Here is a 72,089-nt window from a genome sequence, read left to right as displayed (position 1 = left end):
TTGCTACGTTTGATACATGTAAACAATCCAATTTTTCATCAGTTCTGCTCAAGAGCTCATCAGTGACTGCACATGGGTGTAATCAAGTAAGCATCGTTTCCTAAATCCAAACCTTGGTTCTTCATTGCCATCAGTTCTCACTTCTTTTTATATTTCCTAGAGCAGCTCTGTATTTTTAGATGGCATTAGTCAGGATTCTCTTTTGTTTGTTTGTTTTAATCTTACTGCTATCATTTCAATGGTTCTTTTTTTTTTTATTGCTGAAGTGTAATTCTACTTTCCCCACATAATTTCCTTGCAAAGCCAGATGGACAGAAATGGTTCCATGCCATGCTGAAACCTTCTATCTTATTTACACAAGATAAATCTTGTTGCTAAACAATTCTGGAGAATGTCTTCACTAGATACTATCTACAGAATTTGTCAATCAAGTCATTCTTATTTCATCTTTCATCATTCTGCTGTTCTCTACACACATGCAGTGGAAATGGGGAAAAACCAAAGCTGTAGAGAAGATGATGACAGGAACCTTGTGAGATGAATGAATTTGCCTACCATTGTTTTGCTAAGGTGACAAATAGATTTTGATATTTTGATTTCTGGTTTGGTTTTTTTTTAACTTTTTTTTTCTCCTTTCCCTGAAGCACACAGAGCTGCCTTGGGTTAAGCAGAAAAGCTGCTGGTGCCAGTGCTGAGGAGCAGAGAACAGCCCCTGCTGCTCTGTCAGGTCTCCCAGCTGACTTGTGTGCTCAGGGTTCCGTGTTTCTAAATACTCCTGGCAAGCATCTCTGGAAATACATGCATGGAAAAAATAAATTTCATTAGGAGAGCACACTAGAGCTTTTGGGAAGATGTACTTGTAGCAAGTTGTCTGTGGTACATATGGGATATCTTTATTCAAGTGCAGATCTTCAAAGCAGTCTTTCAAAGGGGCAGAAATTCCCATTGTGGTGCTCAAAGAAGGAGACTTCAAGGCAGAGGGAGAGCAAACCCTCCCAGTGCAGTCAGGCATCTCAGCAGACATGAGCATTTCTCCCTCCTTCATGCTTGCCTGTTGCTGCCCTGCTATGCTAATCACACTTCTGGAGGCTGACTGTACTTCTCATTTAGTTCAGTGGCAAAAAGCTTTTAGTACAGAGACAGAGGCTGAATTTTTTTACCCAATTGCTTCCTATGACTTTCAGAGGTTTTTAGCTCAGCCTCCTCTGTTCTTTGTGTCACCACCACTCTCAAAGACCAAGAGAAGGACAACTTGGGCTGTGCAGCACTAAAAAAGCATCAGTTTTTCACCTCAGGCTTTCCACCCCAACCCACGTGCCCAGGAGAGAGGCTGGACACCAGAGCCTGAGCCTGGACAGGAGAAGATGTGCTGGGAAATTTCCAAGGCATTTTCTCTCTGCTGCAGATATTTTTGCCCACGCCTGGATCAGCTCTGCTCCTTAATTGAAATCATCCTGTACTCAGCATGCTTAATCCTGTCCTTTGTGGGAGTCCCTTCCCCTCCCTGAGCTTTCTGCCTGCGTGCTTGCAGCTGAGTGTCACTGCTATGGGAAGTGGCACACGCTGCCTTCCAGTTTTTAATACTTCTTTCAACTGGAATATTAATTTTTTTCCCCACAGGCCTTCCTATTTCTCCCATTTCCTGCATAAACGCTGTGAACTGCTGGGATCTCCCTCATCTGGACCCAAGTGCTTTGTGATGAATATTCAGAGATATCTTACACTTAAAAATTATCCTTTCTATTGCAGTGGGAAAGACTTCTGCAGTTTTGCTTTTTTCCCCCCTTGTCTGAGACAGCATCTCCTCATTTTTACTAATCTTGATTTGAAAGTGTTGGAAATTCTGCTTTCAAAAGCAAAGATGGAGTCCAAAAAAAAAAAAAAACCACCAGTTCCTCCAGTCTTGAAAAATCAGAGTCTTCAGCTTCCCTTGATGATAGCTCCTTTATTTGTTTTACCATAATTCCCTGTTCATTCTTGCTGTTCACATTTTTCATTTGCTGGGCTGTGATGCAGGACTGCTGCTTCAAGGTTCACTCACAGTAGCAGTCAGGAAATCATGTTCTCTCCACAACACTCAGAGTTTCCAGCTCCCAAAGGTCATCTCTAGGAAAGTCTGTGTGAGGAAGTACAAGGAAAGGTCTGGAAATGATTATCTAAATCCGTGTAAGTGGTTCCTGGAGGCCACACAGGAATAGCCACCCCTGCTGGCTTTGGGATGGAGAAGGGAAGAGATCTCCCAGCTCATGACTTTCCATATTAAGCAAGAGGAGTGTTGTGTCAATTAGCAGAAGTACAAACTGAGCTCGTGCTTTTCAAATTAGTCATTCTCACCAGTCCTAAGGCCCTGATTCAGCTGAAATCACTCCTTCCCAGCAAAGAGTACAGCTCCAAGCCATGCCTTCACTCGCTAGCACAATTAAAGAAAATACCCTGGTGCCTTTGACTGCTTCTGAAAATAACTTCAAAAGGATTTTTAATGGAGAATTTCTTGTGGGGAAACACTACAGTCTAACAGCAATGTGTTTTAAGAGTCTCATCTCAGAGGAGGAGCTGTGTTTGCTGCATTGTGATCTTGGTAGAGCCTTTATTGGAATGTTCTAGAGGCCAGGTTGAAATCCCTGATTTGTGCATGAAATCCTTGCTTATAACCCAGGGACAAAGTATTTTTTCAAAATGCACTTTGCCAATGCAGTGATTTGTTACCTGATTGTACAGATAGTTAATAGATAGTTAATGCAATTTGAATGCTATCTTAGGGAAAAAATAATACAGTTTGTAGAACAATGTGGTGGAAAATCCTCTCATAATAAAAAACTAACATGGCATTCATGGTGCTGGATGGGCTAGACATGTAAAATGGTAATGTAAAGATAGAAATCTACCATTTTTTAATGCTATTTCCTTTCCAGACATTATTGATGCACCTGTTATTTTAGTCAGCAGTTATTTGTTTAGTAAATATATATTAGTAACTTTTTTAAAAGGTTCTTTTGCTTTTATGAACTGTTTGGCTTGGATCCAGCACAGAGTTAAAACAGAGTTTTATCTATTCATTCTATCTTATACCATTAGGCTAAGGCACATTTTTTTTCTCATCCTCACTCATCTTTAACTATGGAAAAATGATAACTAGTCAGAAGAGGTAGTGAACAGCACAGTGGAAATTCCTTATGAGTAAACTGTGGGAAAAAATGTGACCTTAATAAAGCAAAAAGTAAAAGAAAAAGTTGGAACCCTTAAACACCCTTTAAATAGGTTGTTTTTACAGCTGTAGAAAGGGTGGAAGAATAGCTTGATTGAGGCAAGCTGGACAATGGTAAAACAACATAAAAGAGTGTTCACACATTAACACAGCGTGGGTTTCCTCTCTGGGGTTCAGGTGTGGGAGTGCATCCCTCACAGAGGTGCCAAACATCCCAGGGCAGGGGTGGCTGAGGTGTCTCCATGGGGAGGTCACAGCCCAAGAGCCAAGTGAGCCCAGCTGTGGCACTTGTGGTCCTCTCAGGTGCCCATAAAACCCTGACCTCTTGCTGCTGCATGTTTGCAGTTTTCATGGCCAAGCGAGTGAGAAGGAGAGAGGTTGTTTATTCAATAGAGTTAAAATCTGTGGTTGTTTTTACTGCTTTGTTCAGCCAAAATTACAGAGAATTGTTTCCCAGGACTGTGTTAGAGCTGTGTTTGATCACACTGATTGCTGGTGCTTTAACAACCATTGGTATTAACAATTACTCCCAGTTGCTGGCACTGTTTGAAAAACTTCTCTTGCCTCAAACAATTTGTTGACAAGGAAGGCTGTTCTCTCCTGGATCTCTTGACCTGAAAAGCTCTCCTCTCTTTTTCTTTAAGTAAAATTTCAGATGCATGTAAGGAAATGTAAGCAAAAAGGGACAGTGATTTATTTGGTTTTTTTAAACGAAGCTGAAATTCAAGTGAAGCACATTTTATGTACAAAAGGAAATGTATTGATAGGGATGGAGCAAGATTGCTTTTATTGTTTTTCAGATAAAGTGAGTTTGCATTATAAAATTGCATCTTCACTTGGACAGAAAAACTGTATCCTGCCCAAGCCTGTCTACTAGCTCAATATGACGAGATATAATTTTATATTCATAAATTATAATTTATAATTTTTTGTCATTCCATTTTTTGAGAAACAAGTGTCAGCTCACTTTGACTCACCACTGAGTCACAGGACAAGCTCACTTCAGAGGCAACCTGCCCAGAGCCCCAGACACAGGCTGTGAGAGAAGCACAGTGACCCCACCTTGCTCAGTCAAGCTGTGATTTTACAACAGCAATGACATGCCTGTGTTAAATGGCAATAGATAATTCTGAGTATCTGAGCTGTGGCTGTAAGATGTAATTTAAGAATTTTTTTCTTTTCATGAGTAAAAAATATTAAACAGGGATGGTGCATTCTGTGATTTTAAACAGTTTGTTAAAAACTCAACACCTCACAAAGGTTTGAATTGGCATTTCTCCCTGATTCTGATAAGGAGCTCAAATAACTCTCTTGAACATGATTTCCCCAGGTCAAGTCTCAAGTGAATTCCCCCATTTATTCCTCCTCAGTCTCCCTGACCCTTTGCCATCACCAGTTCCACATCAAACCTCCCCACGCCCAGCCCAGCCACACTCCTGCTATTGATGTGCTGTGTCTTGGGTGCAGTGATACAAAGGGAGCACAGCCCCAGTGACCCCTGACTGTGTTTTCCAGACCTCCTCTCTAACCAGGCACTGCCTGGTTTCACTTCTGAGAAATTGGATCAGATAAAAGTTCAATTGTTTTGCACTGAATTGCAGCGAAGCAGCGCTGTCAGTTTAATTAACTCCTAACTCGAAGCCTCTGATGAAGGTGCTTGGGAGCAGACAGTGGAAATAAAACAAATGATGGCACAGGTGTTCCTAGCAGGGCTGAGGTGGTCTTCACAAGGGAACAGTGTACAGAGAACATCTCTGCAGCTCCCTGAGCCCAGGTCTGTGACCCAGAGCACAGAGAGCAAAGATATGAACTGGAAAAGGTAACACATGTTGGGTTGGACCTGGTACAAATTACTTTAGAGGGAAACTTTGTCCCATACAAAAGATCAGTTTAGGCTGGAACACAACATAAAGCTAATTTTTCAAAGTATTTAGTGAATTTTGAGAGCAGAGACTGTGTTCTGGCTTGTCCAACCACGTCAGATATAATCCGTAAGGATTTTAAAGGAAAGATTCCTCGAGGCATTTCCTGGATAACAACAAATCTCTCAAGTGGGCTTGAATCTGCAGAAGAGGAATCCACTGAAACCCCTGAATTCACAGGTGCTTACCTATTGACCAAAGCCCATGGGCTGTTTCAGCTCCTGCTTTAGCCTGGCAAGGTGGGGCTGAAGGTGTGAAATTTAACTTCTCTGACAATCTTGTCTGTGTCTCAGGCTTTTCATGGCAGATGCAAATCTGAACTGTGGGCAGCACAATGGTGAGGGTGACTGAGCACTGGCATGGGTTGCCTGAGGAGGTTTTGGATTCTCCATCCTTGGAAATATTCAAAAGCCATCTGGACACAGTCCTGGCTACTCCCTCTAGGTGACTGCTTGACCAGGTCCCTTTCACCCTCAAACATTCTGGAAACTGGATCCTCTGCAGAACAGGCTCAGAAATCCCTGTTCACTCCTGTAGCTGCTCTGTTCAGTCCCCATTTCCTGAAGTGGATCTGGTTTCAGGTGGAAAGTCTAGGAAATAAGTGATCATGCTGGCAGTTGGATGATTCAGGGAAGTACAAATAAATGTTGCTCCAAAGGAATAGAGAAGTCTTTTTCTGCTTTTACCTCTCCTGTTTTGCCCTGCAGAGAATCAGTGGGGTGTATCCAGCCAATGGGTCACCTCTGGGGATGTTGGAAGAGGGTGAACACTTAGGAATTTGTATTTGATTAATTTTGCATCTTTTCTTCCCTTTGGCCACTTAAAATTCTACTGAGCAGAAGACTGCTTCCCTGGAAGTGAGTCATCATAGCAAACCCTTCTGTGAACAGCTTTTGGCTGTAGTGTATGCTACAGAAAATTTACAGCATTTTCTGTTCAGGACTGTAACAGGTTTTTTGGGGCTTTCTGTCTTGGGCAATACCATGATGCCCTTCCTGGAGGGACAGTAAATAAATCAGATGTTTACCATGATGAATCAAACATTATGACTTTTAAAAACTTTGGTTTTTGAAAGTATTTGCTCTCTTTGCTTGAAACATATTGTTCATGCCAACACATTTCCTAAGAAGCCTGCAAAAAAAAGCCCCAAAGACAAAACAGATACAAAGGAGGAAACATATGTTTTAAAATGGAGATGTGTTCTTCTGAAAACATTGCTATGTCTAAGTCTCCAAACATGAGCAATTTTTTCATTTTATTGAGACAGACTTGCAGCCCAACTAGATTTGACATGAATAGTAAGAAAGACCCTCTGAAATCTGGCACTACATGAGAAACAACATGTTTGTATCCAAAACATCCAGAGGGGAATTATGCAAAGAGATTAGTCATCACTGGAGCAAAGTCTTGATTTCAAGAGCTGATTTACGCTGGGCCACAGCACCAGCTTCTCTTCCTGTGCCTGTTCCCTTGTGCAACAGGAAAGGCTTTTGCCCCCTGCAACTGACGCTGGCTGAGGCTTGACTCTGATCCAAACCATAACAAATATTTGTGCATTTGTGAATTGCAACAGCACAGCCCTGACCTGAGGTTGGTCAAGAAATAGCAGCCCAGGCTGGTAAGCAGCAAGGCATGGACTTGGAGAGCTGGAGAGCTGAGCTGACCCACCAGCTGTGACTTCAGCTGGCCACACTCAGAGCAATCTCTGCCTTGCTGGCCAGGAGTAAAATAAACACAGCCTGAGTTCCTGCATAAACTGAGATGATTCAGGATTGCTCTGTCATAAACCTACTGTGAACTTTCAAATATTGACTGACAGCATCCATTTCTGGAACACAATAAAAGCTGTAATTATAAAACAGCTTGTGGTTGTAGAGAAAACTCTAAGATTGTGGTGCAGGGGTATATGGATGGCTGAGAAATTGAGAAATAATAAGAAAAAATCAAATTAAAGGAACCACAGGCTACGTAAGTTTTAAAATATTCATGACTTTGAAAGAAATTTGAGAATGGTCAGATTCTTAAAGCAGAGGTTATGAAGTCTTCTAGTTTGCCTTTCTGGCAGTTGGTGTTGACAAGTTCATAAAGTTGTTCATAATTTTAGAAAAACAAGCAAAGCACAACTTAGTATGTTCTGTAACTTCTATTGATTATTTCTGGGCTGGAAAACAAGCCATAAAGGAGTTAATAACTACAGAGGCAATTCCACTATCTGTTCTTTCTGCTGCTGGAACCATTCCCTTTTCCCTTGATGGGACAGAGCTGACTCAAGCTCTAACTGGAAAAGGAAAGTTTCCCATCTGTATTGCCAAGCACCTCAGTTTAACTCAGGGAATTCCCTTCTGCCTCATGATGCTGGGGGGGGGACAGGTTTGGGGCTTTGTGACTCTCTTACCCCTGCTCTACCTGGCCTGGGGAGCAGCCCAGGATCTGCAGGCATGGATAGCATGGGAGCATCTCTGGGCACTCAGCCACACACAGGGAAGGACAAAGTAAACAAGGGGGTGTTCAACATCCTGGGCCATGCAAGGGCTGGAAATGATAGCTCATTAAGGAGAGGGAAAACTAAAAAAATTGGCTTTCTGAATCCCCCTCAGCAGGTGGGAAGGGGTTTCCAGTGGGTGCAGACATGGTGGTCCCTTGGGGAAGGCTCTGTGGAGCAAAGAGCTTGTCCCTGCATGCTGGGGGGAGCAACACACTGGGGCAGAATGGCTGCAGGAAGAAAAGAGAAAGAAAGTGGCATATTAAAAACACAAAACTGAGAAAGGAAGCTCCAAGAGGGAGGAATGATGGCAGCACTGTCAGGAGCCAGCAACCCAAAGGCATTCATCTTATCCTTGCAAGTAGGATCTGATAACACACAAGGTGATTAAAAGCTTTGTCTCTGCACTCTGTCCTGTGTCCTCTGTAGGTGTGTGAGCAGCTCCACAGCTGGTGTTTGGGGCTGTCAGCCCAAGGAGCTTTCAGTTCCCATTCATTACAGCCTAAGTGAGCTGCCAGGGAGCCAGGGAGAGCAGGGCACTGCCACTCACACTGCTGTCACTCCTCTTTTCTGCTCCATGAGCCACAGAGGAGCAAAGCAATGCAAGAGGAGCACATGGGAACCAGGCTGTCTGAGCACCTCATCACAGCTGAGATCCACCCTCCTCCAAGGCAGCTGGTGGAAGAGCTTATGGCTGGGTTGCTGTGCATTGGTACCACTTGGATTTGGAGAATTCCTTGGTTTGGGCTTGTGTGTTTTATTGTGTAGCAAAAAAAAAAAAAATCCTTGAATTTTCTGCTGTGCTGTACAAACATTTCTGATGAGAGGTGAAGGGTGGGCAGATGCCTGCAGAGTGAGGGAGAGCCTTCCTGCATGTGCTCCAGATGGGACTGGGCTGCCTTTCTTGCCTGCATTGCTGCAATTGGCCATTTTGCCTGGTTTTGGAAAACAGCAGGAGATTCCTTTCCCCTGACTAAATGAATAATTAGATCTATTTCAGTATTTACAAGAGAATGCTAAGCACTGTAATTTCCAGAAAGCCAGGAGAGCCACTTCACAGGGGGTGATGCCACCCGTGGGATGTTGCCCCACTGTGGGTGGGAGTGAGGAGCCTGACTCAGGGCTGTACCAGGAACATTCTCAGTCTGCTTCAGGGCAGTTAATCAGCCTCTTAAATGTTGTTGTGATTGCTCAAAGTTCAGGCCCAGCCTAAGGTCCTCCATTTGCAAAAGCATCTTGTTTCTGAACCTGCACTTTAGCCAGTCACTGTGTCCTGCCTGTGCTGTGGGCAGTGCAGGTCAGCACCTGGTACCTTCTAGAAATAATTTTCCACTGGCACCTTCCTGCCCCAGGGGTGTGCTGCAAACAGGGCAGTTTCTGTGGAAATTAGTGTGCATCTCTTGGTGTCATGCTGCTTTCTTTTGTCCCCGTTTTCCTGAGGTTTTTCATTGCAGCACTGGGCCTTTCTCCCACCTGTGAGACTGAGCCATGCCTGTGCTCACAGCCTTGCTGCTGCAGTGTGACCTGTGGGGTTGGTTTTGAAGAGCCTCTATTGATTTGTCACTTAGGAGGGAAGTGATAAGCCATCCTTCGTGATGGCTGAGGTCTCTCTGTGTCTGCAGCCTCAGCATCTGCTGCAGTCACATTTTCTGCACAGAGGTGAAAGTCAAACATCTTTTTGGAGAAGAGTCTCAGGGTTTGCAGGCCAAATCTCGTAGCTCTTTTCAGCAGGCAGTGAAAACAAAATGTGGCCTTGGTCATTTTGGGATTTATTTTGTTACTTGTCTGTGACTCTGGGCACAGCAGGACCTTGACCTGCACAGGGGGACCTGGATCATCACCCTGAGATATGCAAGGGATCACAGGGCACTGGAAATGCAGTCCTTGTGATGCATTTATGGTGCCCTGCTAAAAGGAAAAAAGCTTGAGTTAGAGCAATAGATGTTGTGATTGTATTATTTTTTTCTTGGACAAAACCTATTTGAGGCAAATTTTTGAAACAGTTTCACACAAGAAAGCTGGTCAAAACTTGGAAAAGAAAACAAAGTAATTTAGTCTTTCTGTTTTCCAATCCAAAATACCTCATTTTTAAATGTGTCCGTGATATTTTATCGTTTTTTTTCTGGATCAAACAAACCAAAACAGTTTCAGCTTGAGGCTAAGCAAGAAATCTTTGATTAGCCCCAAATGATGGTGTTTTGTTGTTCAGTATTTCATTTTCCCAAGGCCAGCAACACAATCATTTGGCATCAATCAAAAAAAAAAAAAAAAAAAGAAAAAAGCTTTCAATTCTTTGCTCATTTGTGGTCTGATAGATCTTCCCTGCTTTCCTACCAGTTTGGTCTGTCACGCTGTGGGACCTCCACATTTCCAGGGTTTGTGCCTCCAAGGCTACAACTCTAGAACTAGAGAAGAGCTTTTCCAAATGCCTGAGGCACCCCCTTCCTGTCCTGTCTGATTCCAACACCCACTTTGTTCTGACCATAGCTCCCCGTGCCCCCTCACCCAGCATGAAGGAATCATACCCCAATCCAATCAGAATATTTCACTTCCCTTTGCTGAAGGGAGCAGCAATTGGAAAAAAGAAGAAATCACTTCTGAGAAGGAATTTATTCCATTGTTATTTAGAATTGTAGTAAAAAAATTAATGATGAAAACAAATACTAATAGCCTGACAAGACCAGTGCCAGGGGCTGGCAAAATCACTGCCACTGCCAGGAGCAGCAAAAGAGCTGTGACCCAGCTGTTTTGTGTCCTGCTTAGCAGATGTCTCCTTTGCCTGTGGAAAAGCCCTGAGAAGCTCCCACTGCTGCTTCAGAGAGAAAGAGAAAAGGCTGGGGGGCACCAGTGGCTGCCAGAAATGAGATCCCTCTCAGCCTTAGGGGGGTCAGGAACTGTTGTGTGAAGACTTTGAGCTGCTTCCCCTCATGCAGAGTTTTACACCCAGGAGTTTCATCAAGTCTCCTGATAATCCCTAAATCGGAGAGCCAAAAAACAGGGCACACCTCAAACTCCCATCTCAGAGCATTTTGCAAATATATTGGAGGTTTTTAATAATTCCCTTTAACACAGGAAATTGGGCAAAGGAAGGGCTCTTTGTCTGACCCAAATGAATTTACCAGGCAAAGCTGACTGCAACATTATTCTTCATTTATAGAGCCATGAGAGCATCCAGCAGTAGATAACAGTGCCCATATTCCCACCCTACAGATGAGAAATAGGATGGTCCATCAAAGGGTTTCTTTATTTGCACAGCAAGCTAGAAGTATTACCCATTTTTGGGTGTTACTGATTTTTGGGTGTTGTTTTTAGGATGGGGGGAAGGGGAAAGATTTCACCTATAATAAGTCATGCAAATCCTGATGTGGTCAGTACGTAAATACCCAGTCAACACTCAAAGGTTGTAACCCAAGTGTGCAACCTGGTGCAGGTTTTTATTTGTTTTGTTCCCCCCAGAACACAATAAAATCCCAAGAGATTCCAGGCATGGGCAGGCCAAACAGCTGATCTCTATTTGCATTTTGGGTGTAGCTCTCGGTGGGTGGGTTTTTCAAAATGTGTCTAAAATTGCAAAGGAACACAAGTGCAGAAAGCTCCTGGGAGCTGTGCTAAACCACTTCCCTCAGCTGGATTGACTTAACAAGATCAAATACATGTGAACAGGATGAGAACTCCCAGGTTTAAACTGCTGCTCAGGAAATTCAGGTTAAACATTAAGAAAAACTTTCTAACAGTGAGAACAGTTGCATATTAATAGAAATTGCTGTGGGAGGTTGTGTACCCAGTGCCACTGGAGGCTGTTAAGAACAGGTTAGAAAAACATCTGTCAAGAATGATGTAGGCAGAGTTGGTCCTGGCTTGGGGAAGAATTATGAATTAAATGAAGCCCCAAGTTCCCTTTCAGCCCAATTTTCTCTGCTTCTGCAGTGTTGCATAGTAGTGGTTGACAGATAAATTACAATATTACCTCTTTTTTTTCTTTTCTAAAGTATATATTTTGAGTTCTCTCTTCAGTGTAGCACAAATACAGGTTTCAGCCAGGAAAGGTCCATAAGCAAATAAATCTCAGAATTATTAAACAGGCAAGCAAGAGCAGCACCCTTTCCCCCTCCCCCTTTTTTTTAAGGGAATGAATTTTCAATGGGGAAAAAAAAAGGAAAAAAATGAGGCCCCAAAGAAGATGCATCAATTTGGGGATGATGATTGTTGTATTAAGAAAATAAATCTAGGGTGTATCAAAAGCTCATAACTTTAGGAAGAAAAGAGAGGGAAAGAAGAGAAGGAAAAGCACAGATATCATTAGAACAAAACCCTAGAAAAGGAGAAAATCCTAAACAAATTAAATTATACATCTAACAAGCACAAACAGACATCTTCTTTCAAAAGAGATTTAACCCAATTCTTCAAAGAAACAAAACCCAGCAGTAATTAGTAAGTGCTTTTATCTCTTCTGGATTACAGTATCCAATAAAGCTGAATTCCTAGAGGTGATGCTCCTCCTCCCCAAAATATGAATCATCAGAAGATGTTGTGCAAGGCTTTTTCTGCCTCAGCCCAATAGGATGCCACCAAAGTTGGACAGCTTGGGCTGTGCTTATTCTGCATATCAAAAAATCAGCTGTGGCCAGACCCCAAATGCAGAAATGAGAAAAAGAAACTCGGGAAACTGGGACTTTTCCTTTGATGTTCTGTGAGTTATGAATCAGGCCTTAAAATCCTGCTGGTCTCCAGTGTTTTGACACAATACTAAAGTTTTGTAACTTCTTCAGCAGAGTGAAGCTGGAGGGTAACAAGGGAAGGAAATGTGGTAAGCAATAAAATTTATATTCTGTTTCTTTGCTTGGGTGCAAGTGCCCCAGCCACATAAAGTGCAGCCATGCCCTTGTTTGTAAAGTGCACATTGTGCTGTGGCCCAGAAGGTAATTCCACGTGGCTCCAGAGTGCAGACCTGTATTTCCCATCACTTGCAAATGCAAGTCCAGTGCTCTCAGGCAAAGGAGGATGCAGATCCCTGTTATAACCCCAAGGCATGGGAAAAGCTCTTATTTACTCTTTTTGAAAATTTCATGCCAGGACTAACCCACAAGTGACTTCTGCTTGCCACTGATCATTTTTTTTTTATGACATGAATAAATACACCATAAATCCCTGTTGGAAAACTCGTCATGTCTCACACAAAGACACCAGGCAACGGGTATTTCAATGTGAATTGGACTTTTCTTTCTGCCTTTGAATCTGCCAGAGCAACTTGCCCTAATCCTGTGAGATGGGAGGCTGGTGGGCTCCCATCTCACAGGATTTGCCCCCAAGTGTAGCCATGGTTTTACCATGCAGAGATGGGGGCAATGAGGGTGGGAAAACCCAGCCAAAGCAAAGCTTGTGCTCTCTGCCATCCTTAGAAAAAAACAACAGAAAAATGAATCATCACAGAAATATAGGTCAGGGTGGAAAAACACAACTCAGGAAGGTTTTCAAACCCTTTCAGAAAAAATGATGATCAATTCCTATGCTACTACCTTTTGACTTTTTAGCCAGGAGACGTGCAGCTGCTAACCCAAAATCTGCATGCTGAGCTGAGTGGTTGTTAAGCACTCAGATAAAGAGGCAGACGTTGCCAAAATTTTTCTCCAGCCAGTTCTTTCAGCCCAAACATTCTCATTACTTTTCCATGGATTTAGACATTTCCCAGTGGGTAGCTTCTCTTCCTTTAGTTCCCATGTTTCAGGAGACAAAGTTAATCTGTCTCAGCAGAGGTGCCCAGGCTCGGTGCTGGCAGCAGGGTTCATATCGGTGCCATTAATCATCTGGTAGTTGCTGTTCTCTCATTTCCTTGTGCTCACTCGTGGTCTCAGCTGTCCTCCTGTGCTTTGAGGCACACATCTCTCTGCCTGCCCTGCATGGGCAGCAGTGAGAGGCAGCTCCAGGCTCTGCTTGGAAAGGAGACCTGCCGGTCCTGGGGGGATTTGCTGTGCCTGGCATGTGGGGCAGCTCCAGCCATCACAAACTCCTCACCAGAAAAGTCAGCTCCTGTTCTCCTGCAGCCTCTGCAGCACAGAGGAGACCAGCAGTGGGATGACATTTCAGAGCTGGACAGTTGTCCCTTGCCCAAGCTGACAGATGTGTCCCCATTGCTTCTGTGCCATGTTGCAGCCCCCTGCCATCTCCATCTGGGGATCCCACTGTTCCTGTAAAGCCCAGGAGTATCCTCACCCTTGTAGCTTTTTCCCTTGCATAAATGCATCCTATGCAACTTAAGGTTTGGGGTGGTTTTAATCATACATACCAGAGTAGGAAGGCAAGTTTATTTTGTTCACCACAGTTTTGACAAAGTTTCTCTGTAGTCTTTACATACATCTTTCTGCTTGTGCTTCTATTTTCCTTATTATTGAGATTAATTCTTGAGCTTAAATGAGAGGAAGTCATCTTGAACAAGCTTATTATTCTTATTAATATTGAGATAAATCCCTGTCATTAGTAACAAGGGTAATTATTAGTAATAGTGCCACTTGCTGTTTATACACTCTTGTGTGTACAGTTCTTTCCAAACAGGTAAAAACTATTGCTGTTATTTTATTGTGATAAAATTCACAAACTCAGCAGCTGTGATCAGTGCCCTCTCCTTAAAGAGGAAACAACATTGGTGTGACACATTATCCTCTTCCAAGCTAAAATGAAGCATCATGCCACTTGCCAGACCAAAGGTTCATGTAAGGCCAGCTATGAATCCAGGAGCTCTGGAAGCCCACAGTGATCACAGAGAAGTGGGAAGAAGACCCAGGAGGGAGAAGGAATGCTTAGTGCAGCATAGGTTTGTCTCCATCAGAACTGCAGGTGTGCCACAGCACAGCTGCACCCAGCACAGCGAGCGCAGCCTGGAGCCCTGGGTCTCCAGCCCACCTTTGGTGTGCCAGCACTGCTCCCTTCTCTCCCTCTCTGGCTCTTTTTAGGAGGTTTTGCCCCTTCAGGCAGTGTCATAGGTGACAGCAACCTGAGGAGAGGTGAGGGGTGAGGATGTGACAACTTGAGCAGCAAAATGGGAAGCACAACTAAAAACACCCCACAGCACACGTGAAATATTGCTCTTTGTGTATTGTAGGTGCATCTCTGCAGGGAGGCAGCTTCCAGCCAGAGAAGCCCATGGACATAAAAACTACATTTTTCACTGTCACAAACTATTTGAGCCATTATTAGGGTTCATTCTGTGCCCTGGGTTGGGCATGGAGGCAGCCAGGACAACCACAGCACTTGGTCCTGCAATTACTGTGTCTGGTATAGAGTGATTGTCTCAAGTGCCTGGGATTTTGAAAATTATTTATTTATATTGCTACTTTATTTAAGCATTGTGGTATCACTCTGATACATTTATTGACCAAAGTGGCCCTACTTTTGCAACAGAAAAAACCTGGGTCTCATTTAACTTTGTCTGAAAAGTAAAACAGGTAAATCAAAAATGAGTGCAGAATAAAGGCCATGAGGGCAAAGGCAGAGGGTTGAGGTTTAGTGGCAGGATGTTTCTGTCTGTTGTAGCTACTCTAACTATGCTTCAGAATTAAAAAGTAGAGAGCCTAAAAATAGATTCCTAAAAGCCTTTTCTTATTCCTAGGTCAACTTCAGAGAGGCAGGAATTTTACCCAGACTACAGGCAGTGTCATGTTCCTGAGGGGTACCAGAGCTCCCTTCTGAGTCCAAAACTGATCCTAGAAGCTGGGACCAAGCTGGGTTAAGCCTCCCCAAGTTCAGCATTTCTCTGAACCAAGCTGAGGTCCTGGTGAGTAGTCCCTTCCTGGGCAATGAGATCCTGAGCAGTGGGACCAGGTGCTGCCTCTCTGTCACACTTGTTCTGTAATCTGCAGAAGGCAGCACTCCTGACACTGCTGCAGCACAGATAAGGCTCAGTGGCTGCTGCTGCTGCTGCTCTCCCCTAATTACCAGGAACAGTGCTTTAAGGAGTTACAACTCCCTGGAATGATGTGAAAAACAAACTGTTTAGAGCACAAGTGAGCAATAGGCAATTGCAGGCTGGAGCATCTTTAATCACTTTCAATTTTAAGTACATTTTTGAAGAGCATGGCTCATTATTACCTGGCAGATCACGATGGAGTTCTACATTTCCAGTAGCCTAGATAACAAATGAGAACAAAAATTTTGTCTGCAGGGTATACTGGTTGGCAATTTCCTCTCTGAGAATGACCAGTGGCCAACACATGCTCAGCCAGGATGTCTCTGCCTCAAACTTTGGAAGGGAGGAAGCCACACCACCTGTCTGGAGTGGAAGAGGAGGGATGAGCCTCACTCCAGACAAAGGCAGCACATCACCCTGCACTGCAGCTTCCTGGGAGGAATGTCTGAAGCAGCAGAACATGCACAGTCATGAGTAGTGAACTACCAAATGGCCCAAAATGGCTGAAATTGTGTTATTATCCCCATTCTTACTGTGCATCTGCAAATGCCCTAAATTCATTACCAGCACATTGATGGAAACTGTTTTCCTCCCAATTAAAATATTTCCAAATACATTTTCCCATTGTATGCTCAAGATAATTCTTGCCAGTGGAGCAAATGGAGTTATCTTCTCCCTGCTCTTGTGACAGTGGAAGCCTGGAGGGGAAGGGCAGGCAGTGGCCTTGGCAGGGCACAGGGATGTGCATCTCACCCCCCACATCCCATGTGTCCCGGCATTATAAACTGCAGTGGCCTGTTGGGGAGCAAAGGGAGGGATAGCAGCCCAAGAACTGGACAAATTGGATGTTTTAAAATAGGATTTATACTTCTGGAGCAGGGAAGAACAGTGTTAAAGGACTCCTTGCACCATCAGGAACCTGGCCACATATGTGATTGGCATTTGCACTGCTAATGAGACCATCTCTATTTTAATGAGCTCATTACTATTTCTATTACTATTGTATTTTGCATGCTTCAGAAATCATGCAGGGAGCTGCTTTTTACTTCTACTTTCTCTTTCTACCTTGGAAACTCTCAGGGCAATCCCAGTGGCTGCATAACAGGGGAGAAAGAATTAACCCCTGTGGAGAGCCTGAGAGGGAGTGGCTGCTCCTAACTGGTCATAGCAGGAGAGGGAGAGGGAGAGAAAGGAGGGGATTGAGTCGTGGTTGGAAACTAATTCAGTGAGGAGTTCCCATGCTGTGCTGAAACCCAGTGACAAGAGATTTTTATGAATGTATCTCCTATTCAGGAATGTCTGCACAAAATTAGTCTGCTCCTAAGGGAACACTTGGCATATAGATTATGCTCTTTGTCAACAATTTTCTTCCAAATATCGATTTGGATCAGATTTTGTTTCTCTGCTATTTTGCAGTACTTTGCTTTAATAAATTTTGGATATGCTAGAACAAAGATATTTTGGCTTTGTAGCAATGTTCAAGTTTCCAGTGTTGCTCAACTGGTCTGATTCATGTCCCTTGAGATGTCCCTTTCCTTTTTCAAGTTCCAAACATATGTTCAGTAGGACAGACCCCAGAGACAGGTCTCTCACTGGCTTCCAATAATTCTGTTGGCTTGGGTTGTTTTGGCTTCAGCTCCTTACCATTAGCAATTCCAGTTGGATCTTCAGTAGCCACTGCCTCAGCTCTAACTCTCAGTGAATGGCCAACACCCTGGAAACCATCCTCTGCCTAAATTTCAGGCTACTTGGCTTCAACAGTGCACCATGAGATGCAACTCAGAAAGAGAGAATTAAAAGGGACAACTCTGCCCCTTTGGAAGCTTCCAGAAACCTCTGGAAGTGAAAATGAATCCTCACTGCAAATCAACTGCTAGAGAATCACACTGATGTATCACATGGCTGCCACTAATAGGGGTAGGCTCACCACTTCCTGACTGAGCAGAGAAAACACCAGGATGCGCAGATGTGGAGGGAATTTGGCACTCTGGACTCGTGCTAAAGGCTGTAATTCCATTGATTCCAATAAGAGAGGACAAACCCAGGGGTTTGTATCACCTTGGTTGTCATTGACTGCATGACCAGGATGGTTTAACCTCACCAGACAGGTGACAGGTCCTTGGCCTCAGGAATTCTGCAGTCCTCAACAGATGTGGGTCTTAACTTCACATTTTAGTCCTTCATTACCCTTCCTCTACCTTCTCAATCCACAAGAGCCAGGAAAGCCTTGTGGAATGTGACCAACATTTAAAACCTAGCTGGGTTTTTCACAGGCTTCCTCCTCACTGTGAGCAAGATTTCAGTTCAATTAAGAATAGACCCCCTCCCACTGACTTGGTTCCACAACCTAATTCAAGTTTTAACCCTTTACTGCTGATGATGTGCATTTTCTGGCTGATTTGGGGGTTTTGTGGTAATGTATTTCTTCAAAGAGAATAGATTTAATCTATAGATCCAAACTGGGATTACTGAAAAAGGTCACACATGCACCCCCTCAGCCCTGCTCATCCTCACAGCCTCTCATTTAATTTCAACATCAGTAAAGCCGGAATTTTAATATTATTTGTTATATTTAGGGCAGATGACCTACCCAGTCAGAATAACAGATTAGAAAATCATATTTTAAGGCATTATGCAAAAACATAGAAAAAAATTTGACCTTGGCTTAAGTACTTTGAGACTACTTGTGTGTAATTTAAAAATCAGGACAAGAATCTGAGGAGAAAAAAATGAAATAATGCTGGCAAAGATCTTTGGGGTTTAATTTTTTTTTTTTTTCCCTGCATGAGAGCTTCTGTACACAGAAACCTTGAGACAGTGGCTGGCTCCTTTGTGAATTCAGGTGTTTGTACCAAACAAGATTACTCAAGAGCAATAAGAATGACCCCAGCTGTTGTATGCTGCTAGAAACCTTTCAAATGGATAAGGACATAGTCAGTAATTGCAATGGAGGAAGACCACATGGCTTAAAGTGACCAGGTAGAAATCAATTCCTGCTGTGAAAATTTTTGTCCTTGTTTTATGGTATGTGTGGTAAAATGAAAAGCGTGAGTATAAAAATCAGTGTTTTCGTAAGTAGGAAAAATGAAAGTTCATTCAAAAATGAGTAATGGAGCCAGCATGGTATGAAATCCCACTGTTTTAAAATAATACCTAATTTAATTGCATCAATCTTCTAAAATAATTAAGAATGTGAGAATAATCAGTTTTCCTTTCATTGCAGACCTTTTCGTGTGCATTCTAAAAACATTTTTTATTTGGTTTGCTCCCACAGCTTCAGCTTTAAAGGTCGTGTTTTATCAAGATATCATTTTTTGATGACTTTTTTATTATTCTCAGTGGCACTAACAGCATGCAGTGGCTGATCTTTCTTCAGAAACAGTAAAGGAAGTAAGTGATTTATCCATATAACCTAAAAATAAAGGATATTCCTCTTGCATTTTAATTTAGCACTAATTAGCTGGGAATTTTTGAATATGTATTTAGAACACAAGGAACAGCTCTGGCCTTCTGTGTTGATTTTGTTATTAAGTTTCAGGAAATTAAACAGCTCAGCCTCAGAAAAAGAGGAAAGCTGGATGCAATAAATGCTGTAGCAACTGAAACTGTGATTTTTAGAATTCAGTGATACAGAGAATGACATTGACACATTTTTGAGGAATCAGAGCCCAGATTGCTCCTCGAGAGCTGCACACCTGAAAAGACAACACAGAAAGCAAATATAAAACTACTGAAACGTTCTGGATTAGGGGAAACAAATCACCCCTGGGGAAGAGGAAGGCAGCACTTCCTCATGCTCACAGCTGCCCACGTGCCATGGATGGAACTGGTGCTGGGGGCAGGGCACAATTTGCAGTATTTCAAAAGGACATTGGGGTCAGAGCCTCTGTGTAAGTAGTGACAGATTTCAGGTTTCTCAGGAGCTCTTTCAGCTGTGAAACTCAACTTTTTCCTTCTTCAAATTCACCTTCAACAGCACTGTCCCTGCCTGTAGCCAGTTTTTCTGATCCAATACCACAAGAATTGGCTACAAGAAGGAGCAAGGCTGAAAGGACAATCAAGAGGACTTTGTCCTGGGGCACAGGCACTGGGTGTTTGCTGTCCTCTCACCATCAAGGAAGCAAGTTCAGGAGTAAATAAATGCTGCAGAGCACTGGGAAAGTTACCAAAGCACTGCTATGGAAACTGTGCTGTCATCAGGGATCCCTGTCAGGCCCAGGGATGGCAGGGCTGAATAGAGACTCTGGAATTCTTGAGCCAGCTCACAGTGCAGCAAGGGCCCTGTGATTCACAGGGAAAAAGGCAGCCTGTCTCTATTTAGTCCCCCATGCATAAACCACATTCAACTCTCTGGAGTGACCTCCCATGCTTTTGTTTTGTTTTGTTAAGGAAGATTTCCCCTTGCTTAAGCCTCTATTATGACTGCAGTAAGAAATAGTTTATTCCAGAGCAGTTCATAGACCCAGGTGCTTGTGTTTCTTTGTTCTTAAGATACTTTGAGTATTTTACTTTTCTTCAAAGGGCTGTTTCTTCTTTGAGATGAAGTAATTTCCTTCATGTTTTAGAGTATTTCATATCCTCTGTTTTCTCCCCAGAATATTTTTTTTGGTAAATGAAATGTAGGCCTAGATCAATACCCTTCTCATTGCTGCAGGGTAGCATAATAAATGAAAGATGTTTTTATAATTGTTATCAGGACACGGGGATTGTTCCATTAATGCAAGGAAAATGTGTTGTTAAGTCATCTGATTATATGAGTTGAGTGTGAGCTTTCTTTACTTGTGGCAAAATGTCAATATTCCTAAAGCATCTCACAGTCAGCAGTTTCAGAGGGCAGGTTATTTGCAAAATAGCCTCACCACTATAATCCACTGACACATAAATCTGCTGCTCCCAAACTTCCAGCACTGTTCTTTCCAAATCCAAAGTTAAATGGATTCTATTGCAAGAGCTGAATCCTCACCTAAACTGCAGTGCTTGAAAGATTTGCTGTTACTGAGGAAATTGGTCTCCTACATATTTCTATTGAATAATTTCCCAAGGACCTATCTTCAGTGCATGGTAATACCATATATTGCAGTGTTGTGGCTTCTGGATAGTCTAATAGACATGTAATCTTATTTTAGCAGAAACCCACATGCTCATAGACTTGTACAGAGCAGTAACTGGCTGTACAAATAGTCCCTCTGAAATCAGCAGGAATCCTTGCCCAGGTATTGTTTCATATATTAAAGTATATTCACAGCTCATTAGCTCACACCAATGACTTCAGCAGAGTTACTTCTCAACTTCTATTACAGTAAAGCTCAGGCCCTTTTCTGCTAGGCAAAGTATCTTTTACTTTGTGTAATAGGAAAATGTGAAAATTGCATTTGAACACAGTAACTTTCCAATGCATTTCAGGCCTCCTTCAGCCAGGTTCATGAAATCCTGATTGCTCAAAGGATCTTATTCACAGTTACTTAATTCTACAGTTATTTTTACTTTCAGTGATCCCATTGGTACATATGACAGCGTTCCTGCTCCTGCAAAGGGAGCAGTTGGCCATTTTTTGTGGATTTTTGGATAGAAACGAAAATACAATAAATCATGCCTATTGGTTCATGGAACCATGTTAATTTCTTAGGCTGTGCTACCCCTTCCATTTCCCTGAGCAAACTGGAAACCAGCAGCAGACACCATTTCTAGTGTTTGTTCTCTTACCGGCTTCCTTTTAGTCTCCCATAATTGCTCTTTTCCTTTCTGAAACTTCTGCAAATTTATGGGTAGAGAGTACACTTCACTGCTGAACAAGATCAAAATAGATATCTCAGAAAGACACAACTGCAACTTGTCACAGGGTTTTGTTTGTGGTGGAGGTGATGCTTTATGAAGGCTGACCTAGAACAGAGACTAGACAGAGCTAAAGAATAAAGTGGGGATTTATTGAAGGCCTCCATGGATCCACCTTGGGCAGCACAGAAGCTCAGCCAGGGCTGCACCCAAGATGAACCAAAATGGTCCATCACAAAATGGATGACAGGTCACAGGGTCTCTCACTTTTATAGGTTCTGGTCCATTTGTATATTGGAGTTAATTGTCCAATTACAGCTTTAGCTTATGAAATCCCATCCTTCTTGTTTTTCTCTCTTCAGTCCATGTTGTTTATGCTCTTGGGCCTGAGATTTGGATCATTTGTCCTTGGTCCCCAGCTAGAGAAATTGTTTAGTGTCCCTACTCTGTGAAGAGAGCTCACCATCCCCTAATAGGAAGCTCAGAAACACACACTAAAGCAGCACAGAACCTGAAAAAAATGAAAGCTGAAACCTGAGGTGTCAGAGGGTGAGAAGTGGGGCAGTGACAAGGCCTGGCCTTGGGCAGTGACAAGGCCTGGCCTTGGGCAGTGACAAGGCCTGTGCCCTGAGGATCTCCCTTTGCTCTGGTGTCCCCTCACATCAGACAGGAGCTGGGAGCTTGAGTGGCTTTTCCTCAGCGTCGCTGTTGTGCTGTGCCACACAGTTGCCATGTCCTTATCTCGAGCCCCCTTGTTGCCATCCCTGGACAATCCACTCCTGTCACAAAGGCTTTCCAGCACAGAACTGCAAACACTCTCAGGCGAGGCCTGGCCCTGCCCTGCCACAAGCGAGGGCACACGTCCCTGATTGCCGGCCAGAGCTCCAGGGCCTGGCCCTGCCCCGCCACAAGCGAGGGCACCCGTCCCTGATTGCCGGCCAGAGCTCGCACTTGCTTGGGGTGTGATGGCCCACGATCACCCTGGCCTTTCAAGGAGAGCTCTTTTCCAGCCATTTCCCTCTGCTAAGCGAGGCCAGGGACCTGTCTAGCAGTCTGTTTGTAGCTGCACTGTGGACTCAAAACCCTGCGCGTGCTCCTCTCTCAGGCAGATAAAATAGCCTGTGATGAATGCCACAGTGAGAGCAGCGAGGAGAAGCGCTCTGAAGAGCTCTGGAGGACCTGATCAAATAGCTCTGGAGAGCCCTTGAAGCAGCCTGTCAGGAAAACGTGGCCGTGCGTGTGCTCCTGAGTGTTCTGAGGGCTCCCTGGCCTGTCTGCTGCTCCTGGGAGCAAGCTGCTCTCTCCCACCACCAGGGCTCTGCAGGCAAAAGATGCCAGAGCAGCTCAGGTGCCAAAATCAACCCCCTCTGCCTTTGTTCACCTTGCCAGATACAGCTAAATAATGAACTGCAGTCATTTAGTACAAGCCTCTCTCACCTCCTGGTGATTTGGTGTAATAGATGTACTACAGATAAAGTAGGTGCAAATAGTGCTTCATTGTGAGCCAGTGGTGCAGAGAACTTAAAACAACACAATTAAAGCCGTTTTAGCTTTGTACAGGCTCAAACCCACCTGAGGAAAGTGGGTATAAATCTCTCTTTTCGTGCATTGCTGTGTGTAATTTACTCTTGTTATTAGGTAAGAGCTATGCTAGTTTTAACTGCCCCTCTTTAATTTATGGTGATTTAGATCCTTTATCAAAGCCCTGGAGTGTATCTTATGGAAAGAACTATTAGACTCTTTCTCATTCAGCTGAAGCAGAAGACAGTAGGACTTCTGGATTTTAGCAGTCCCAGTAAGTTGACAAAATATTAACTCTCAGACCCCAGTATATATAATATCACCTAACATCACAAATGTAAACAAAGGAGTTCACCATCTACTCCATAGCAAACGATGCTGTGATATTTTCTGCCACCATATGTGAGACAGAAACACAAAGAAATATTTCAAGAGAAATAAAAAGAAGCAAGAAAGCTTAGGACACAACCTGACTCAATAGTGGCATTGTGGTCATGCTTTAAGCCTAAACAGGGAGCCTTTTTGGCTGAGTGCTGGCTCATGGAGGCTTGGTGTTGCATGTAAAAGTATTTTCTCATATTACTTGATTTTGATGCTAAGAATTAGGATTTTATGTTCTTTTCAGATAAACAGAACTACATCAAAGATACCTGACTATCATCATTCTTTTTCTTCTAAGGGAAACAACAAAGTTTTGTCTATCCCTTAGGGACAAAAAGAAGCTGTGTTATTGAATACCTCACCACATCATTTTCCTGGTTTGTTTGATGGGATGACTATGATTTACAGGATTTCTTTATGAGACTCAATTAAATATAGAATTTATAATATTCATGCAGTTTCTGTGCCAAATATACATAGTGCTGATACAGCAGGGATCTCAAAATATCAACCACCTGCTTGGAAGGAACAGAATTATGAATACATCTCCTTAAACAATAATTCATCATACTCAGAAGCCTAAAGTTAAGCTGCTCTAGAGCCAACACAGCTGCTTTATCAACTTATTTGGGGGATACTGCTGACTTACAGTGCTGGGAATCATTCTTGCATCTCCTAGCTAAGATTAAATTGAAGAATTTAGAACCCTAGGAAGCAACACTGACTGTGGCATGAAGGATCCTGATTTCCAGAGGGGAATCCAGAGCTGTGAATGCCATGTCCACTCTTCTCATACAGTGTGCCAGGAAGGGAAGCATTCAGAGATAATATATTCACAGTGTCTGTGGGAAACAGGAGAATCTTTGCACACCTCACTGAGGATTGTAGGGAAATATTCCCTCTCCTCAAGAATCCTCACCCTTAACCCCCAGCCCCTCCAAAAGATGGTAATGGAGTAGAGTTTTTCCTTGAATGAGGTCAGCTGAGGTACCAACTCAACAGAGCCAAAAAGGCACCTTTTTCCCTAGGGAAAGCTGCTCTACCCACAGTAATGAAATTAATTTTAATCCTCATGACTTCATGAGAAGACTTTGATCTCACATACTTCAGCTTTATGACTTTCTTTTCTTTTTTTTTTTTTTTTTCCCAGCCAGGCTGGAGCTACAGAAGTGAGACAGACTGGAGACCCTCAGAGCTGAGCTTAGAGGACTCACATGCAGTCCAGGGAGATAAATGTGCGTAGCAAAAATGGAATCACAGGACCTGAGTGGGGCTCTGGAGGATAAAAACCAGCACCCCAGCATGATAGTGGCTTAAAGTCCATTTTCACTGCATGGATACAGAATCCTGCTGTGCCCATTCCAGACAGGTATTACTCTAATTGGTCCTTTCTAACTTAGATTTTACAGCTTCCCTTAGCAGCCAGGTTCACTGTTTAAATATCCTTCGTTAGGAAGCTTTTTCAAATCTCTGATTTAAAATTTTGCTCTGTGTAGAGCCAAGAAGACTTTTTGCTCCTTTGGTGACCAGGAGAGTATTTCAGAAGCACTTTCTTTGCAGACTTTTTGAGAATTAGAAGACTATTACCATGTCTTTTTATTTCAAAGCTCTACAAATTCACCACTTTAAGTTTTATCCTTATGAAAAGGAACTTCTTGTAAAATTCTTTGTTGCCCTCCTGGAACCAGGGTAACTTAAACCCTTTCTATCCCTTTCTCACCAGCTGGATGACCACTTCTGGAAAGGGGGCATCAAAACCTCTCTTAGTCAATAACTAATGTCATCCTCTCTAATGAGTGTTGCTAAAATGTTCAGACATACTGGGATGAAAGCCTCCTGAGGAACTTTAAGTAGTCAGAGGAGGAAGAAGTCTAACACTGCAAATACAGTCTGTTGAGAAATACCACTTTTACCTGTAGTATCCATGCTTCAACACAGCTGCTTACAGCAAAAAGGAAAATGGCCCAAAATACACAATCCAGCAGGTTTACATTATTCCTCTGACTCCAGGTCTTCCTTTTGAGAACATGTTCCTGACTAAGAGGTTTTCCAGCCAAGTGATGGATTTGTAGTCCACCTCTGAAAGACACAAGACACCTTTGAGGGGATGATTCCTACCTGGCCTTTGAAAATCCCTCCAGACCAAATAGACCAGGCCTGTTTATATTAAAGAAAACCTGTGCCACTGTAACGACAGCACCCACCCTCTTATTTCTCTCTAGGAAATGACCTTTAGGGTTAAATAAGGAAAAAGAATAGTCTTTTCAACCAGACTGTAACTGCCTGAAGGATCCAAATAGACTGAGGGCTGTTTTCAGGAGCAAAATGCACAACAAACTCGGGATGGGATAAGAACACAGCAAGAAAACTTCTGATTTATTTGAGATTACAAGATTTGCCTATCTCATCCAAACCCCTCTTCTAATTACCATTTTCATCTCTCATTTTACCTTTTGCTCCCAAATAGTGCTGGAGGCTTGGTCCTAGGACAGCTCTCTGACATCCACAATGTGTGCCTTCCCCATTTGACTGAAGCTCCATTTCAGTGGTGCAGAAAATTAATTAGGGCATTTCATTTCTTTCACAACTAGACCTATATACTGTTTCTAAGGCTGCAAATCTGTTAACTCTATGAAAGAATAAACACAAAATTAGATTCCTTTTCCATGACTTCTGAAGCTGATGGCAACTACAGCCATGAAGGAATCTCAATACAGAGTCTGCTGTTCTAACCATGCTGGAAAAAATTCTGTGTACCAATTAGAGAGATTATTTTCCTCCCAGTGATGCAGAGAACTGAAAAATCAGGCAAATATACTAACCAGATGTCACTTTATCTGACAAGAGGAAGGAGTATTCCATGGTGAATGGAAGACAGTGTGTGGGATGCCCATTGGCTCATGCAAAAATTTCCTTTTATTCCCATAATCAGTTTTTCTGTGGTCTTTCCCTGCCTTTGCTCAGGATCAGCATGAATAGGTAAAAGGGCTCCTATTTATGAATCTGTGGCTCAGCTGGGCCAGTGGCCACAGGCCCTGAGGAGGTGATGGCTGTGTACAGGTGATCCTCACCTCACCTGCTCTGCTGGTGTACCACAGTGGAGAATTAAAATGTCAGGAGGCACAAAGATGGATTCATGCCTTCAGCTTCACTCATTCCAAACCTCTACAGGTCTTGTCAAGGAAAAACTGACAAAGCACTAAAGATACAGAAAGAAATAAAGCCTCAAAAGGGATTCACAATACCAGAAACCAGGTGTCACCCCTGTGCTCAGATATTTTTATTCAACGAGGCTTTGGAAATATTAGTCATGTTCAGGTTTTCAAAAGTCATATATTTCACTGGATTAAAACCTTTGTGATATTGGGTCTCCATGAGTGAAAAATAGTTCTTTCTACCCATATCTAAAAATATATGTTCAAAGCTCAAGTTGATTCAATGTGAATTCATGCTCAACTGTGCGTGTGATGTTTGGATATAAACAACATTTTCACATTGCACAGTATCACCCTACTGCTGTTGTGTCATTTCTCAGACTTAGTTTTGTATCTTTAAGGTATTTTCTTCTTGGGGCTGATTAGATAATTTAAAATGCCTGCACTAAAATTCACTGTCTTTAAATTGGGCTAAAGACATCATAGTTATATATAGTCCAGTTAAATTGCTTTGACTGAGCTGACTTGCTATAAAATGGCATCTTGTATTCCAAAATCGGCCAAAAGGTTTTCCACCATGTGTCATTGGTGAGGTTAAAACAACCAAACAGACACCAGACCCAGGGCCTGCTCACCTGGAAACCCTCTGTGTGATCTCAGCAAGCAATTCAAGGTACAGCACCAAAGAAAAGATCAGAAATTGAACATAAAGCCCCACTCTGCTCAACTCCAAACATGTGCTGAATGCTCCCCAATCATTTTAGCTGTGATTTTGTCCTTGGCTGCTTGGAGAGAAGGGAGCGAATCTCAGTGCATTTGAATGACAACAGCTGTGATGACGAGTGATGAGCATTTCTTCCAGCAGGAAGTCTCACCCGGGATCTTTCCTAACTGTAAGATCCCTCTCAGTGCTAAACAGGATATTCCATGCCCCATTATGCTAATGTAGGGGCATGTTTCCAGCGAGCACAATTTGTCAACAGCGCCACAGTGACAGCGATGACCAGGATCCCCTAACTCAGCCACCCATTGCATCTAATAATTGTTACTGCATTTTGAAATCCTCCATAGCTGTTCCTCCTTGGTGGCCACACCTGTTAGACTCCATGAGTAAGAAATGTATTCTTTAAAAGGTAAAATATTAATTGTTTGGGGACAGCTTAATCTACGCAGGGCTCATTGCAGTGTGAATATTGTCCTGGATCATAAAGTGCTTTTAAATAAGAAAAGGTTAGGTAGGGCAAGACATTTTTGCATTGTGTCTTTATATTCTTTTTATTAAAGATATAAAAAATGTTCATTACAGTTTGTTTTGAATTTGTTTTCCCAAACTCAAACTGTATAAATCCACATGGCATATTAAGGCAATGGAGGATTAGCAAAGCAGCATTTTTTACAACTAACAAGGACATATTTTATTTAGGGGTGGAAGCCCTCTGTCCAACAGGAAAGTTCTTGGACTCCACATTGCATTTCCAGCACCCGTTTCCATGCTCCCCTGCCCACTAACAGCTCCTCTCCTTGATTTGTGCAAAGGCAGATTAGGCAGAGGGGTAAGAGCTGAGAGAAAATGCTTCTCTGCAGCAAGCACAGCCTGCAGACACCGCTTCCCCCAGCACCGGGTGGCAATTATTCCTGTGTAATAGGCAGTCACCCCCTGACCCTCTCCTTCAGCATGCAACGCTTCCCCTGTCAAGTGCTAATCCCTTTGTTAGCTACTCCGCTGCACGTTCATTTAGGAGGGCTAATGATTTACACGGCTCCCTCTCTGCAGGATTTCGATGGACATGTAATTAGAGGTGAATGGAGTCTTCAGAGGTACAGCAACCACGAAAGCCAGCGGCAAAGTCAAAGTGTTTGTCTAATTTCGCAATCGGCTGTTCCAGTGAATGAAACCATGTGGTCAGCTGCACACAGAGAAGAGGAAAGTAGAAAAGGAGAAGCAACAAAAAAAATAAAATCTGCCTTTAAATAAAAAAAAAAAAGTGGGCTGTATGTCACGCACAACAAAGCTCCGAGATGAAAAGGAACGTGTTTCAAAATATTTTTCGTCAGGGTACTAGAGAGCATGTTGGAAGATAAATGCCAGCAAGGAATCCGTTCTTCTTGTACAGGGGAAAAAATATCTAAAGGTGAAAAGCTTTGTTTTAAAGTGCTTGAGATGCTTAATCATTAGCAGAATAAGTGTGAGAGCTGGAAAGCTACAGAAAAATACATGAAGGTGAACTGAAGAACTTTTTGTGTGCCATGACACTGGTGTAAAAATTGGAGTATTTTTTAATGTAAGTCATCCACATCTGCAACAGCTCAGGAAACATCCTGCTGCTCTTACACCAGGTAAGGCCTTTTGAAGTCCAAGGGATTTTTGCATATTTATTAATGTCACTGGATGAAGTGGAGAAGTCTGACAGAGCCATAGTCTTGGTAGATTTTCGATGAAATAAAACCTCTCAGCTCTGATTTCTAGACAAACCAAAGAGAAGGTCCCATTTTGCTGCAAGCCGTCACTCCCTCTCCATCACACAAGAGTTTGTGGATGATCCCAGCAAGAAGGGCTGGCTGCCAGGTGCCCATTTTTGTCACTTTTGGCACTGTGACACATCATCCCCAGGTCTGACGTGCTGGCTGAAGGCAAAGCAAAGCAGGGAGATGCAATGGGCTGGTACCTCCCTCCCAGCACAGCAGCACAGATTGCAGCCACCAGGTGATGCCTGCCCTCTGCCTCCCTCTGTGGTGTTTCCTGCTATTTTCTCACACCTCCTGCAGATTGTTTTCTGCTTCCCATCACTTTTTGCAGGGTTTGGGGGTTTTTATATTACTTTTTTTTATAAACTCTTCCTATGTTTTTGGTCTCCTCATCATGGGTTCCCCTGCAAACTGCGTGACCATCCCATTCTTGAGGCTGCTGCACCATTTTCCTGCCATTGACCATTTATCCCTTTTGGAGCAGGGAATCTCTATTCTCCACACAGATTATACACAGTGCATCCCTGGATGAAAGAGTTAATTGCATTAAATAACACCCATTCCTATCCTCTCAGTTACAAAATAACCAGTCAAAGTGATCTTTTTATGAATAAAGTAAGACACCTTCACCATTGCCCTGAATTCACAACCATAATTTCATTAAAAATAAAAAAAACCAGAGTAACAATTAATAATTGTTTTAATTTGGACTGTGCTTATGAGCTAATATCTCTCACAGAGTTGTCTAATACAATTATAAACATAATTTCATGCTTAATGAAATATAAATGATGCAATTGAATGGTGCACTCCAAAGATATCTCCCTATCAATCAATTGTCCTCCCAACTCTTCCATTTTTCCTGTGTGCTTTAGGTAGCAATTTTATTTGAAATGTGGCTCTTGTTTTGATTTGATTTGCAGACAGCAGGCAGCAGGTATTCCATCCTGTCCCTAAGGACATCAGTCTGATGGTGAGGTGTCATCACAATTTAAACTGGGTGTCTTATTGCTGGTATGGGGCTGTTTTATCTCCTGAGATCTGGATTCAGAGCACTGCCTCTGGAGTGAGCACAGCACAGCCTGTCCTCACCCCTGCAGCAGCAAAGCCCCACAACAAGAAAACACATCCAGCAAGGTCTGTGCTCTCACTGCAGCCTGTCCCCTACCAGAGCAGCAGAGACAGGATGATTTGCTGCTGACAACATCAAAGGATGGCTCTGGGCAGCTGATGGGGGTGTTTGATTTTCTGAGTGATCTGGGATCTGTTAATAATCAAACACATGAACATGCCCTTCTTGCTCTTTTTTTTTTAAATTATCATCTTTATCACTGCTATCACTATTCCCTTTTTGAATTATAGCAGTAATTTCTCTCTGACCAGCTGGCTCATAACACCCAGTGGTGTCATCATGGAAAATCTTGTGTACAGCTGCATGACTTGCAGCTACAAATAGGTAAAACTTTGTAACAAATGCTCACTAATTTCTTGGGTTTGTATTCCAAGAGCCTCAGTGATGCCCATCCTCACTGTGTGCCTGCAGAGGGGGAGGGAGAAAGAAAATTAATCCCTTTGTATCAGAGGTGCAATGATCCTGACAGAAGGAAAAGGTTGAGGGAAAAATCAACCAAACTCCAAGCAGCAATTCCTGCTGTGGTTAGGGTCTGTGCAGTAAATATATGTTTTTTCTTGCTGGGGCTTGGATATAATTGAATCCAAGTTTGTTGGAAAATTAGCCCAGGCATGCTGAAAGCTTTACACAACTCAAAACCAGGCACTTTTGCTTGGTTCAGGTTTAATTATGAATGGTTCACTCAGCCCTGGTAATGACTCATATTCACTAACCAGTCTGTATATGAGATGTGACAAAAGTGTAGTTCAGATACACAAAGCATAATTATTTAATGATGAAGTAAAGTTGATTAGGAAGCCTTTAAGCTATTACACTCTTAGCAGGGTATTTTGCAGTCACTGAATAAATGAACTTAATTTAATTCTTAAAAGCTGCATAGCTCCTGCTGCTTTAGAAAATGATATGTAGCTAACGTGATGGGATTTTTCCCATTATAGACTTCTATATGCTACAACAAACAGCATAGAGAATGCACTGCAATGCCACTAAGAATAAGGAAAACTATTCTTAGTGACTATCCAGGCTAAAAATGATAGAATTCACATATCCACTAACAATCATGAACCTGACAAATCAAGCTTGTAAGCCTGTGGTGTGATCTGAAAACCTAACAAGCTTCCAAGAAGAATCTCCATTTTAAAAATACATTCTTTTTTCCTGGATTCTTTTTTATTTTTTTCTCATGATATGTGCAAGACTGAGCAGCCTGAGAACAGCTATGCCACTGAAGGGATATATTTATATATTATGTAGCTGTGTTCCAATTATGAAATTGATCCATGGATAAAAATCCCTTAAGGGTGGCTATTAATGAGATTGTCTGCTCTGAGTGCATCCAGTAATAAGATTAGGTATGCATTTATCCTGAGCAGAGATAAACCAAAGACAAGTTCATGCCAAGATAAGACAGTTTTGAAAAGCAATTAAACATGGGACATAATGTGCATGCATATGTCTGTGGGAGGCTGCAGGATGGAAAGTTGGTTTTCATCTGCAGAAGTGCTCCTGAGTGTAACAGGTAGGGAGAAACAGGCTTTTCACAGGAGTCAGATTAAACTCAATCTCAAAAATCAAAATATTTTACTCCTGAATTTAAAAAACATTATTATAAAATGTTCCCTCTGGCCTTTTTTGGTTTTTTCTTCACTTATGGAAGGCTTGATAGTTACCAGCTGCTCAGTGAGACAAGAGTCAAGCAGCACTGTTGGAATTCAGAGAACACAGCACCTTAACAGCAGCCAGGCATAGCCCTGAATGCTGCCTAATGCAGGCAGATCCCAGCCATGCTCTGAGACAAATGATCTCAAGCATTTCCTACAGGATTTGCAGCAGAAACACCTCTGCCACAGTTGTGGCATCATGGGACACAAAATCTTGCCCAGGAATCAACCAGGGACAGTTTGGGCAGCGCTGGAGGAGCAGCCAGAGCAGCTCAGGGCTCAGGGAGTGCAGAAATGCACACAAAGCCAATGGCTGTCCCCACATCACTGCCAGGACCTGTCTGTCCCCACTCTATGACCATTGGAACTGGGTGGTCATTCATCACACTCCTGCAGAATAGCTGAAATACCCCCCAAAATTTTCCCTTATTTTTACAACACAGGGAAAAGTTTCTCCTTCTCAGGCTGCCTCTGCTGCTGCTCAGGACATGGTTTGGCTGCAACACCTTCAGTAACTGGGGTACACAGGGTGCAAAGGCCAGAACCTCCCTGCAAACAGAATCCTGCCTTGCAGGTGAACAACTGAAGCTCAAATCAAATTTTGAGATACTGGAATTATTAAACAGCCCTTAAAATGCTGCCTGTGCTTGCTCCCCTTCATAAACCTGACCCAGAGCCAAGCTCTCAGTGCAGATGGAACCCCTGGGCACCACCAGGCAGCAGGGAAAATGTGAAGGGGGAGGAAAACTACAACTCAGTTTCTGGAGCAGTCTCTGGGGAGATAATGGACAATAACTGGAGCACAAAGGGCAGGAATGAAGGCATGATTTGTGCTCCCTCCATTTTTTTGCCTGATCAGTTCAAGGTCACTCTGTCAGCATGAACGAGAGCAGCCTGGAGGCTTCTGCAAACCACATCCACTGAAAAAATCTTTAAGCAAAAAGGTATAAGGAGATGGGAAAGTCATTCAAAAAATGAGCATGAGCACGTCTCAGGACATTTTGAAAGAATTCTTAATAATAATAATAATTTGTAATTAAAGAGCATCTTAAAAATCCCCTCATCCAGAAATATTGGCATCTCAACGATTTGTGAATGCAAAGGAAATTCCCTTCCTCATTCTTTAAAGTACAAAAGTCTCCTGTTCAACTGTCACATACTCATTTTTCACAAACTAAATAACTTAAGAAATTTAGATGTTTGACACTTCAGCTAGGTGTATTTGAAAGGCATAAACAAATTTCTATCTATTCACAGACCTTAAAGTAATGTTATACATTTTTTAAATGCCCACTAAATGGTTATTCTATCAAGTGGTGACTGCACAGAATATTTGCAGGAAATGTGTGTGACTGGGGAGTTCTTGAATACAGCTGGGTACTGTAATGAGCCTTCTGTTAAAAAGTGCAAAAAAACATATATATGTATTCTTTAATTTAGCATTTTTCTTCCTGAATAGTTTATTCACAGGTAATTATTTGCTTAACTTATTTAAAGTGGCACAGAATCAAGTTCTTATCTGCTGCACAAAGCTGTTGGATTCCTACCTCTCTCAGTTGTCCTATCACACCCCATCTCATTTGACAGAAGTCCAAGGTCAAGCAAAGCCACCCTATCATTTTTTTACTCCAAAATAATTCACAGACCTGCCTTTTGGTTAACAACCATATTAAAAAGCACTAGAGGAATTCAGTAATTTAGTAAGAAATATTGGATCTAGCAGCTTCTCCCATCAGACTGTCTGTTTCCTGCCAGGCCAGCTGATTCCTCCCAAGCCTGTCCTTTGTGTCACATGTGGTCACACCGTGCTGAGCACTGACATTCATTCTCCTAACAGATACTTTGAATCATCAACTTTGTTTTGCCTCTTGGGTTCCCTCCTTCAGAATTCTGAAAAATCAGCTCTCTTCCAAATTAGCATCAATGATTTACTGGCTGGGTAGAACTCTGAGCTCCTTTTGAAAACTCTGCTAATTTTGCTTTTCTGTGTCCTTCCTTCACTGCCCCCTCCTGTAATCAGGATCCCAAAGTGTGCTTTCTGATGAGGATTAAGCCATGACCCATACATGATTGCAGGAAATAAGCCTTTAAAGTATGCTTAAGTGCTCTGCTTGTTTGAAGCTACTGATCCTTAAAATAGATGTCTGTAAAAATGTGTAATTTCAAATGTTTCTGCAGATATTGTTCCAGTATGTGTAACGAGGAGACACATCAAGCCAAGTTATATCAGCTATGCTCCATTATGTCATGAACTGAGACAAAGAAATCAAAATAGACAGTAATACTTCAAATGAAAATCCTACTCTTGTACAGATTCTTTCAGGGCACAGAGCACTTCTCAAAAGCTCCAGAAATCTGGGACAAGAGAGCAAGACCAGAACTTCTCCAGGAAACCCCACTTGCTGTTTTTTGTGACCTTTCTGCTCAGAGATTGTGTGAAAAGAAGAAAGAATAGATTGATTCTTTCTTTTTCTTTCTTTCTTGTCTCTTTCTCTCTTTCTTTCTCTCTCTCTCTCTCTTTCTCTCCGTTTGTTCCTTTGGGATTATTAGGTCTAAAGTGCCATCATTGGAAGCTCAGTGTGACAAGATGCCTTAGAAATCCTGAAGTTCTGTCTGGCATTTTTAAATCCCTGACACTCACCAAGCTTAGTGGCAAAGCTCTTTAAGTATTGAGTATATTGATAGAAGTAGAATACTGTTGCTCCCTCCTCATCAGCCTCTCAAGGTACTTAGTAATAATTTTGGCCTATTTAGTGTTACTTTAATCTTTACCAAGTCAAGATAAGGTCAGATATTTCACCTTCACTGCAGCCCTCTTATGTCTGTGTGCATAGAAACCTGTGAGAAAAACATTTCCATCATTTCCACAGCAGTGATCAAAGAAAATCACAAATGCAATGGACTTCAAAGGAAAGGGCAATGGCCCAGACCTAGCTCTGAGGCAGTGTGCTCGAAATTGGTGAGATCTGAACTAAATTGCTTAAAAACAGCATCCAGTTTGCAGCAGTGGCTACTGAAGGGAGCAGAGGCTCTGTGGGTACCTGCTGCTCACTGGGGTGGCAGAGACCTCTCTGCAGAGCTGCTCCTGCAGCTGCACCCACCTCTGGACAGGGAAACTCCAGCAGGAGGGAACTTTAAACAGTCTGAGAGCTGCAAAGCTTTGACCTCTCATGCGAGGGAACTGAGACAATGGGAGAAACAAAAAATCAATCAAACAAACAAACAAATACAGTCCAAAGAAGAGAAACAGAGAAAAGGAGATGCCATTCAGTGCAGCACCTATCCCACGATGATGGGTGGAAAACCAGGGAATTATTACCCCTGGGGCTTATTCTGAGCCTGGAAAATCCCCTCCTCACCTTCACCAGGAACATTTATATTCCTGCCAGTGCTAAAGGAGGAGGGAATATGGATATTAATTACTCTACAGGACACTGGGAAGGCAGTCCATGCTTTCCCTCCCTTCCAAGTTCAGAACTAGTAGCCACACCACAGATGGAGAGGAATGGGGCTCTGCTGCAGCCTGGCTGGTATTTGACATTGTCTACCAAGGAGGGATGGTCACAGCCTTGGAAAGCTGCAGATACATTCTAGCCACCCCCTCCAGCAGCACTTCCAGTGCTTCAAACTGTTTATTTGCCAGGGTGTGCTATTTTAATCCACCTTACTAAAGTGCATCACTGCTGCCAAAGGCAATTTTCTGTAGGAGCTTGGCAAAGAGGGGAGATGGGAGACAAGGATGCATTTTCCCCCCCACCCCTCCTGCCCCGAGCCAGGAATGGCAAGCTGGGAGGTGAAAACTCAAGGGCTTCATTGAACAGAATTAAAGCCTCCATTTCTGCACATTGTGGTGCCTGCACAATCATAGAGAAATATATCTTGGTTAAATTTTTGATGAGCTTTCGGCTGCTCTAAATAATTAACCAGGACCTCTCTCATTTGAACATGGGGGCAGCTTTTCATGGTTCAGACTCTTCCTGCCTTAATCACCAGGGAATCCTCGAGTTATTCAGGTCACTCCAGAAATTTATTTATTTCTTTTCAACATCACTAGTCAAAACAAAATTTGCACCTTTATGCAGGAAGGGGAGAAAGGCAGTTTTCTTTTGATCTCACTCCAGGTAAATCCCCAGGAGAAGTCTGTGTCTTGTTTCCAGTAGCTGAATAATAGAGATTGATAGGTTAATCAGTTCCAATACAATTTCCAGAGCAACAGTGTGCACTCAAATCCTGAGTTTTGACATTCCCCAAGTCCAGGATGTTCCAAAGATGTTAGTGCAGGATATCACAGCGCAGTTTTTGAAAGACAGATGCATTAATAAGGATACTTCTGTATTCCCTCATGGAAAGCAGAGGAGACTGATCCTGCTTTTGACAGTCTCAGGCTTTTGACATCTAACTACTGAAGTCAATTCTTCTCCACCACCATGTAACTGCATGGAAAATGAGGGCTTAAAATTACTCCTGTCCCTTCATTAAGTGTCACAAGGAGCTTGGATGTTGTTTTATACAGAAACCAGACTATCTTGTGAGTATATAAAGTGGCATTAAGTGTATTAAATATTGGATTCAGTCCCTTAATGAGGGACTTTGATCTCCTATCATAAGACTCAGATGTGAAAATTGGACTCTAAAAGCAGATTAGTAAAAAAAGCTCCTTCCTAACCATTCCATTTTAGTGGTGATCAGTAAGCCCCAGAATGAGCCTTGAATTCATGTAAAAAACCTGCAACATGAAATTAGCTGTGTCCACTCTGCAAGAGCACCTGTCTGCAAAGGGAGAAGAAGGGGCATGGAAGTAAGCAGGTGAAAATTTGGCTTCAAGTCATTTTTCAGCATACCTGCCTGTGAGCTTCAATATCCCATCCCCAAAAATGGGATTCACATCAGCCTGTCTCAGAGACATCACAGGAAAACAAACATATCTAAAATTGCAGAGGGCTTCAAAATACCATAGACAAAGGAGCAGGCTGCACTGTCAGCTGAATTTCTAACAAATGTCTACCCAGGGCTTTCAAACTTGTCAATAAATTCAGGATTAATGATCTCAGCTTGTGCCATTTTGTAACTCATTACTTTAGGCACAAAGCTGGTGAGCTTGTTTAGTCCTCCATGACTTTCTTTTCTTCCTATGGATGGTCACTGCAAAAATCCAAACCAGTTATTTCCCAGGAGCAGGTTTCTGTTGTTTAGCTGTTACTGTAACCAAGTTCCTATATATTCTGCTTTCACTAATTTGTCCCCTTTTGCAGTGAAAACTGTCATAACTGCTCAATTTAAAATGCAGACTGCCTGAGAAAGGGCCTCCTGAGAAATGACAGGTTTGGAGAAGTACTTTGTGTGCAGGAGAGCATTTTAAATTGAAAGCTCTCATGTTTCTGCAATGAGACTGGCAGAGCTACATGCTATTAAAATGGGAGACTTACAGGATTTTCCTCAAGAAATGTCCTTTGCTGCTGGTCATGTCTTCAAACAGTTTCTGTAAATCATAGACATAGGTCAAAATTCACTTATTTTTCATTTGATGGTATTGTTGTCAATGCTTATATTTGGCCATAGGTGCCAAAAGCATCAACCAACAGGAAGAAGATCAAAAGCAACAGAACAGGGCAGAAAGTGCTGTGGTTTCACTGCCTCAACAGTTTCTTAACTCCAGCTGTGCATCCAGACATTAAAAGCTAACTCAGAATCATCATCTTACAACAGAGGCAGTGTAAGATTTTCTTCTTTTATGAAAGCACTGCACAAAAAAACCTGTGTTTGTGAGCCATTCCCATGGCACATGAGGCAGGGAGGGGAGCTGATTGCAAAGTGAGACAAGGAGCTGCTTTTCTTCTCCAGCACTTACTGCTGATCCCAGCTGTGTCCAGTCAGTCAGGTGGCCACACGTCCACCACCCTCCCAGCACTGAGGACACCACCTTGGCCTCAGGCTTACACACTTGCTTTTCATCTTTGTGTGACTCCAGCTGGTCACAAAGGGCACCTGAGACTCCTCCAGAGTTTCCATCTTCCTGATCAAGATGCACTAGATATGTGTGGAAATCTGGCCTTTAACCTGCCTGTGCCACAGTTCTTGCTCCTCTTTGCCTCTTCTCTGCCTGGTGCAGTGTGAATACAATCCCTCCACAGCAGCTGCTGCCCCCTCAGCTCTGTGCTCATGGCAGGGCAGAACCCCCACTGTCATTTAGGATCCCCTTTATTCTGAATAGGGGAAACAAAGTCCCCCATTATCTCAGCACCTACCTGGCAGTGCTGGCTTAGTTGTTGCACTCCATAACTTTAAGGCCCTTTCGCCAAAAGAAATTATTCCATGATCTTATTCTGTCTTTTTCCAGCCTAATTTTTATATATCTACATATGTTAGGTCATCTACTATTTCTGTGGGCTAATGCATTGTCATGTGTTCTATTTCAGTAATACCTGAGTGTGATTTATTAAAATGACAATCCACAGTACAGTCTTCAATGTAGGCCTAATTTGTTCCTACTTTTTAATGCAGTTCCTCACATAATTCCCAGCATTCAGGAGAATAAGTATTTATTTTAATCACCGTGCACTGCATATGTAATTTTTTTCCTAGGTGAAATTTCTTTTTAATGGAGGCTGGGTCATGAGAGAGCAATTATATAAGTTATGTGCACGTTACAGAATAATTTAAAATCAGCTTTAGGTCAATCTTTTTTAATTATCTATTTTATCAACTGTTTTTGACTAGCAATTTAAATAATTGGGCTTGCCTAATACCTGGAAGTGTAATTGCTTTTGGATGGCCTTTATTCAGATCTCAGTGTCAGCCCCCACTGCGCATGTTTGCATCTGTCTGCGTGGTGACACATTTGTGCTGACAGCTTGTACTACTTATTTATAAAATTACAAATTATTTTAGGGTTTCTTAAAGTTTGCAGGCTGGAAATATGGAGAAACACCTGCTTGCTGCAGAAAGCTGAAGAGGATCTGCTATGTAGAAGAGAAACTGCATGAATTGGTGAAGTTCACTTTGCAAATGCAACAAAACCCCACGGGCCACCCTTATGCTGGTCCAGGTTGCAGGCAGGACTTCATGGATGTCATTTTTTAGCCTACAAAGTCCCTGTTGCTGCAGTCAGATATGACCAGGAAGGTTCCCAAAGCCTCACCTGGAGTCTGTGGGGAGAAGCAGCCTCCTCCTGGGGTTGGTTCAGAGCAGGAGCCAAGTTGGAGTGCTTTGAGTGGCGCCTGGCAGAGCCCAGAGCACACGTGTCCCTCTGTGTCCTGCGAGGACAAAACCTTGGTGTCCTTCACTTTGGGCTTCCTCAAGCAAACACTGCAGAGAGTGGCCCAGGGCTGATTCCATCCCAGCCCTAAACGTGCCAAGGCTGCCACTGTAATTGCAGTGGGAGTGTCACTCAAGCCACCTCGGTGGCATGAAAGAATGAGTTCATCAGCAGGAGTGGAGTCTGGGATGTCCAGCTAGAAAGAATAATGAGAGCCTCTGGTAGGAATTAGCCCCTGGTAGAAATTCCCAGCAGAAGGAGCAGGATTAAACAGGTGAACTGCCTCACAGGAGCCCTAAGTGGGCAGAGCAGCACTGCAGACACAGTCTGAGGTGCACAACCAGGCACTGAGCACACAGAGCCACTGTGCAGCACCAGCAGTGGTCAGGGGGTGTGTGCTGGGAAAATAATGGAAATAACCCACCACACCTCAGCTGACAGGGGTTCTGCATTTAAAAATAACTTATCCTGTGCCTGAATGAAGCCTACCTAGACTCAGCCTTCCAACAGATAAAGAAACCACCATGCACTTTTCTCAGAAGGCTGCTCTCACAGTCACTTTCATAGATAATAAAGAATCTTATTGGCATCACTCAAAAAAAGAAGATATTGGTTTAAATTTGGCATCCTGAAATCCCACTCATAGAAACACACATTTATCAGCTATTTAATGGCCTCTTCCTTGAAGAGCAACTTCTCTTTCTAATCTGATGGATGGTTTCATATTGTCCAGGTCAGTTTTGGGTTTCATTAAGCAGCCTAACTGTGTAAGTTAGGATTTTTGGCCCATAATGTTCTGAACTGTATTCAGCCACCAGTGAACATTAATGTATAAGCTCTGTGGCAGCTCTGATTACTGTTCAGCCTGCTGGGTACAGCCTGCAGGGTACATGGCAAGTGACCACTTTGGTGTCAGGCCAAGTCTGGCCTGGACAAGAATGTTTAAAGCTTCAATGCCCATAATAAAGCAATATAGCAGCTTATCAATTACTACAAAATTAGTTTCAGAATTGCTGCTGGATGCAAATGTATACAGCATTGACATTTATTTTCCTACCAAGAAAGACTTAATTTTGTTTTTTGAGAGTGACTAAGGTATTGGCACAGTGCCTTGTGTTTTTCAAATTGTCTCTATTTGAAAAATGAACTATCCCTCAAGGTAAATTAAATGAATCTTTTTCTTTGTTCTTTCAATCCTCCTGCTGGAAGCCTAGTGCTGTTCAGCTGGAACTGCATGTAAGCCAGAGATAGACAGGTTGCTCCTTTGAGCATTGACTTCCCAAGAAGCATTTAGACAAAAAAAAACCCTAGCAGGAATAAAACTGAACAATTCAGACTGCCCTCATTGTCAGAAGAGGTGCAGGAGCTCACTGTGCACATGAGGGGATAAGACTTGGTGAGACCACGTGAGGATGCACAGGAGGTCACAAAATTTCAGGAGCAAAAAGAGAGAAGGGGATAAGTGAACTGGCAGAGAGGACAGTGGCAGGGAGGCACAAACCCTAGAGCTCATTCCCACACCTGGTATTACCCCTCAGAAAATTTCTGTCTCCATTTTGACCCTTTCATCCTGCTTGCAGCATCAATTCGACTGAACATACCAGTGTTTCTGAGTAGCTTGTTCCTCTTAGATTTTTCAAACACTGTGGAGTGTTTCTCCATCAACACAGCACGTTCCTCCTGGCTTTCTCTGACTCGATAATAAGAGTGCCCAGCACACAGAGTGGGTGTAGTTTGCCCCAGCCCAGACCCAGAAGTGTTGGAGCTGACTCACCCTCACACCCTTGTGCTCAGCCCTGGAACAGAAAGGCTGCTGCCATCCCTTCTGCTCTGCAGACACTCACCTTGTCCTCTGCTGCCATCCCTTCTGCTCTGCAGACACTCACCTTGTCCTCTGCTTCCTCATGTTCTGCATCTTTGGTCACATTTTCCACCTGCAAACACATTTTCTGCTTGTTCCCTTTGGCATCCTCTTTATCTGAGTGTGCACACACACACCTGTTGCTCACTTCTGTGCTTTTCCCATGTATTTTTACATGGGACTGTGTGTTTGTGTTTCACTTGTGATTGTTTCCTCCCTGCTGCACTGAAAAGCTGTAAACATCCCAATTTCTTCTGGCACACAGAAGCAGCAATGATTACATCAGTGCAAGTTTGGTGCTAACAGCTGACACATCCATTTCTGATCACAACTTCTGTGGGCAGCCTGCCTCTCCCTCTCTAGCTGGCAAGGAAAAAGAAGGGCTCTTCACCAAAGATAAAACCTTGTCAGCTTGCACTCACCTAGGGAGATGCTGAGCTCTGAGACAGGTGAGCTTGATGCTAGGATTGAAGTCACACAGTGTTAAGCTGAAAGTTGCAAATATATTTTTGGGTATATTAGGATCATGTAGATACAAGACTCTGAAAATAAATTCCAAAAGTTCTGCTTATATAGTAAAATGATATAGTTAAACTGAAAATAGATTGTAGTGATGTCAAAAAGTGTATATTTATGTGGAAAATACTTTTTCTGTTATTATGGTCTGTCTTCACATAAATAGATGCTCACAGAATTTAGTCCTGAAATGCTGCAAATGTGAAGAGCACCAGACTTCAGATTTCTTCAGCTGGATGAGTATTACAGTTACCTCTATGTTTTTTATCAAAAGCAGCACTGTGATTAGAGACAGGTCATTTGTGTTCTAGATATGAATTCATTGCAGTATTCATGAATCTAACCCCAGCTTCATTTAATTAAAAAAAAAAAAAAAAAAAAAAGGCAGTCAAAAAATACCAGAACTCAGAAACTGATATTGAAAATTTAACACCTGAACTGGACTGGGAAGGTGTACAGACACACTGAAACTCCAGTGCTAAAGGAATGGATGGATAGATTAAAGAGATGACACAGATGATGGAGGTTTCAAAGCCAGTGATTTCACTGGCACTGCTTAATCTTTTGCTCACTGAATTTAGTGTTTGGATTTTCAAAGAAGGGCATGCTCAAGTTCTTACATTCCAGGAGCACAAACAGCCAGTGCAGTGCTGGCAAAGCAGCTCTGCCTGCACCTGCTGGGGTTTGCTGCCTTGCATCACTCCTGGGGAGCGTGTGCAGGAACAAAAACACCCAAGTGCTGGGGAAAATTCTGTCTGCATCATCACAGCTTTTCAGATTCTTGTAATTTCATTTTTATGAGTATGAAAACACGTTTCTAGTATGTTTGCAAATACCTGTGGGTAATTTCCACATGCTGCCTTTGAAGAGGCATGAAGGAGGTTAACATGGAAGGAAGAACAACACCTGGTGGTTTCATATGAGATGCTGAAGGTGATGTTTCCTGCATAACAAATCACCTGTAAGAAACTGAATGAGGCCCTGAGATGGTTTTGAGGCTTTAAATGAAACAAGGTTAAAACCATGCAGTATTAGCTTTGCCATGGTAAATGTGTTTTCTATCTCTGCATACACTTATAATTATTTTGATTTTCACAAACAACTTTGAACAGCAGACATGCTCTAGGAGTAGAGACAGGATAAATAATATTTTAAAAATTCTCTATACAGAAAAAAAAGTGTATTTTGTTATTTTTACTCTGTTAGGGCATTCTCTTTGCTAGGCCAGGCTAGTGGGTGACAGCCTTATGTAGACACAAATTAATTGCTGATTTGGATATTTACAGTCCAGGCACAGATGTTTTTTTCTATATTGTTCATTCCAAATAAAGCAAATTTAAAGGAAGAAGGAAAGGCAGGAATATTCAGCTGCAATGAGAAGCAGAGTTTACTGCACTCCTATTGCCCCAGGCATGGCTGGAACAGACTCACTCGTGCCACCCCGAGCCTCTCCTGCACCCCCAGGTCAGCACCTCTTCATCCTGTTGGACACTACAGCAAATGGGCAGTGACACACTGCCCCAGGGCTGAGAGGGGCCAGGAGAGGGGGTGGCACCTGGGCACAATGTTCTGTGTGGTGCCAGGTGTGCCAGCAGAGGGAAATGACACCTGGGCACAATGTCCTGTGTGGTGCCAGGTGTGCCAGGAGAGGGAAATGACACCTGGGCACAATGTTCTGTGTGGTTCCAGGTGTGCCAGGAGAGGGAGGTGACACCTGGGCACAAGGTTCTGTGTGGTTCCAGGAGAGGGAGGTGACACCTGGGCACAAGGTTCTGTGTGGTGCCAGGAGAGGGAGGTGACACCTGGGCACAATGTTCTGTGTGGTGCCAGGTGTGCCAGGAGAGGGAGGTGACACCTAGGCACAATGTTCGGTGTGGTGCCAGGTGTGCCAGGACAGGGAGGTGACATCTGGGCACAAGGTTCTGTGTGGTGCCAGGAGAGGCAGGTGCCACCTGGGCACAGTGTTCTGTGTGGTGCCAGGTGTGCCAGGAGCCAGAGCTGCCCCCAGTCCTTGGCTGAGCTCACAGCTCAGCAGGGAGTGGTGGCTCCATCCAGCTTCTGCCACCCACAGCACTCCAAGTGCCACAGCCCAGCACTGCTGGCAGCTGCCAGGCACAATTCAATCTCTTCTGCAGAAGCTAATCTCTTTATAGCAGCATTTGTACATAAATTAATGAAAGATCAGAATATAAAGATGTTCATTTTTGATTAGTTGCCCATTTACAGGAAATTCAGTTAAAACTGTTTAGTTTTATCATCACTAGACAAAATAAGCATGACAGGATATTTTAGCCTCTGGATTATGTAGATAACACACAGAAATGTCATTTACATTTTCATTCTTTTCACAGAGCAGCAAACCCATGCTTGCAAGCAAATTAAAATTCAGAACTTAATTGGATTTTTATATTCTCTTTAAACAGGTAATATTGTTTTTCTTCCTTTTATTATTGTATCTGAACACTGGATTTCATTTTGAGAGTGTGCCACTGAAGGTGAGAGGCCCTCTGTGCTAAATGGTTCATTTAACACCATTAAAATCTACGTTTCTCCAACACATTTGAGGATTTAGATTGTTGAATTCCAGCATTTTAGTACTGGTAAACAACAAAAAGGCTATGGAAAATTACTTTCTTGGGTGTATTCATGTATATACTTATGTGTGTATGTACAGCCACAGAAACACATGCACATACATTGTTGATCTGCTTGCATGTGCACAAATACACTTATATACATGTTTATATATATATGTATGTTTATCTATGCATGCAATGCAGACAAAATGTTCCAATAATTTATCTCTGCACACTCACAATTTGCCATAACTTGACAAGAGATTTGAGAAAAAAAAAACCAAAACATATTTTTGAGTATTTCTTAAAACTTACTATGATATGAAAACAATGGAAATAATTGACTACTTCCCTTTTTCCCCTTCTTTTTGCTTATCATGAGCTTTAGCAAGGTGGCACTTTCTGATCCTGTACATAAGACCTGATCTCTGATGGTCACAGTAAAGTCCAGTCTCTGCAAATGCAGATTGCAAAACCCAGGTCTCACACATCCCACTGAGGGCAAAGTCATAATGAAGAGTAAGAAATATCTGTGAGAAAACTTCACATTTTCATGGAAGAAGATTCTGAGAAAGGGACTTTGGCAGGAAACAGCATTTTTAATGGTGAAAAGAGGGAAAAGTCACCTCAATGAGGTCACCTCCAGGTTATGTGGCCATTCCTTACCCTCTGTGTTGGAGAGGAGCAACAGCAAATCTGCACTTTGGATCTCACAACTCACTCCTCTGGCACTGGAATGGAAGGCTTCACTCCTCACTTCAGGAAAATATCTGAAACAATGAAAATGTTAGAAGAAGAGAACATTTCTTGGCCAGCAGTTCTGGCTGCTCCCCCGAGCACTCTTGGCACAGTGGGAATCAGGGAGGCCACTCCTGTTGTGTCCCCAGGCAACGTGGTCCTGCTTTATCCCAGGGTGACAAAAGACTGCTTGCAACCATACATCTTCCCACTCCTGCAATGAACACTGCATGACCCTGAAGAGCCTGCTGAAGTGGAAACATGATTCAGAACTCCTCAGTGCTAAACAAACAGGCTCACACTAATCCCAGCCCTTCCTTTGCTCCAGTTACTTCTGGTCAGCAGGAGTCAAACATCACAGCCACAGCAGAAACCCTCAGCTCTGCAGATCTGTGTGGGGTGAGGCAGGAGCAGAAAGGCATTGCTAACTGAGGGCCTAATTATAAAACTGCCAGTACCTTTGGGAAATAACTGGCCACAAATGTCAGCTCAGCAGCAGGCTGGGAGCATTCCTGCTGAAGTATAAAATCCTCGGCATTAAAACTCCTCACTTCACATTGCATCCTTCTCAAGTGCATGACTTTAAACTGATCATGCCAGACATCTTCCCACAGCCTTTGTGTTTTCCCTCCTGAAAGCAGTGATACCAGTTTTAACACCTGCCAGGAGCACACAGGTGTGTAAATTAAAAATGTGCTTTGCCTCCTCTGCCTTGACCTTCCTCACAGATTATTACTGCACTTCCATCTACCTGAGGCAGAACCTCCACACACTCAATATAACAAATGTATGCATAAATATGCAACAAATCCCTGGCATCATTTGAAGATTTGCCCCTCATTTTATAAGCTGTGTTTATTACAGATTGCAGCATGAGTAAGGGCTTGGAATTACTTTTCAAAAGTTAATCTTTTCCACACAAACAGACACCTAAGTAATAAAGAAGTCATCAAGGAATAAAACTCCCAGCTTGGTGCTACTTCTTCTTGCCTGGCTAGTTCTCTGTAGTCCTTAGGAGTCCAGAATCAAGCATATGAGTCTGTCAAAAAGCCATTTTTTCCTCATTTCTGCCCAGAGTAAAAAAAAATTATTAAATGAACATATAACAAGAAAACCTGCTCCCACTGGGATATCAAGTCCAGCTTTGTAGTCATCAAAGCTTTGTCTAATTCAAATTACTTTGGCATAACTGTCAAAATTTGCTCTTCCCTGCTGATTCATCTCAGATTGTGGCATTTTTCCCTTTTGATTAGCCAGAGATAGACCTGGCCAGCCTCACTCACATGTGGTTCCAGCACAGCTCTAATAAATAAAGGTAATTTATTTATTGTGCAAGGGGAGGCACAACCGTGAACGGCTCTCCCACCCTCCTTGCCAGCCTCACACTCTGCTGAAACATCCAGAGAACATGGACATGAAAGAGACCCACAGAAACAGTCACAGAAAAAGTAATTTTACATTTTAAAAGTGTTTTCTAAGCATTTTCCCCCTCTCTTTTTTTTTTTTTTTTGTTTGGTTTTTGTTTGTTTTTTTGTTTGTTTTTAATTAAAAATTTTTCTGGTATAGTAATAAGTCAAAGCTCTCTTTAAAGCATGACCTCCTATGAAGTTAAAAAGTAAAACACCCTTGGCAATAGAATTTTTCATTTGTATCTCCAGTGTGCCAGTGGAAATCCCCAGTGACAAAGCTGATCCATGTCATGATCAAAAACCCCAAAACCAGTGATGGGTTTTTGGATTCAAGGTCTGTTGAAATTAAATAGAAACTACAGATGCACTTCTCTTGCATTTGGAGTTTTCCTCTTGCCATTTTTTTAAAAAATAAAGACCTTCTGAGTTTACCCAGTGTCTGTTCCTCTGGCTGTGCTGGAAGCAGGTAAAACCAGCTCTTTTTGTTCTGTGCAAGTGCCTGGAGTGACCTGCAGAGTGCTCAGCACCACAGAGCCACAGAATTCCATTGGAAAAAGGGACACCCATCAGCTCTTGACCAGGCCCTTGAGCTAATTGTATTAATAAAACTAAGTGAAATTCAAGTGCTCTCCAAAAGGGAGAGGCATTTCTCAGTAACACTGTAGAATTATTTCTGTTTTCCAGGTGGCAGGGAGGGCTGCTCAGGGATTTACCCAGTGTCACACCAAAGTCCATGGTTCTGACCTGCCCCTCCTTGCCTTGCAGGGTTGGGGCAGCTCGAGCCCCAGTGCACAGGGAAGTGTGGGCTCTGCAGGGAGCTGGTCACTAAAATCCCACTCCCAAAACGATTCATGGAGCTGCAGAGCTGTGCAGGGAGCAGCTCATTGGCAGCACCAGCAGAGAGGAGAATTCACTGTGAGGCTGCAGAGCTGAAACACTTGGAAATGTCACGGCAGGATGACAACCCACAGGCAGAGTTGTCTCTGCAGAGTCAGGACATTTCATGGAGAGCACATCCCACACAGATATCCTGGTGCTGTGACTGCAGCCACGCTCCTCACTGGCACAGCCAAGGCAGGACCTGCTCTCACCACTGATTCTACACCCCAGCACCTGGGGCCATCCCTCTGGGCATGCAGGTGTGGGTGGGGGAGCACTCAGTGCTGCCCACAAATGATGTGTGCTGTAATTCTGGACTCTCTGGCTCCCACACAGCATCTCTTAACCCATGGGTGCTCCTGCTCTGGAATAAACTTCTGCAAAGCTCAGATACATGCATTTAAAAAAAAACATGTTTCTGAAGAGTCATCAGCAATACTTGGGAGAAAAAAAAAACCTCCAAAATCTTTTCCTGATTTTAAAAAACTTTGTGTTGTTGAAATGGTTTTCTTCTTGAACATCTAATATTGACATTTAGGGGAAAAGCAGCAGCAGGAAAAGGGTGTCAAGCAACACCATTTTAAGTCTTGGGTCATAATCACTGGGAAACAGGAAGCTGGGGCTCTCCTCTTCACTAAAAGGAAAATGGAAAAAGTTCCTTGCTTCCTTTCACTAGCTACAAACTAATCTTATTTCATTAAATTCTACTTTAAAACAGATATCAGTGGTGTGACCATAAATCTAACCCCTTGAAGACAGACAGCTGAGTAAGGCTGGTTTAAAGTCACAGAGGTTTTTGTGTGCCAATGTCCTGAAGGACTTCATTCAGGTGGGTAACTTTATATTTTAAGGTTAGTGTAGCAAGGAGTTTATGGCCTTCATATTGCCCCTAGACAAGCCCAGTACAGGTCAACACAGCTATATATCCTGGAGTTCCCCAAATATATAAATGTATTTTGCATTCTTCTGCTCCCCTCCCACCCCACATCCCCCAAACCAGCAAATTCTCCCCAACACTTGCAACAATCTCAACACCTCTGGCTCTAAGCCCTCAGAAGCAGGCTGCAGGAGAGCCCAGTGTTCCTTGCACTCACAGAAGTGTGGCCAGGCCCATTAATGAGCCACTGAGCTGTGCCACCTGCCTGCTGCTGCAGCAGGGAGCTGTCAGAGGCAGGGCATGCAGAGATCCTGCCTGCAGAGATCCCTGTGACACCTCCCCACTGAACCCTCTTCAGAGCTCCCTGCCTGCTGAGTGGATCCATTTGGAGCAAGATCTGACAGCCATGGGTTTCCCATTCCCCATCTCCAGTCTGAAATACAAGCTCCATCTCTCTGCTGTTTCAGGGACTGGGATGGAGGTGGGACGTGCCCTGTGCAGGTTTGTGTGTGCTCCTCCTGCTGATCCCCTTTGTGTTTCCCCACCTCAGCACCCCAGGCAGCATCTCAGCACCAGGGACATCATCCCAGTCACAGCTACCAAGCCCACCTTGATTTGGGCCATTGTCTCCCCTGCACCCCCCAGATGCAGCTCAGCTACCACTGCTCAGATCAGATGGAATTCTGAAGGGACACAGGAGCTTCCAGCAAATTTCCTGCTGATTCTGTGCCAAAACACTTCTGCTTCTCCCCAGAAGTCCAGCACTCAGGTAGGTTTGGCAGCTTCCACCTCTTTTCCTAAACTGGATCTCAATAGTCACATATCCACACTGTTTAGTAGCTGAGTGCATTTTCTGTCAGACCAACTCTAAAAGCTTTGTCAGGAAGCAGTAAATGAGCCCAAAATTAAGCTGTGAAATACACTGTATCCACATATTACAATCCAGGAATTGACAGGTAACAATAAATACACTCACAAGTGTTGTAACAATAAATATAGCTTAAAGGGGAAGAAAGGCTTTTTTTCTTTTTCTTTTTCTTTTTTTTTTCAGTCTCTGGACTTCTGAGACATAGCCCTGCTTTGAAAATGCTGGCTTACAATTCATTAAGAAACAAAAGTCAACAATATCAAAATTTCTCCTCTTTCTTCTTGAAAACCCAATCACAAGTACTGCCTGATTTTAAGGCACAAGAGATTTTTTTTCCCCAGTAATTCTGCTATCTAGTTGTGCTGCTTTAATTAGCTATCAGCAGTACTTAATTTATTTCTAGTGTATTGTTGCCAGCTTTTTACATATCTCTCCCAACCTGTGAAAAAAATCTCAAAAATAGACCTACAAAAATTAATCTTCCTGTTCCCTGTGCAGAGATATTAAAATGGTAATTGCATTCTTTATACCTCTAAAACCTGGTTCTACTTCTAGATACTTATCTGAAAGCCCAATGAAATTGTGTGATAGCAATTGTTGATGCTACTTACACATTACTGGAAGGTATTGAGATCTGATAGTAATCATGATATTGTAAAATCTTCACACAGTGAGGCCACAGTTCATCAGTGCCTTTGATTTTTATACTGAAGGGTGGTTGCCTGGACAAATAAACTCCACTTATTAATTCTTAGCATCATATTACCTTTATTTATTAAAGCACAAGGAAAAAATCTTGTCATTTCAAGGGTGCTGTACTCAGCTGGCAATGCAGCAATTCCTTAAACACAGAGTGCTCCCCCACAGGCACCTGGGTCGTGTGGCCAGGTCCTGACTGGAGTTCACTTCCCACAGAAATCCCCTCTGCTCCAAAGCCCCAGACTGCCAGCACCTGGCTGCAGTTGGTTGCTCACCCCTTGGAAAGGCCAGACCCACTTTGGGGCTCTGATTTCAGCCTCATGGGGCTCCTCAGAGGAACTCTGAGACGTGGTCCTGGCAAAGCCAGCCTCCCCCATCCCCTTGGATGGGTCACCTTCCCACTCCAAACCCTCTTCCAACAGGAAGGGTGGGGGGCTTTTGCCCTTTGATATCAAATTGTCTGAAGATTTTTTCCACAGATCCATGCCAAGAAAAGCTAAGCATGAATTACCAGCAGTTTGGCTGGAGGCACCTTCCTTCCTTGTGACCCAGACAGGCTCTCCAGCAAATGGAGATTTTTGGAAATTCAGAATTTTCATTCCAGAGAAAAGGGTATCAAAAAAAGAAAGAAGTGAGCAGATTATGCTCTTAAAAACTCCTCTAATATTTCCATTTATTTCAATATTGTTTGGCAACTTCTCACAATAAGCAGTTCAAATGGCCCAAAGTAATTGCAAAAGAAATCCTATTAAGAGATCCTGATGAAGGAAACTATTAAAATTATCTGTACAGTTTGCTCTGATGAATCTCCCTACTTCACTTTTGCAGCAAATAATATAGTTCCACGTTGTTTTTTCCTTTCACCAGAAGTGTGAATTATAGTCCTATAAATTCACCCTAACTGTCAATTAAATTGAATAAACATTGTGTGAGTGAATTAGGAAGAGATACAAAGCAATTCAATACCAGGGTTAGTTATGGAGAAGGCTTTTTAATGAACATAAATTGATATAATTAAAATAAATTTGCTTTTATGCTCCTGAAGTATATGCCCTGCAAAACAAACAGTGGGCCAAAGGTGCCATTTTCCCTGAGATGAAATGGGAGCTTCCTGCTCTCTGGGATTTCTGACATTTCCAAGGCTGGAAGATGCAACCTACTATGTTAAAGGAATGCAACAGAGGAGATAAAACTTCAGCTTTCTGTTAAATTTAGTTTTTCTCCCTAGCATCACCTTCTTTTTCCAGAAGGAAAGGAGTAAATAAAAAAGCCTTTCAATGTTATTCTTTCTAGGCTGGCAGTAACCAGTCGCTCGTTTCCCTGAATTCTCATTTTTGCAAGCTGTGATGCAGTCATATGTCAAGACCACATTTAAAATCGACGTGCAAGGTGAGAAAAGCATTTTTACTGCTACAAAATCTCCCTCTCCCTCTTTCTTTGTGTCCCTGGAATAATAGCAATAGGCTCATCATCATTTTTGACTGTGTAAGGATAGGAGAGGTGAATCATGTGGACCAATCTCCTACCTGACAGCACAGCATGCTTTTCCTCACCTTCTCCTGGGCTTGCCTGCACTCCCAAGCTGCAGCACCGTTGCTTTTGTCAGACATATTCTCCAAATCAGCTTCCATTTCAGGAGTTCTCCCTCACACAGCAAAATTATTCTGGCTGGAAAATGGGGAGAGGATTTTTTTGTGTGCACAACAGCATCATTGACAATTAGTGCCTTTGGCATCCCCTCTACAGAGAGAGGAATTTCACTCTGTAGATAAATAGAGAGCTTAGGTTTCCAGGGCTGTCAGCCCTTAACAAACAATAAATGCATGCACCAGTGTAGAAGGGAATATAAATCAGAACAGCAACTTGAAGGTTCTTTCTTAATAACACAATGCATGTTTATCTCTGAGAAAAGAAGGCCCAGCAGCTAGCAAACACCACTAAATTCCCACACAACATGGCATTGTTTATGGCTGTTAGAAAGGTAAAACATGCTTGAATAGATGTTAGTGTTCTTAACACCAGAGGCCTGCATGCTTAGAGAAAGGCAATCACAGCACACTATTTCTCCCGAGGCACTACCAACTATTGTTCCTCATAATTGCAAGCATAAGATTTAAAAACCTTTTCATTGCCTTGATGAGTTGGTTTGCAAACTGGCAGCATACCAGCCACTGGCTTAGGCTGTGTGACACCATATGGACAGTCCCTAAATCCCAAAATCCCAAAGCACACGCCTCTCCACCCTCAGAGGATCCCCTGATCCTATGATAAAGGCAGATCACTGCAAAGCCTGATTCCATGATTTACAAATGCTTTTAGGGTGAGCAGTTCTGAATTTCCAGGGAATAAATTTTTCCCTCCCTCCCCCCCCTCCTTCTCTCCCCTGAATTTTCAAGGTTATTATCTCAGTGCTTTTTCCTTGGTACCAATTCCTCTGAACTTGAGTTCACAATGACTCACAGCAGGGAGGCACAGAGAGAGCTTCCACCAGAAGCTTTCTCCCTGGAGGAGCTTCACAATGCTGCCTATTATGTAGCAACTGGAAATGCTGGCTAAATGGCACACATCTCTTAAACATCCCTTTCTCTCATTTGTTCACCCCAGGGACCCCAGGCATGGGGATGGATCTCTGCTCTCCCCATCCCACCCTGCTCACTGGAGAGATGTGTGAAAGTGTGGAGGGATTCCAGTCTCTGGGCTGCAGCCATGACTCCCAGCACTGCTCTTTGGAGAGCTGAACTGGTGGGCTCCAAGCCTCAGGTCAGCCCAGTGTTCACCCACCAGTGAAAGCCCTTAGAGAAAACAGCCCATCTTAGTGAGGGGTTAAATTTGGGGATGTTTTCCTCAGTCCTGCTCATCCCACAGCCCCCACATTCAGAGGTGCAATGCAGAGGCTCTGGCTGTGCTGCAGTGTGGATTAAAAGATTCTCTCCTGAAGCTTGGTAGAAGGACCTCATAGAAGCAAACCCTCCTCAGCAGAAGATCCCTTCTACTGCAGTTTCAGGTTGGCCATCCCTCCTTGCACTCCCACACAGGAGAGCACAGACCCTAAGGACAGACAGCCATAAATACTGGGAGGAAATCCACTCCCCCAGTCTCATTAGTGGAGACAGCAGTACAGACCACCCTGCCTCCAAGCAGGCTGCAGCCCTGCAAGCTGGAGCACAGAGCAGGCTGGCAGCAAGACACAGGGCCATCACATGGGACTGGCAAGTCCTCAAACTAACCCACCAGTCATTTAAATCCATCCATTGTTCCTCCTAAATGTCTCTCTTCCAAAAGCCCCTGGCAGGTGAAATCCAATACCATGCACTGACTCACAAATAGCTATTCATTTCAAGAAATCCTTCACCTGAATTGTTTGTTAGAAGCTTCTAAGGAAAACACTGGGTAATAGAAAGTGTAGGTGAAATGACAAGTTGAACTGATTGCACACAATAAACAAAGCACCTGGGGCTTCAGTGTGCCACAGTTTTGTTTGGAGGAGCAGGATAATGCTGTAAGCCTAGCAGTGGTCCAAGATTACAGGCTACCACTCAGTTCTTCTATTAAATTCAGTGATGCTGAGCCCTGGCTCTCAGCTTCTTTTCCCCTTGACACACTTGCTTTTGTGTAATTCATTTGCCAGAGAAGGACCCCAGAAGAAGGCCTGTCCTCTCCAAAGATTCTCTGTCCCTGTTCTGGCCCTGGCACCATAATCCCTTGATAACACACCTAGTAATTCTCCTAGCACGTGTACAACTATCACTAATAGCAGTGAGAAGAATAGAAATTATTTTGCATTGTACAATCCTGTGGCCCATACAGCACCTTTTGTTGCAGTTCAGACATTAGTCACATCAAGTCCCTGATCACAATGGTGACATTCCACCCCTGTGATGAGTAGACACAGGGTGCTGGTTGACTGCTTACAGCAAAAATTGTTGTTTACAAGGTACTGTAGAGATGGCAGCGCTGCACTATTAAAAACATATTAAATTAAATGAATTCAAACAAGCAGCCCCAAGAACAGAAAGGAGAACATTGTGGAGCTGCCTTTACAGTGAGCATTTAAAGACAAATCCTGTTCCTGAAGTGCAGCACACACACACACAGATGGGTCAGGTCCCTCTCTGCCTTTCTCTGTAACCTTTATGGGAGGAGACAAGTGGAAGTGCAGCAAATGGGGATCTTTTCTCTTCTACTCTCACGCACTTTAGCAACCTAAGAATAGCACAGATTAGTTTCACCTCTTCCCAGCCTGGATTGCTCCCCTCAGGGATAAATGCCTGCAGAATGTGTCAGCTGGTAAAGCATCTTTCCAGACTGATGGGGAAAGGGGAAGGTGAGCTATTCAGTGAGCACCACCCATCCAGGAGCTCTGAGACACCTGAGGGCTCAGGGCATGCGGATGAAGCCCAGAAAGGGTGCAGCAGTTTGGCAAAACTCTAAGTCAAAACACCATAATATTGAAAAACCTATACCAAAAAAAAACCAAAAAAAAACCAAACAAAAACTAACCAACCAACCAACCAAACAAACCCCAACCAAACAAGAAAAACTGTCTGGTGGAGGAAGTCAAGGTCTTATTGTGGAACCTTCTCCTTCATGCCACAGATAATCTTTTCCTTCAGTATGATGTGATCACAGGACAGTATGTAGTGAAGCTTTCTGCAGAACAGCAGAAATTTCAAGCCTGGCTGCATGGCAGAGTAGAGGAACACGTGCCCTGGCACAGCACCACCAGCACTCTATGGGCAACAGGCAGCTGGATTAGGCAAAAACCAAATTAACAGAGGGAGGAGAAAGAATATAGTGCCTCCCCCCAGGGCATGTTTAAAAGGCTTCTGGGCCCAAGGGATGAGCACAGCCACCAGCTGCTGAACTCTGCCCTGTCCTGGGCAGATGCAGGGGTATCCCTCAGTCCCAGCCCTCAGATCTCTCAGGCACTGCTCCAGAATCCTGTCCTGGGCAGAAGGAGAAAGGTTCATTAGGAATTTCTGCCTTCCCTCTGTCAGGCTCCTCTTGAAACTACTACAGCCCTGAGCTGGCCTGACACTGCTCACGTCTCTTCTGCTCAGCATAATCCCCAGCTAATGGCTGTATGGGAGAGGCACCTCTTCCCAGGCATGAGGCAGTGCTTGGAACATGAATATTTCATAAATGAATACAGACTTTTCAAAAATTATTAACACATTTCTGCAATTCGTGTTCAAGGATTGCTGTAAAATAAGGCAGAGCTGTGCTTTCAGGGTCTCACTTCCACTCCCAGACTGATCCTGACAGTATTTAAAACATGCAGCTACAGGCTTATTATGCTGTATTAATACAACAGATCTCAAGGATATTTATCCACTGCTTCTGCTAAGAAGCATTTTGAAATGCTTCCCTGACTCCCATTAGATCCTACACTAAGGTAACATTTCCCAGGAGTTTATTTGTATTTCAGAGAAGAACACACTGACCATGTTCACCCTTTCCAATATTTCTTCCAGACACAAGGGATTATTTACCCATGCTTGCATGCAAATATCTCATCTAATTCATTTTGTTCTTTTAAAATGCTGGTTAAATAAAGCTTTTCAGGGGAACAGAGTCTGTTTCAATTTATCTTAGTTGAAACTGGGACTATAAATCTCTTCAGTTTCCTTTATTGATCTTAGACAAAATTACAAATATAAATTACAGCTGCTGCAAATTAAATGTTCTAATGACTGTGTTTGAAAGCAAATGCAATGGCGTCAATAGCACATTAGATAAGACACTGTGAGAATAGCAGAGAACTACCATTCCCTGCTGAAAGCAAAAGGATTTCTGTGGAAACTCACAGCCAGGGGCTTCCTTCTCCCACAGCCATGTTCTCCTATCTCTCATTAATTTGTAAAATTAGCCACACCAGATCTACAGCACTTGCAGATGGTTTGATGCAGCCATGGAGAAAACTGATCCACTGGTTAGATAGACACCTTCATTTCAGCCATCCACTGGTTTGATAGACACCATCATTTCAGCCCAAAGAGGGCTGCTCCTGAAAGTCTTTCTTAGAGAAAAAATGCCAGGCTTTGGTTGAAATTGTATTGAACCCCACAAAGTTTGTACACTGGACCACGACAAGAATCCAATTCTGGCAGGTGGTGCTGAATCACTGCATTCAAAGAGGCAGCACATATTCTACACAGGAGATAAACATATCTCCAGCTCAGCTGTCCCACCAGCTCCCTTCCCTCTTTATCTCACTGAAAGCACTGGTCACAAGGTCATGCTTTACTAGGGCAAATATCAAGTGATGCTGCTTCAAGTGTGATATATTCCTCATGAAGAAGCTCCTATTTCACAAAGCAGCATAATCATCAGTTTTCTACACCGCTGGCATTTAGACCCTTAAGCACAAAGGTATCTGTTTACCAGGTCATGAAATTGCAAGTATAATATCAGTGGCTGTGCTGTGCTTGACAAAACCATAAAACATTTCATTTTGCTGCCTAGTGAGCTTTCAAAAGCCCCGACACTGGAGAGGAGACAACATTCGTGTTCCCATCAAAGTATTTCAAAACACCTACTTTTCTGTCTGTGATCTCTGGACATGCATTTTTCCTTCACTCCAGTTCTTCCACTTCTCTCTGATACAGCCAGCACTGCAAATATCCAAGAAAACTGGTTCCTTTGATGCTTTCTTAAGTTTTATGTGATCACAAAGCCTCTCTGAATAAGTATAACTGTGTGTAGTCAAGGTATTAACATCCCTACAAATTTTGTGAAATGGGCACCTTGGTAAGCAGATGAATGAGCTCTCCATTTATCCAGAGATAAATGCAGGACACGGGCCCTGGAAATCCTGTTGTCTTTGCAGCTCACAGAACTAATTGCCTCTGAGCAGAATTCAGCTGCTTTGATAGACACCATTGATTCAGGGCCTCACAGCCATTAAATGGGTTGCTACTAAAAGTCCTGCTTGTAAGCATCCCAAAAATGACCAAAACTGCACTGTCTGTGAAACCACAAAGATTTTGCACTCTGGACCAAGCAGGAATTTCATTCTGGCACGAACTGCTGGCCAGGAGGGCAGGTCTGTGAGCTGTTCCACAGATGGAACTTCTCCTCTGTGCTTAAAACAGGCAATAGATCCTGATTTTTGTCTTCCTTCATTGTGTAACCTAACAAAAAAAAAAAAAAAAAAAAAAAAAAAAGAAAAAAAGAAAAAAAGAAAAAAAGAAAACAGCTGGAGCAGCAATCTTTGTCTCCTGCTTGTTCTCTGGTATCAGCCAAGCTGCTGCTAAAACCTCCACAGACACCTTGTGTCATTGGCATCTCTGTGGTTTTGGGGGAAGACATTGGAAATTTTTTTTCTTTTCTTAAAATAAAAGCATTCAGAAAAGCTTTCCAAACCATTGCAATGATCCAGGTACCACCTTCTCTTTCAGTGGTGGAATTAGTGGACATCCCAGTCATGTTCTAATCTTCTTGTCTTGGCTGGCAGACCTGCATGTCCAAGAGGGAAGCACAGGGGCTCCTCTGGAGGACATGGATGGCCTCTGATCCAGGGAGAGCATTTATGTAATTTAGAATTAGCCTCTGACATCACTTTTTGTTCTTTGCTGAGTATCAGCTTGTGGAAATTCATTCATGATTTACTTTGACCTTTAGCTGCACTTGATATTTTCTTATACCAAAACTTGACACTTGATAAAGAAAAACTCAAGAAAACATCATCCAGCAAGCCAAACATCCCCAGGAAGGGCAGATCTCAGAGTGAACTGATAAAAACCATCCCCTTGCTGACAGCCTGGGAAGATTCAGCCTCGAGCTGCCCAAAGCAGGATCTTCTGCCTTAATACCACTATTTATGCTGATTCTCTCTCAAATCCTCAGGTCTTTTGGGTAATAGTGCTATACAAACCTGCCTTTGGGGAGATTTTTCTCCTCTCTTTTAACATGAGTGAGCCCAAGCTACTCTGCATGTGTGCAGTCATGCATGTACAAATTTCAGTAAGTATCTTCCACAGGAACATTCTGCAAAAATTGTTTGTGCTGGATGCAAAAGTTCAGCCAAGGGAATTATCAACATCCAGCAGTAATCTCAGTGTTAAATGGCAAGGAGGCAATTACAAGGATCAGGTTAAATACCTTTCACAATCCCTACAAGCCATAAGGCTTGAGATGTTTGCCCTTAGAATTGTAGCACAGGGTCTGGGCAGTGGTGAACCAGAGGGGAAAGAACCTGGGATCCCTGGCCCCTCATCTCCTGCTATTTGCAGAAGGTGAAAGCAAACCCTTTTTGCTCAAGAATCAAGTGGAGTTTTGCCTACAAAAGAAACAGGAAAATGTCTTTGATTATATTTAAATATTTCAGAGAGGTGACCAGACTGTGGAAGTTTAATTACCTTAAGCCATGAGAGGGCAGAGAATTGAGGGCAGCAACAAAGAGAATGAAAAGGAGAAAAATGAACTTTTTTCCAGGACAATGAAATGTTACTATTTATGAACCTGCAAGAGAATTAGAGCTGAAATCATTAGACAGAAAAAGAGATTTTAATTAATGATGGTAATTCTTAGGAAAGGAACCAGATTGCCAGCCCTGGAAACTGCCAGTTCACTTTATCCACAATGTCCATCCAATCTCAATGAGGCTATTTCAAAGATCCCCAGCACAGGACGTTATCCTGAGCAGAGAAGTTCAGTTTCTGATTGCTCATGCATCTTGTCTTTTGCTGCAGCTGAACATGGCATCATGGATAGCTGTTCCCTAAATCAACCCCACGGTACAAGCAGATCCTTTGACTTGGGCCAATTGATCTCTAGCAGCTTGTCTCAGATCTTAGCAGTGTCTGAGAATCACAAAACCTACTGAAATTAATGTAAAGGCACTTAGGTTCAAATGGCTGCTGCATCAGGGTCTCAGCCTGAGGAATTACAGAAAATTGATCACCAGCTTCCTCCAATACCTAAGGAACCCTTAACAAACCCAGACCACAGCAACAAGGACCAAAGGGGGAAAAAAGGAACCTTTCATTCAGATGATGCAATTTCAGCTGACTTTTAATGCTTCTGTTTAGAGACATTAGTCCCTTCATCCCAGTCCTGATGATGTCTGCTGTGAGAGACAGCAGACAGCACATTTTGCAAAGAGCAGCAGCAGCAGAATTTGTTTCCAAAGTGGAGGGTGAGGAGGAAGCTGGGGTTTTTTAGCAGTTGATCATAAAATCCTGGAGTAATGAAACATTAGCAGAAGCCTTTCACCATCTAACCTCTGCATCCTGTTCTCCATGCTTTTGCAGCTGGGTGGAGAATTCCACCTCCCAGAAGGGCTGAGCAGACTAACAGATTTGGGGTTCAAGTTCCCTGGGAGAAGGACAGCTAGCCAGGCTTGTCCTGAAATTTGATTTCTAGTCCCCACTGGCCTAGCAACACAGCTGCCTTAAGCTAAACACCTTGCTGTGGTTCTCAAAACATCCTGTGGCAGGGACAGCAATGATTTTCACTACTTGAGCCTAATATGAAATGGATTAAGTCACACATATCAAATTCACTTTAACATGAGTATTTCTATTACCTGGGTCAGAGAGTCTGTGCAGTCACTCTTCAAAACCTGCTGTTATTAATTCAGCAATTACAGCTTTATGGTGGCAGGAAATCCTTGGTGTTTGAGCTGGGGCTGGAAAGCTGTAATTCCGAATGGGACATGACATGAATTACTGGATTGCTGTAATTTCTCAGCTTTTCATGCAATTTCTCTGCATATATTAAAAATACAGCAAGTAATTCACTTTTAATTATGCAAATTCAAAGACAGTAAGACAAGAGATGGATGAGTTTTTAAATGCCTGCTCTGCCTGGCCACCTGGGGTTAACACAGAAAATCCACCAGCTAATCAGGTAACCTGGCCCACCATGCTCCTGCTTGCCTGAGTGTACAAAAAATTACCTCTTTTTAGTATTCTGCACCATCACAAGAGCACAGAGCACAGGAAATAAATTGCCACACAGAGGGAAAGCTGGGCAAAGGCAAACCCTCTCAACCTGACTTTCCCCTTCTCTTAGGTGTTTAAGGACAGCTGATTCTGACATCCCATAAAACCTCAGAGGCTTTCAGGCTTTCAACTTGCTTTCTAATTTGGCCATTCTCATCCTCAGCCACCATTTCTCAATGAAAGGAAAAAATTGCCCAATGCAGATATTAAAAAGAACTTTTAACTAGAATGTTCAAACCAGGGCCAGATTGTACATTCTGCAGATCCATCCTTGGCTTCTGTTTCTTGGCAAAATCTCTAGCTGCAGACAGCTTTTGTATGCTTGAGTCCATGCACAGGTCTGTGAGTCTGGTACACTGGTCTCAAAGACGTTGCTAAATTGTAAGATAGCAAGTGCAATGATGTCTTGCTAAAAGTCTAGTAGCTGTATCTAATAGCTAAAGTGCTCACTGTGGTAATTACAGAGGCGAGAGGCTGCTGAACATGTGTATAAAAGGAAATAATTGGAGTAGCAGCAATGCAAAGGCGTCTCCAAGCCTAGAGCAATTGTTATTTTGCCCTCCTACTGATGTGCTACTTATTGAGGATGCAGTGGTTAGAAACCAGCTCTCCTTAATGAATGCTAAGTTCAGGTGTTTTCCATCCAGAAACCCCAAGGCTTCATCTCCAGGGCATACACAGTTTGGGATGCAGAGGTAAAATCACTCACACACCTTGTGCCTTGCCCTGAAAGATTACATCTGCCTCTTTTCCCTGGGAGAACTTCCATGCAAGCACATTAGCAATGCAAATCCCAGCAACCTACTGAAAAGAGGGTGCTGAAGAAGGTGCTCACAAGACACTGCTGTGCTGAGTTCTTCACATTAATATTTACAAAGCAGGTGGAAACTTTTCATTTTCTCTAATCTCTCCATCCTGCTTTCCCCACCCAGAGATCTCACTGCTAGTTTCAGTATTGCTTCTTTAAAGGTGATTTCTTGCAGCTTCTTCAGCACCTATTCCAAGTGCTGAATTCTTTCAGTGCTTGCCTGGGTGCCTATTACACAGAGTTTCAAAAGCAGAAATCTTCCTGAAGAGGAGTGGGTGGTTCAAGTGGTTTTTTTCCGTCATGTCCTTGGCATTGCTATTACAAATCTCACTCAGATATGGTATCTGCCCTGCAGCCCTGGAATCCAGCCTTATTCTCCAGCTTTTTGAAACTCATCTCTCCATTTTGGCATACCTGCTGATCACAGCCTTCATAAATCTAAGCAGAACTGAGCATTACCTTCACCTCACAGCTTCTGCAGAAACCTGAGTCATGCATTAGTCACTTGTGGTCTCAGCCACTGCCACTACTCTCAGAATCGTGTTAAACTCCTGCTCTTCACAGAGTGAAGCCCAGAATTAGCTCACTTACCTGTTTGTCTGCTCCTCTTTGACAAAGATGTTTTGTTGGGCAGGGGAAGGTCACCATTCCCTTCACCAACACCCATCCCCAGCCTGTTCCCTGATTGCAGAGACTTCTCCCTCTGCCTCATCATGGAGCACTTCTGCCCAAGGGGACACAGCCCCTGAGCACTCTGTGTCTCTGAACTCACCATCAAAGCACTCTCAGTCCAGGGAGCTGAAGATCTGAACCCCTGCAGTGGGAAAAGCAGTTCTTGCTGGCTGTGAACAGAAGAGTTTGAACTCCCCTGCCACCCAGTCCTGCTAAAGGGAAACCAGATTCTTATTTATAATCAGGAGGAAATGAAGACCACAAAACGAGACGACGACAGCGTCGTGAAGGATTTATCTTAAAATTCAGAACAAAGCAGAAACAATATCTTGGCTTGATGGAGATTAAAGACTTGTGTGGATTCTCCCATTCTTGTCTGATCTCACCATTATGTAGCAATGGTTCTCATAACTTTTAATTTGAATTCTGCAATGCACATCTGCTGCCAGTTCTACCAGCCAGAGTCTGTGCAAAGATCAGCTTGTAATGAGAGCCAGTTTAACCCCCTCATTTCCTTCATGGCAGTGGTATCATGGAGATCACTTACAAACTAGCACGTTAAGAAAAGCAGTTAATTGTGCTGCTGGACCTGCTTTGGACATAAAAGGCAGAATTAATAACAGGTTTAAAGAAAAGGAGTCCTGTAGGCAGGGAAAAGGTTAGTGTGAGGTAATGTCAGCTTGTAAATGGAAAACATGGCTAATATTTGGTTAAAAGATAAGATTAGAGTGTTTGCTATTGATTTGAATGACATAGCTTTGATAGATAGAAAATAAACATTTTGATGAAAAGAAGTGGCAGAAACACCAAGGCTGAACCTTTGTGTAAAGTAAAGTTGTCCTGAGCAAATGTGACCATCAGACTGGAAACATCCCTTTCTGTGCTTGTCCCAAAGGGATGCTCATACAGCTCCCAGAGGCCAAAGAGGCACTTCAGGATGCATTTCATCTCTGCCAGAGGAGAAGTGCTTGGCTCATACACCCAAACCCTCAGCTGGGGATGGCCCCACAGCCCTGGGCTTGATTGAAGCCACAGCTTCCAGGTCAGTAGAAGTACTGGAGGAATTTATGGGTACAACAGGGCATCTAACAGTTTTGCAGAGGGCTGGAGGGGTCTCCTGTTCATTTCTGGGGAGAAAACAACAACAAAACACACCAAAAATCCACCCAAACAAGCAACAAAAACAAAGCAAAAACATTGTGAACGTATTTTCACCTTTAGGCACCTGAATACCTTTCCTCTGCTTAGAGCAAGGAGTGTGGGTTGGCAGGCCAAGATTAGAGACTTTCAACTCACAATTCATTTCTCAGTAATTATGCTCTTTCCCTTACCCAGGACAGACTGGAAAATTACTGTGTTGTCCCTATAAACCAAGGAATCAGAAATCTAAATTAATGCTTTCTACATGTCTGCTGCCATTTCATTAAAAACCCTATTGAACAAGAATGGGAGGTATCCATAGGTGCAAAACCAATTTTTTAAAAATTTTATTTGTTTGTTTTAGTTGTAGTGCTCCAAGCCATTGTTTAAACAGCAGAGCAGTTATAGATTTACTTAGCTGATTTCTTTGTGAGTACAGCAGGGCCCTGATCCTTCCTACCATGAACACTGCAGAAATCAGCATTAGACACAAGTTACTGTGAAACCAAAGTGCATTTGTGCAGCAATAAAAAAGAAGGAATTGGGACAATAATGAGCAACCAAATAGTGGCACAGTTAAGGGTGCTGCTTTGCAGGAGACAAGTGACTGTTCTGAACTCTGAAGTGCCAATGTAATGAATCACAAGAGCACACTGAATTGAAAGCAAACATATAAATTCTTCTTATTTCAATATGTACAAATAGCAAAGCAATTTGAGGCTGTTAACCTCCACAGCTTGAGGACAATATGTTCATCATTATTGTATAGCACTTCCCTCTTCAGAAATTCTCTGCTGATTGGTTTTGGTGTTCCACTGAAGCATAATGTATACCTGAAAGGATGCTCAATATCAGACAGTGCTGAGTAGCTCACAAAAACGTGGACAATTTTAAATTCTAAAAAGAAACAACTAGAAAAGGAAGCAAATTGTTACAAATCATTTTTGCTGACAGCGCAGATTATGGAAACACACTAAAAATATTTTGATTTTTGCTTTTGCATGAATTTCATGGCTCCTCCTTTTATAAAGAGCTTAACATCTTTGTGTTTTTCTCCTTCATCTGCACTTCAGTTTCATCTCTACATCCCCTACCTCCATAGCTCCACCTGAAGTGCACCTTCTTCCAGCTTCTCTGCTCTGTTCTGAGTCTTCTGTCCAAAGGCACCCAACTGCCAGCAACTAAATTGGACTAGAAACTCACTTGTAGAGCAGGTGCAGGTGGCCAGAGTGGGTTTGGTGATGTTGGCTGGGCACACACCTCTCCAGCTGACCACAGTGACCTGTGCTCTGTCCTCTCCCCTGGGCAAGCCAAGTCATCTTTACTCAGGGCTGGAAAAACACCTTGGCCAAAGCAAATTTTCCTAGACAGCCCAGAAGGATGAGAGGCTGCAGTTCATCCCTGTGGGGTGGCTCAGCCATGAAGGGAGGCACAGCAAGGTGCTTCAGTGCCATCCTTGTAGGAGCTGTGCACCACAAATGAGTCATGCATTAGAAAATCCCCTTTTCTCTGCAGCCCTGAGCTGCAGCCACACTTTGTCTCTCAGGACTGGGATTCTGAGCCTCACTGGTGTCAGCCTGCTCTTCCAAAATCTTCTAAACCTTCTGGGGTTTACATTTCTGAAATGGAGTTTCTCATGCACTTTTCATGTAAATAATGACTGGTTTGTGTTCCTTTCTAGAAGAAGAAAAATTTAATAGGCTGTTAATTTAACCAGTGTAGCTAAAAAAGTAACAATTTCATCCTCCAATCAGTAGCCACTTTTAAAAGACTATAAACATTACAATTCAAAAATAAACTACCCCCTTTTACCCTAAACACTTCAGCATGTGTGTGTCATTCATTTTGTGTCCTGCTGTGACACTCTTGTGCAGAACTCACCCTTCAGCAGCCCCCACAAGAGGAATGCTGATGTTCCACAGGCCAAGGTAAAAGCTCAGGCCCTGGACAGGGCTGCACAAACAGCAAGAACTTTCCTCCTAGAAAGTGATTTTTGGTTTGGGGAAACAAACCCATTATAATCTGTATATAGAAGTGTAAATAGTAAAAAACACCTTTCATTTCAAACCCGTTAACAGTCAGTGGAGAGGCAGGAAACACAGAAAACGCCCAGAATTCTTCACCAGGCAACTGAGTCTTTTAGGAGACACCACAAGACACAAAAAGCCACTTGTTCATCTAGAGGAGGAGAAAACACCAGAAAGCTCAAGAAGCATTCTGCTCAGGAAATCACATCTTTCCCCATTTCCCAGCTGCCACGTTGCATGGCAAGTCTGTCACAGCACATTACCTCGGTGATGAGATGCAATGCAACACTGCTGATGCAACCCAATCTGATGTGTCTAATGTGATCCATCAGGTGCAATATTTGGGAAGATTCTTCTGAAAACAGCACCCACTCAATCTTCCCCCATCTTTGCCAATTAAAAGAGCCTTTCCAAGCAGTTGTATGGGTTGCAGATAATTGCTTTTTCACAGGTAATTAGCAAATACAATTAGTTGTGGGAAAGGTTTGCTTTTCAGCAACTCACACACACAAGAAATATGGGAAAACATGATCCTAGCTGAAATATAACATTCTTCCAAGGGAGCAGGACCTGAGTAGGTGTTATTTACAGGGCTAGATTGTGCCATCATTAGGCTGATATTTTTTCTCCCCCGTTGGCAAGTGAGAATTGAGGGTTTGGAGTTCTGTGTTTGAAAGTTTTCATTTAAGGTCCCAAACTGGAGTTTTGTTCTGAGGGAAAATAACAGTAAAGTCACCCATTTATCCTTCAGGATAAAAAGTTGGATCCATATCTAAATTTTCCAAGTTGCTTTGTGAAATGTGAAAATTTATCAAAATAATTTAGAACACAGATTGCAATTTCTGACACCAGTTTCTAGTGAGCTATTGCTTTCTCATGTTGCAATATTTTCTATATTAGGAACTGTAAGTGGAGTAAAAAACCCAATAATTTCTGAGTACTCTAATCCAGAAGTAGGTAAAACATTCCACTTTAGCAATTTCTAGTCAACTATTTTGTGAGAAAACATGCAATAACAATTTCTATTTCCTCCTCTGTCTTACTGCATTGCCATAAGTCCCACAGCTATAGGATCAACTGAAAAATAAAATCTTTTAATAAATACAAAATAAGTTTTTTACTCTTACGATGTAAAGCTTGAAACTATTATCTCTACATATTCTGAAGTTTCAGAAATGAGATTTGTTATCTATTTTATCATTTGCTGCATTGCATCCTTTCCTTTCTAAGAGATGTTAGGTATTTTTGGAGGCTTGGAATCATTCTGAAGGGCAAAGAGTGATTTATGTGTCACACCTGTGAATTGCTCCATGCACCCAACACGCTGCTATGCATCACCTGTCAGCTCATGCTCCAACCATTTTATCAATGCTCCAGGCAGGACTTAAAAGAGCTTTTCCCAACCAAAACCTCCCTTTGGATTTTTCAAATTTTCTCTCCTGGCATCTGATATTATCAAGTGTGACAATGTGCTGCTCATGGGAAAAAAAAATAAAAATCCACCCCATTTTAAAATCTTTCAGCTGCCCCTTATATCAATCATTTTTTGCTTTTGTTAAATTCAGGCCACATGTCTGTGTCAGTGAAATCAGGCTGTGCAGGTGAAGAGCACAGGGTGGCTGCATTTATCTCTCTAAAGAGCAAAGTTCACCTGAAATTCCACTTTATGTTGGGAGGGACGATGGCAGGGCCATCTGCCTTCCAATTAAGAGCATTTCTGTATCCCAGAGAGCAGGAAAGCTCATCTGTACCTGCTCACTGCCACACCTGGGGCTGGGCAAGGGGCAAAGAAAATCTCTCTGCTGCTCAGGGACTTGGTTTAGCAGGAGTTCTCTGACATGGGAGGCAGTTATCTGCTTCAATATCAGGTAACAGCACCACCTTCTGCCAACAAGTTACCATCTCTTTAGCAAATTATTAGGGCCATTTTCCTCCCTGTGATCTCAGCAGCTTTCTCAAACGTTTCTGATGCAGACAGCAAACTTTAGACCAAAATGCTTAAGGCTATTTTGGAACACATCAAGCTGTCCAGAAGAGACATGAATGAAAATATTGAAATTTACTTACAGAAATACAATAAAACTAGAAGTTCTAAAGCTAAAAAATTGTCTGGTTCAGCAAAACACTTAAATACACACTTAAATAAATAAATCCTCAAACGTTTTTTGCTGAAGCACCATTGCAAGATTACCAGTCCTGCTCCTGAACACTTCCATGGCATTTCCAACAAGACATGGGCAGCCAGGCAGGCCCACAGCACCTGGCTTAGTCTGAAAATAACATTTGGTTCCTATTTTAGCTTTCATCCAGTGCCAAAGGGGAAATGGACAGAAGCAACAGGAGAGAAAAGTGGAGCTCCCAATAAAGGAGGCACAAAAGGAGCAGGTCTCTCCTGCCCAGGTGAGGGTTCAGCTTTTCCCCTGGAGCCCTGCAGGGGTAGGGGAGGAGGTCCCAGGCTGAGGGGGGACCCTGTGTGCCCAGCCCCTGTTCCTGTGGCACAGCCCAGGGCTGTTTGCCCAAAGAGCTGCTGCCACAGCCCCCAGGTCCACAGCAGCAGAGGGAGGGGTTGACAAGGGTGTGGGGTGACTGGACAAGAGGGAATGGCTTTGAACTGAAGGAGGGAAGATTCAGATCAGGTTTTAGGAGGATTTGCCTTCTGGGAGGGTGATGGTGCCCTGGCTGAGGCAAGGAAAGGGTGGATGGGCAGGCTGCAGGGTGACTTGTCTCAAAGCCAGCAGTTGCTCCCCCAAGCTCTCCTGTCCAGGGAGCAAAACCCAAAGCAATACACCTTCCTGACTCTTGATTTTTCTCTGATTTCCCTTTCCATGACTGGAGTGGCAACAATACCTGACCATGCTGGTGATGGAAATTCAGCTTTGGGGAACAAATACTGCTGGGAGTCCTTGGACAAACTTTGCTTCCTGACCTTGCAGCAGCTCATAAAGCTACAACCACCCAGTGCAAAACATGTCTTCTGAACCACTTCCACTGAAATAACCAACCCTTTCCAGTGCTAGCAGTGGAAACTCAGGAAAGAATTAGCAGCAGGCAGACTCCTGCACCTGCCAGTGCATGAGAGATGGGGAGCACTGCACTGAGCAAAGGAACATCTGCCCTGTGCTGCTCTCATACCCACTCTCCCAAGGGAAAAGTCAGAGTAGAGAGGGTTTGGTTATGGATTTTGATCATCTAGGGCTGTTTATCACATGAGCTGGAAAGGTTTTTTCCATGAATTCCTGCATCCTATTTGTAACTGCTCGCTGCACAGGCAGATGTGGTTTGGGAATGCAAACAGGGCCTGTCAGCAGGGAGGAGGCTGGCTCTGGGAAACACAGCTCAGTTCCAGGCAAACTGCTGGAGCTGCTCCTTGAAGCCAGCTCTTGGCTTCTAATAGTGCTGAGGGGACTTTTAATTGGATCCTGGTGTTTTCCCTCACATTCAGCAGCAGCAGTGCCTGAACACTTTGCTGCACCGAGCTGGGTGACAGAGCTGGGTAAAGGGAGTGCAAAATGGGGGCATTGGCTCCTGGGAAGGGAATTGAGCAGCCCCTGACTGAGCCTGCAGAGAAAACTCCCTTCCCTTTTGCTCTGTGTTTTCCATGTTGTTTTCCATGTTTCCTCCTGAGCCTCTGTGAGTTACAGGCTGGGATGCTCAGGGGGCTCCACATCTGCTGTAAAACTCTTGGCACCTGCATGCAACAAGGATGTGTAGACGTACTCCAGCCCCAGAGGATGCTCCTACATCCCTGCAAGGTATTCCTGTGTAATTGTCAGGGAAAATACTCCAAACTCTGGGCAGAAAGTCAGAGTGGGGTCTTTTAATAGCAGAAAACCTGCCAGGGGGGAAAGCAACCTCTTATATTAACTTCAGATGCATAAAAGCTGTTTAATATGTCCTAATGTCTCCATCTATGTTCTCCTTGCACTTTGCAGTCACTGATTGCCCAGCCTTCAGCTTAAATTACACCTTTAATTTTCAGACTGCTAAGCCTCAGAGGGGTGAATCTCACACAGGGTAAAATAGTGAGCTGTGATTTAACAGTAGGAACATCCTGTTTCCTGACAAGATGGTCCCTCAGTGTGGGAGGCACACCTAGCTGCCACTGGAGCCAAGGGATCTGGGAGAGATCATGTCAGCAGACACGGAGATAAAGAGTAAAGCACTGATGAGCCAATCAATAAACCAGTAATTAGGGCTGCTTGGCAGGTTGGGGTGGTTTTGGGCTTTATTGTGGGTTTTTTTCCCTATGGATTTGAAAGAAGTTTGCTTATCTAAGTTTTAAAACCATTTAAATGAATCCCAGTTCTGTTCAAATCAATGAAAGTCTTGGTGAGACAGCTGTAATTTTATGTTCATGTGTTTTAGTAAATTAGAGGGTTTAGCCTTAAGGATTCACTTTAGTGTAATCTACTAAAAAGATAAGTAGAGCCAGATGTAATATCTTACAAACTGCTGGACAGTTGCAACTGGAATGGCAGCCTTGAAAGCAACTTTATAGCACAGGCAGCAGATTTTCTGACTCAAAAAGAGTAGTATTTTACATAAATCGTTGTAAATATTTTATATTAACAATTCAAGGAGGAAGGGTGCAAGTAGGTTAAAAAAAAAAAAAAAAGCCTGAGTAATTGGTAATGGTTTTATCTTGTTCTGTTGGTGTATATCCATGGAGAAATACAAGCTGCATTACAAACCATTTAACTAAATTAAATTCTAGTTAGCATCTGGGATCCCATCAATAAGAGTCTATATTTCTGAGGAGCCACAGACTGGTGGCAGTAATAGACACATAAAGATTTTAATAGGTAAGTAAATTTGTTTTGCATTTCTCCTGCTACCAGAACACACTTTAGCAGAGTAATTAGTGGTTAGATATCTGACTATAATTAAGAAAATTCTCTAATCATTAAAAATTCTCAAGAAAGAGCATTCATCCCATCAGTAATGTTTACATATTCTGAGGCACATTCACAGCACCAGAAATAGCTGTCACCTGGTTCCTTGCTCCACACAAATCTTTAATAAGATATTTTCATCACAATTAGAAAGTGATTTTCAGGGTCACCATCAATTTGTGATCATTTCATATATCTTTAGACACTCCAATTGAAAAAAATAAAAGGAACAAAAATCAATGCAGGTCTGCTATAAATGCTCAAGAGCTGGGCTATGTCATGGTGACTTTATCTGCTATCCCAACTCCTTATTTATGAATCTCCTGACTCTCCTGAGTCCTCACGAGGGCACAGAATAAGTGACTCCAATAAATCCTGAGAGATGAGCATTTACCCAGCCTAACCAGGCTTTTTACAGCCAGGTTTTTCTGTTGGGGTGACCACAAGGGCTTCTAAGCCCCACTCCACACCCTCCCAGGGCTGAGCTCAGCAAGGTGGAGCTGAGCCTTGCAGGGTCAGCTCATCCTCCATGGGCCAGCTGGATCCAAAGCTGGAGCCTGTCAGCACCCCCAAAACCAAACCCAGGGCTCCCAACATCAAACTATTTATGTAAACCTATTTACATAAGGTTTTTGTGCTGTATTTATATAAACCTGTTTACCTCTGGCCTGCAGTTTGCCACTTCTCAACAGTTTGGGGACCAAATTCTTGTTGAAGTCAGTGGAGGTTAAGCATGAACATGGGCTGGTGACATTGCAATTGTATTTTGGAAACTACCAAGCAGAATAAATCTGGTAGAGTGTGACATTTCAATTCCAAAAGCTGTGCCTGCAGCTTTCTCACTGCTAGTAGGTCTGAATCTTCCCAAATGCTAACTTGCCAAGTCCAACAAGAAATCTGTAAAAATATTAGGTCTATTTCTTTCTTATTATAAATAATCACCTGCAATAAACATTTTTCAGGGTGGAAGAAAGGATTGCAAAGTCACTGTAAAGATACAGAGCAAAGCTGGTTCCTCCCCCACAGAGCATCCAGCACCAGAGAGCAGGTGATGGGACAGGCTGGAGAGAAGAGGAACATAAAAAACCAAATTACAGCACTGAATCCAGGAGATGTGCAGGCTACAAGAGATTAATTCTGTCAATAAGGCATGGAGGTGTAATTTGGAACACCCTGGAAAGAAGAGATTTCAGCTGAAAAAAACCCCACACCTTTGCTGCTCCTAGCCAGATGGTGAGAGCTACAGGATTTCACATTTTTGGCTGTCAGGGAACAGAGCTAATGGTATGGGATTTGTTTCATACCAACAATGAGGAACTCAAAGGCAAACTCAAACAGCAGAGACTAAACACAGAGCCCGAGCTCAACAGCAGCTCTGGACCTAGAGGAACATACATTCTTCCCACACAGACTGACATCTGGCAGACACCTGAATGGAAAAACCACCAGCAGTTATATATTTGCTGAAATGCTTCTCTCATCCTCTTTTTTTATCTCTGTATTTTTATTTTTTTCCTGAATTGGCAATAAGATCCCATCCTTATTGCCCTCTCATTGATTTCTTCCTCAGAGGCAAATGACAGCATTTCTGAGAAAGAAAGAAATAAATAACCAAATAAAATAAAGCTGAGAGGCAATCTGCATGTAAATCAGCATTAGTCATTGACATTTGAGACTTGAAAATAAGCCATCCCAGTCCCAGCTGTCCCCACAAAAGCTGATCTCCTTTGTGAGACAGAGCACACTGCAAGCCAGCGGAACCAAGGATGAATATAGATAAGATGTAAACCCTCTTTGCTTCAAGTTTTCCCTAAAAAGTCCTTTGTTCACCAGCACTTAGGAATGCTTTTACCTACTGCTGCTGTTGATGGGAATTTTATTTTTGGTACTTTCCTTCCAGGGATGCAGCTCCCTACAATTCCCCCTGAGTTGTTCATGCTCACAGCACATGAAGTGACTGCATAAACTGGGAGCAACGTTCATTATTCCACTCTGCTCCAAACACACCTGTAGTAAAAGCTGTTCAGTTACACCAAGTTTTCTCCCTGTTTTTCCAAAGAATTTTTTCACTGTCAGTATTCTAGCAACATTCAGACAACATTGCTCTTCCTAAAAACCAAGAGATTTGGGTTTACAACGCAAACATTACTGGAGATTGTGCACAGCTCTGAATGGCACTAGAAATATTTCATCTGGCCAAGTCAGATTACTTAGTTCCACCTCTTGCCAGTATTTCTACTGAAACCTCAGCTCCAGGTATGGTTCTGTGCTGCTCTGACCTCTCCTGCCTGCTCAGCAGGGGTAGCAGAGGGCTGTCCAGGGAGGGATGTGTTTTGTCACCTTCCATAGGAATGACCCAAAACCAGGGCAGGATTTCTGCTGCTGCCACAACACTAAAATCATCAGCCAGTTGCTGTCCCAGAAGACAGCAGGAGATGCTGCACTGTGTGAGAAAAAGCACCTTTCCCAACATTCCCTTAACCTATCACACATCAGGGAACCTCATGGAGCTGCTGGCCCCAAGAGCAGTTTGGCCAGCAATAAACAGTGAAATGTGCATAGGGCAGCCTTTCATTCCCTTCTAAAGGGGATGTTTCCCTTCTCTTCTCAGGGAAATGTGGCCCTGATTCCACTATGAATGTCTGTGGAGTGAGGTATTCACTGCAAGTGCTATCCTGGTTTCATGTGGAACCTCTCCCTTTTGGTGCCTCCTTTCTGGCAGTGAGACTGAAGCACCTGGGTGTCCTTCCATGCAAAGAAAGGTCAGAAATGAAGGCACGAGGGCCTGACTGACATGGGGAAGACACAGACCCCAGGGGAGTCTTTCTAGATACAGAATCAAATTTTTACATTTTTACTTATGTTTTTAGGGTGGCTTTGGTTTACTGGGGTTTTTTTGGGGGGGTTTTGTGGTTTTTTTAATTAAGAATGAAAAAAAAAAAAAAAAGAAAAAAGTAAATCCCTACTCTTCAACACTTTCATTTTAATTACTGATAAAATACCTCCAAATTCCCAAAGCTCTAATTATGTGCATTCGTTTCAGCATAATGCAAGCTTGGTGTTGCTTAACAGAGCAATGAGGTTATGGAAGAATGAAAATATTGATTTTCTTTGACAGAGACAAGGAGGGCTCAGTTTTTAGGTCCTTGCAAGGGTGTTATCAGCTTAACCAAGTCTAATTAACTTCATTCATTGTGAAGTTTAAATAGAAATACAAGAAAAGTCTTTTCAATAACCAAGATCACAACCAAGGGCTTAGAAACCCTTGGCTCTATTAATTTCCCCTACCCTTTCTTTGATGGTTTGGGCAACCAGAGATCAAAGGCTT

General features: G+C 43.0%; 1 long non-coding RNA gene across 1 annotated transcript; it reads right to left on the bottom strand.

Moving 5' to 3' along the window:
• Window positions 1-35,614: 35,614 nt before the first annotated feature.
• Window positions 35,615-61,074, bottom strand: LOC108962347 (uncharacterized). The gene is made up of 8 exons (XR_001990923.3): window positions 60,803-61,074; window positions 58,805-58,914; window positions 50,829-50,943; window positions 44,472-44,575; window positions 40,739-40,786; window positions 38,736-39,048; window positions 37,024-37,076; window positions 35,615-35,757 (listed from the first exon to the last, which is right to left on the bottom strand). It is a non-coding gene; the product is annotated as an uncharacterized LOC108962347 (long non-coding RNA).
• Between the last annotated feature and the right edge of the window lie 11,015 nt (window positions 61,075-72,089).

The sequence above is a fragment of the Serinus canaria genome, chromosome 14, assembly GCF_022539315.1.
Source record: "Serinus canaria isolate serCan28SL12 chromosome 14, serCan2020, whole genome shotgun sequence".
NCBI classification, from domain to species: domain Eukaryota; kingdom Metazoa; phylum Chordata; class Aves; order Passeriformes; family Fringillidae; genus Serinus; species Serinus canaria.
This window is presented reverse-complemented; position numbering and strand designations above follow the sequence as displayed.